The sequence below is a fragment of the Coffea arabica genome, chromosome 5e (genome assembly GCF_036785885.1).
Source record: "Coffea arabica cultivar ET-39 chromosome 5e, Coffea Arabica ET-39 HiFi, whole genome shotgun sequence".
Lineage (NCBI taxonomy): Eukaryota > Viridiplantae > Streptophyta > Magnoliopsida > Gentianales > Rubiaceae > Coffea > Coffea arabica.
In genome coordinates this window covers 38051934-38121253 of record NC_092318.1, presented here as the reverse complement: position 1 = coordinate 38121253, position 69320 = coordinate 38051934, and the positions used below count along the sequence as shown (strand labels likewise).

General features: G+C 34.3%; 2 protein-coding genes, 3 non-coding genes and 1 pseudogene across 46 annotated transcripts; 2 read left to right on the top strand and 4 right to left on the bottom strand.

Annotated features, from left to right (window-relative positions):
* Window positions 1–11773: 11773 nt before the first annotated feature.
* LOC113688674 (small nucleolar RNA snoR77Y) lies at window positions 11774–11859 on the bottom strand. Its single transcript, XR_003448039.1, has one exon. It is a non-coding gene; the product is annotated as a small nucleolar RNA snoR77Y (small nucleolar RNA).
* Window positions 11860–11957: 98 nt separating this feature from the next.
* On the bottom strand, window positions 11958–12118 carry LOC113688680 (small nucleolar RNA snoR2/U65). Its single transcript, XR_003448044.1, has one exon. It is a non-coding gene; the product is annotated as a small nucleolar RNA snoR2/U65 (small nucleolar RNA).
* Window positions 12119–12347: 229 nt separating this feature from the next.
* On the bottom strand, window positions 12348–12412 carry LOC113688681 (small nucleolar RNA U49). The gene has a single exon (XR_003448045.1). It is a non-coding gene; the product is annotated as a small nucleolar RNA U49 (small nucleolar RNA).
* Window positions 12413–42160: 29748 nt separating this feature from the next.
* LOC113687299 (uncharacterized) lies at window positions 42161–43153 on the bottom strand (annotated as a pseudogene).
* Window positions 43154–57841: 14688 nt separating this feature from the next.
* Window positions 57842–66803, top strand: LOC113743270 (putative disease resistance protein At4g10780). Of its 42 annotated transcripts, XM_072048579.1 has the most exons (7): window positions 57842–58240; window positions 60176–63222; window positions 64515–64730; window positions 64817–65009; window positions 65323–65510; window positions 65608–65762; window positions 66041–66803. In XM_072048579.1, the coding sequence occupies exon 2, from the start codon at window positions 60176–60178 to the stop codon at window positions 63176–63178; it is 3003 nt and encodes a 1000-aa protein (XP_071904680.1). In that variant the 5' UTR covers window positions 57842–58240; the 3' UTR covers window positions 63179–63222; window positions 64515–64730; window positions 64817–65009; window positions 65323–65510; window positions 65608–65762; window positions 66041–66803. The 42 variants fall into 42 exon arrangements, with proteins under 42 accessions (XP_071904680.1, XP_027127043.1, XP_027127042.1 ...); XM_027271242.2 differs by having other exon boundaries at window positions 60176–63999; window positions 64515–64745; window positions 65323–66179; window positions 66399–66762; XM_027271241.2 differs by having other exon boundaries at window positions 64571–64730; window positions 65323–66803.
* On the top strand, window positions 64964–65654 carry LOC140006992 (uncharacterized). The gene is made up of 2 exons (XM_072049662.1): window positions 64964–65009; window positions 65323–65654. Exons 1-2 carry the CDS (start codon window positions 64964–64966, stop codon window positions 65652–65654), a joined length of 378 nt encoding a protein of 125 aa, XP_071905763.1.
* Window positions 66804–69320: the final 2517 nt, after the last annotated feature.

The following is a 69320-nucleotide window of genomic DNA, read 5'->3' as shown; positions in this document are numbered from 1 at the left end:
ACAAAAAGAAACATATGAAAGATTGTGGGCTTCATGGCCATTGTGCACTTGTTGAGAAGATTGTAATATCAAATGTTTCAATGGAATATATTGAATTGCAAGGGTGGTTTGAATTGATTGTAAAGAAGCTATTTATAGCGGATCAGATCATGCATGCATGATGTTTATGTCACCATGTTAAAATGCAAATACTTATGATGAACTAATCAATTCTTTGTTGTGATGGTCAGTTGAGAATTAAGATGAAAAATTTAGTCTTCAGTAGCAAAGTCAATTAGCTTTTAGCTTGATACGCTTACGGGAATCACTGCACTTTTATGCATTTGGTAGTATGTAACATTCAAAGCTCGAATATGATGTGCATGTATGGACTCAAAAGTGATGTTATGATGTAACATTATACTTACCACATCCACTCAAGGACCAATGGAGTTGATGAATAATTATACTTGGCTAGAACTCTACAATCATCTTTTTACTAGAACATCAAAGTCTTTGATAGCATTGTGTTTTTGTATTTGGGTTCGTACTTTTAGAAGGACCACTGCAGTTTGTTGGAATTTGAGGTCTTTTTGGCTGATGTAAAGTTCAAAGGTAATACTGAATATACTGATGTTATTGGTCCACAGAGTGATCTTATTTGGGAGGGATTTCCATGGCATAAATTGACAGGAGAAAGGTATAATAATAATAATAATAATAATAATAATAAAAGAAAAAGAAAAAGCATCAAGTCATATATGAACTATTTGCAGATATACATTTGATGCTCAAGAATTTTTAATAGCTAATCCACCATTTCATAAGACTAAAAAATTTGTGATAGTTTGATAAATTGATTTCTATTATTGAGTGAGAAAGTAAAAGGTGTAATAGTATTTCTACCTGGTTTAATTTTAGGCAAGCAACAATTTTTAGTCAAGATGCTTTCTTTTTCCATGGCCAAGTATACAACATGTGACTTGTTTAATTAAAATAAAAAGGACAAGGAAAAAGGTGCCATGTATGAGCCATGTCGCTTATGTGCTAAGTCACTATGTCTCCTTTAGCGCCCAAGAACTTAGGCTAGAGAATCAAACAAATTACAACTCATATAAATTATGGGATAATTTTATCCCTGAGGTTTCTGACAATTTCACTAAACTCTCTTAAGATTTGCAAAATTACACCTACTTTCCTTGATTTTATAGTTTTAGTAACCAAACCTTAAAATAATATTAACTTAGTCAAATTTTTAAATGAGTACCCAAAATGTCCTTGTGTAATGAGTTTTAATTTGCTTTCTTATGCAATTATAAAATTATCTAGTATAATTATAAGAAAAATGTGCCAAATTTTTCATGTTCATATTTATTATTTGATAAACAATTATAATAATAATAATAATTTTATCACTGTGATAGGATATTTTGATAGTATTTTATTATGGATTTAGATTGACAAGATAGAAAAGAAAATGTTAAAATAATTCTTTTAGAGTTTGCAAAATTTTCAAGTAGTGGGATTAACATAATTTAGTAGTGGTTTTGGGCTATTTTGTTTTCATTTTTGTTAATTTTGTTACCAAAAAATAGAAAATAAAGATCAGCAAAAATATTGATTACATATGAAGCTAACTCGTCAAAAAAATCACTAGTTCGATATTTGGTTACAATAGAAATTAGAGACAATAGTGGTAGTTCTATTGTTTTATTGCCAAAAAAAAAAAAGGAATAAGAAGGAAAAAGAACGAAAAATTAATTTTAAAACTCATTCTAAATATAAGCATATTAAACAAGGGAATTTCATTAAAATATTTAAGAGCAGTATTGTCATTTTACATTGCAATAGAGGTATGTGTAATTTTCAAAATCTCGAGAGAGCTAAATGAAATTATTAGAAACCTCGAGGGAAGTTTCTGAAATTATCCCATAAATTATCATGTTCCTACTAAGAAGGTTTAGGCAATCTATTGCTACATGTTTGGCATGTTCATTTGAGTAAGTAGTATGGCTCCATTATAGTGTGATTTGATTACATAGTTGTGGGGAAAAAAAACTATGATCCTCAACCATTGGATTTAAGAATTTCGGCATGGAGTGAAAGTCTTGGGAGTGTCTGGAAAATAGGTAGGGAACCGAAAAAGACATACAATCAGTTGGTATTTAGAATTAGAATTTCTAGGTGGCTAAGATCCCCAAGGGAGCCAGGTACTGAACCAGTGAATTGGTCTTATAAAGAGACAGACCAATTAATATAGAGAAATTGGCAATTCATGCAGGTAAAGCTCCCTCAAGATTACTTTCATGCAGATGAAGTTATTGTAGGTTGGGCAATCCGCGTCCCATATTTGAAGGAAGGTTGTCTATGAGCCGATTTCCTTCAAGTGAAATTTATCCTCGATGTTGAGAGGTTGAAGATTCCATTTGTTATGGAGCCATTTAAGCAATTATCAAATAAGCTTAAACTCTTGGATTTGGGGGCACTTGCAAGTTCCTGTTCAAACCGGTTCGTAAATCCTAGAACATGAGGTGTTAACTCAGTACAGTTTCGGTGTATTTGTGATTTTACACTACATAAATCTTAGAACATGAGGTGTTAATTCGTACAGTTTCAGTGTAATCGTGATTTTGCACAACCGTATTTATATAAGTTACAAACTCAAGTACCATCACGGGGTAATTTACACCAGATGTTATAAAAGATTTCACAACTGGTCTAAACTGGACAACAATTCAACTTATGAGGTTCAGATCCTAAACTCCTCCAATTCGCTAACCATGCTGATCTCTTCTACCAAATTATAGGATGAATATCTGTCAAGTATTTTGAAGGTAGTCTCGGATGAAATAATCAATTCAGAATACCTGTAAGTTGGTTACCCGAGAAATAAAGACCATTAAGTGCAAACTGACAGTGCCAGTTATGGTTCAATGGGATTGTTTGAACTGTAATGAAAGGATGGTTCCTAGACACTACTTGGACTGGGAAAATCCCTTTATTCAGGACGACATATTCTGTAATAATTCTAATAACCATGGTTTTGCCTGCATACAGCCGCTTTTGGTTTTCCTGAATTTCATAGCAGAACATCATGAAGACTTTTGGATCTGCAAAACATATCATATTATGTGAATTGTGTAGTATTTTACAAACGAAATCTTTTGCTTAGCAGAATGGATACAGAAGGAAGGAAGTTGACACGAAGCAAAGAGGGGGGAATTTGGTCCATGATTTACAAAGGAAACCTTTTGCTTTGCAGAACACATACAAAAGGGAGGAAGTTAACACAGAGCCTATCCGTGAGAAAAAATTAACGCAAAATCTCTTTTTGATTCTAACTGCTCCCACCTAGAATAGTTCTATGGTGTCAATTGCATAGCAGAATCGTAAAGCAGCAGAAGTTGAAACTCATTGTTCTTGGAAAAATCAATAGAACTTTAGGTGGGTTGCTAACACTAACAGTCCAACAGGCATCATACTGCTGGCTCAAGAAAGCTGAAAAACCAAGGTGAAATATCAGTTACTTTTTTGAAGTTGTACTTATATGCTAAAGCCCATTTTCATTGTCCATACAATTTAGCCCATAAATCATTTAAGATAAGTGCAAATTACTTGATTCTCCACCCTGCTCCATTTTGCCAGTTGCAAATTATGGTCACTGAAGTATTCCAAAGCTCATGTAATGGGATAAATATCTCATTCCAATGCTACGACTCCAATTTCTTTCAAAAATAAAAAGTCATCACCAGCAATTAGGACGGAATAGTGGTTCGGGAGTTGAATCTTCTAGCATCCAATTAAAATTTCTAGGTACTGAGAAACCATGGGGAACTCGTTCTTCTCCTCTTTGACTTTGATATAACAAGAACAAAGAAGGCTCAGAGATCAAGCATGCACCTAATGGCAACCATAAAGTTCAAATTTCTCACACATAATTTGAATGAGAAGACTTTTTGAAAAAGCTAAGATATCAAACCAAAACAATGGGAAAATATAAATCATATCTAACCAGCACAATTCTTCCAAGTCCCCATATGATCTACAACTGTCAGCGGATCATCTGAACTCATATTTCAATGTTTCTCCGCTTCAATTCATTCGACAATCGCATCTTTCACCAACATAGTTTGTCATCGCGGGTCGCGGTCGCATTGTGGTCTTAGTTGTTCCACATCTGTCGTGGCATATCGGTTGAATATCGGATGACACGCACATTATACCACATGAAAATTTTCAAAAAATTTGAAAAAATTACTAAAATTAAAAGATACCAAAAGAGATACAATTTGAAAACATATTTGAGTTGACTCTGAGTTGATTTGAATATATCGACTGATACTATGTATCACAGATTCGAATCGACTAGTATTGGCTGAGTCAGAGTGAGTATATCCATGATTTTAGGATCGGTATCGTACCGGCTCCCTCCTTTCCGGTTACGACTCTGCTGACACGTATCGGTATCGGCTCCCTCCTTTCCGGTTACGACTCTGCTGACACGTATCGGTATCGGCCGATATTGCTAACCATGTTCACCAAGAGAAACCAGACTTGCATGAAAAATATCAGCTTCCAGAGAAGTTGGAAACTCATGAAGGTTGTATTTCGTAAGACCTCCTTGATTATCACCTATGACAGCACATGAAGCCAACTGTCCATTACTCATTTCCAGAAGGAGTTTATCATTGTTCCATGATGATATCGGGCACCAGGTTCCTGAGAGTGGTCCTATGGAAAACTTTTTAATCCAAGACGCCGTATTCCATCATCAACCATATGTCAATATGTTGGTGCGAAATTTGCTTCTCTGGATCAGTATAGCATATCAAGGCAAGTAAATTGTCTAAAACAAAAGTTTCTGACAACCAATGCCTGTTTCGGGGTCTACTATTCCATTAGGATATTGTATATCTCGAAATTGCTCAGTGCTCATGTCAAAAGAAAGGATCTTGAAGCCAAAAGAATCAGTTGACAGTTTGCACCAATGGAAGCATCCATTAAATGAAACAGAGTAGCATGGGAAATATACAAGGTGCAGCAGGGCGTTGTCTGCATCGAGTTCTCTCCAAGAATTAGTACTGAGACTGCATATTTCAGCTTTGTACACAAAATAGGGGTGAGATTCAACAGGGCGATATATAATGCTGATAATCTTGTAATCGTCACTAGTTGGATCAAACCCAATCCCCAAATCACTGATCCAGCGCAAAAACCCTTGTGGGCAACCAAAGGGACGATGAGGGAGGGTACGAAACTCTCGAGTCACAGGATTATACAAATAAATCTCGTAAAAATCACTATTTAAAAGACAAATTATGCCATTACATATGCCGATTAAAAATATCTTGTAGTCAGTTAAATACGGAAATGGGGGCTTTTGATCAAAGAGCACCAAGCTTTGCTAACGCATCTGAAACGTAACAAACATTTCACGGGTAATCTCGCCAAGACCTGCACCAGGACGTCCTCTGGAAGAAGCTCCATTTCTCTGGTTGTTTGGTCATGAGATTGATAACAGAGCAGCAGAATGATCAAACTCAGGGTTGTGAAGACAAGGGTTCATCAAGGGCACTCCTCATTTGCAGCTTTTAAGTTGATAATTTGGCAAAACAAGATAAAAGAGGTGTGGCGATCTTGTCTAATTACATGCCAGGTTTCTTGTCTTTAACGTGTTTCCTTCTAACTTTTCTTTATTCCAAATTTATACTTTCACACAATAGAAATAATTTTCTTTGTAGTGCTGCTTAACTATTTAATTTATATTTTATCTTTCAAAAGATTTCAATTTTATACTCTCTTAATTTATAAAAGCCTTTTAATACTCCATAAAAAATTTTCATGTGTTAAGAGATTTTTTTTTTTGGGGCCCATCTAATATGTGGTGTGTGAGATTTTAATTTTGCATTATGTAATAATCAGCTTTTTTACAAAGTTTGAATATTTCTTTGAAAAGTCTAATGTTTTGACATCTGTAAAATCCTACTCAAGTCTTGATTATTGTATGATCTGATGTAGTTGTGCTACTTTTATGGCTCATCGGATGATCTTTCCCTTTTTTTTTTTTTGAATATTAATGATGAGATTTTTTTTGGTTAACTCATGCAGGAATACTGTTCCATACTATGAACATCTTTTAGAAGATGCTTGATGCAGCATAAGTGTTAGGTAAAACGTGGAATTTACTTTAGAAAAGAAAAAAGTAGGATATGATTGCAAGAATAGTATTATGAAGGCAATTATTACTATTGTATGAAAGGATAACCTTAAAACATGCTAAAAGTTACTAATTAAGTCGTTGATATTAGGGACTTTACCAACAATTGTGGGGAAAAAAAAGTTATAAGTTTGTATTAATGAATTTTGATTTTTGTGTGCCTATTATTACATACAAGCTGTTACGGTTATAACATTTGTCACCCCCCCCCCCCAAATTTTGGTTTTTTGATACTGTTCTCTAGTATTTTTATTTTTTTAATTTTTAATATCTCTTCCCTTCTTTTGTGCGAATGTGCTGGACTTATCTGAACATAGATTCATGTTACAAGAATTTTCTGCGCAGGTAGAAATACTCATGCCTAATCCATGTATCTCTACTGCACTGATCTTAGGAACACTTTGAATGTATCTCCTGTTCATATGTTTCAGGTCTTAATTTGGTACAAAAGATGGAAAAAGGAGGCAACAATGCTGGCGATTATCAACCTTTGTCCCCTCCACCACCTATTTTACCACCAAATATAATGCCTGAGAAGGCAGATAGGCCTAACTGTACCATAATCAGATTGCCAGGATTTGAAAAATCTGGGTGACCGATCGCTCAGCCCACGAACTACTTCAGAGTTTCTCTCAAGCATCCAAACGGATGGCTTTCATTTTCTGTGATAACATTTACTTTCTACGCCTATTTTCTTCTGCATCAAGTTCATTGTGTGACATTCTATGCAGCTTTTCATTAGTTATAGGAAGGGAAAGACAAGAAGAAATTAGGGGAAAATTTTGTGAATAAACTTTACCAGACCTGTTCCTCTGAGTAAGCTGGAAAAAGATACCAAAATGATGGAGATAAATGCTCTGTATTATTTAGGGCCCCTGCTTAACATCAACTAAGTGTTCACATGGTTCTCACGAAGTCCAAGGTAAAACCTTGCGTGGTATTTTAGTTGAGTGTATTTTCACTTGACAAGATTCATTATATGAATTCACTCTTAATAGAAGCAACTTTGGACTTTGATGAGTAGTCCTTTCGAGACAGGGGGTTCTAGTGAATCAGGTAAAAGAGCAAAATAGTCTCTACAGTGAAGACCTCTTAATGTAGGGATCAGTCATGCTGCCAAAATACCCTTGAATTCCATTTCTCTTGCCCTTTAAGGAGCTGAACCAAAAAGGTTTAAGATGCATATTGTGTTCAGACTACCAGCTGCCAATTTGTAATAACGGAAACTTCTTTGTTTCGCTTAGCTTAAGAAGTTGCTCTTTCATCAAAACTCAACAATTTAGGGCATCGGCGCTGGGGTTGCCTTGCAGTCAAGCAGTCATTCTTTCATCATGATTTGTGGTTCTTTATTGATGTTGGAGGGGATGTTAGTTACTTGTTCTCGAGGATTCTACTCAAAATTTTGGCCTACTCATGAAGGCTCATCCTTGAATATGCATATAACTCAACTTGGCCCATAGATGTACCTCAACAAGCTTCATTAAAAGGCTTTTATGTGTTCATCAGTCACGATCTTGACACCAAGGCCTGTTATTTAGCTTCTACTAGCAGACCTAAATGCAAAAGAAATTTGTTTTATTGATTTGGTGGTAGAGCATTCCAATCACATATCATATCATAGTCTTTTTGGATGTAATTGTATTGCAACTAAAAATCTATAGACAAAAAACATGTTAAAGAGCGTCAGGGTAAACTGGTAAAGGCAACATATAGGAACATGGAATTCAAGATCATAACTTGATGTGAAAAAGCCTTGAAATTAGCAATGGTAAATTTTTACCACAGAGCTGAATGCATTTATACTTGAATCACATCCACATATTTCAGTATGAAACGTATCTATACACAAAGAAGCACTTACTTTTCATCCTTAGCAGGCAAAACTTCTGATCATGATACTTCTATGGTTTGACTTTTATATGAAAGTGAAAAGTGAAACTGGTCAACATGATGGAGGGTGGACTGTAGAGGTAACTGTTGATGAATATTTCATAAAACACTAACCTTTATTTGTCTGCATACATGGCATGCCTTTATTTTGAGAAGCCTAAAGAATCAAACTATCTACCTTTAGTGGGTATATGGATTTTCTTTTTCCTGATTTCTCTTCCAACATCCCTTTACCATCCTTTCAGTAGATGTATGCCTTTCCTAATCTCCCTAAAGAACTTGATTAAATACCTTTTCTTGATTACAGCTGTGTTCTCTTGTCTCTCTTCAAGGATACACAAAAGACTTTATCATCAATGCAAAGGGCATCTCTTGTTGAAAAGTCGAGGCAGAAGCCTTCAAAGAGGAATTGAGTGTTACCAATGTAACCTGATGCTGGTTTATTGCTTCCTTATTATTGCCAGTTAACATCTTCCTTGAAACTTTTGAGGCTAAAGAAAAATAACAGTATGTTGATGATCCTGTAGCAGAATGTTGATGATCCTATCCACTCTGCTTTTGGTATCTGCATCTCGAAACAGCTTACTCAGGTTGATGGCCTTGTCCTCAAGGCACCAAAGGTGATGTTTCATTTTTGTTTAAATAATTCCGTTGTGTGAATTATGATATGCTTGATTTCATGTGTAGTCTTTTTTCAGTTATACTTGCAAGATATAGTTAAAGTTTGTTAACAATGAGGATTGCTTCCCATAGAATGGCCAAGGTCTAACTTCAACAAGGTATTATCATTTTTGTACATGTTAAAACCATAAACTTAGAACATGTGGCTCTTGCAAGTTGCAAATGCAAGGATCAGGATAGCTAAATCTAAATGGTGCTGCCTTAGCGAAAAGACATTTCTGTGTTTGATCTCATTACCTTCTTTCCCCTCTGAGCAAAATTACTTTTACCGTGGGAATTGGGATGTGAAAGCAGGACAGAAAAAGAAGGTAGATTGGGTGATGCTAATTCATCATGTTCTTATTCTTTTCTTTTCTTGTTTTTTTTTTTGTGTTTTTATCTAGAACGGTAGAAGTTTATTTCTGAAGTAGTTACTAATACATTTTTCTTCTTGTAAAGAATCTAGTACATCCTACCAAGACGGAAGGTTAGGGAGCTTATCTACTGTGGAGGAATCAAGAGGCATTGTATGTTAAAGGGCATTCTGGCGTCCCATCACTTTAATCTGTCATAAACATGTCCTGCAACCTTTTTTATTCAGCATATTGACAACCAAGCTTACTGATAGAAGAAGAAGTTCAAAACCATCAAAGGTTGAACCCTGCAGAACAACCTAACAGGATATTGGAACAGATTATGTTCAAGCTTCCTGTTCCTGCTCAATTTCTACTATCTGTGCTGCTAAAGGGGAAAATTCTCACACATAAGGGACAAAACTCATGCATTCAAAGTTCCTGGGGTAATATGAAAAACCTTGTACTGATTAAATTCTCTTTAGACGGTCAAGGCCCTAGGAAAAAAAAGGAATTTCACTGATGTTTGTATCGCTACCCAAAACTTGTCCCGACCAAGATCAATGGCGGAATACCTCACAAATGTGCTGCTTAGAATTAATATTATGGTAACTGTTTCAACAAAAAACTCAAGATATAGAATTTGATTATTAAATTTTCTTCAGTATCATTTATTTAGTAATCTTATTTCATAGTTTGTGATCAACTCGATTTCAATAGAGCAACCCTCGCATGTCCCTTTTATCAAGGATACTCCAACAATGGTCTTGGAGATGGGTGTCTCATGGATCTCCTGGCAATCAGATGTTCCATGATATCTATAGCTGCAGCAATTATGCTACTCAGATAATTATATCCTGCATGTGCAAATTTTGTTTGTGATGCTTAATTTTCCATTTCCCTCGTGTTATATACTCCAAGTCGTTGGATCTAGATATTGGCCAGTAATATCAAGATATAGAGCAGCTATTTGTATGCAACCAACAAGGGTGGAAATTGTAAATATTCATACAAACCTTTAGTCACAGTGAACACCTTTTCTGTTCTTATGAGCGTTTACATGGTAGGTGAACATTTAGTCACAGTCATACATGGCCACCTGATAAACTATGGGTGAACAATTTGTCAGTTTGTATGATCATCAAATGGTATGTGACAGTTTCTGCTTGAAATCTCTTCAGCTTTGCTTTCTTATTTCAGAATATGGATGATCTCCACCTTTGGCACTAGCTTTGCTTTTCTTAATAAAGTCATCAACAAGTACAAGAAAGATGATTGGTTTTGCTTTGTGCAACTACTCCACCCTGCCTAGATGTGCCGCCAGCCCGAGAGACGCGAGGCACTGACACGCGTGCCAATCATTCACATTTACAGCAAGAGTGTAATATTTTATTACTGTTCAAATGAATGCCATGCATAATAATTATGTATCTATTATGAAATTTTACAAGTAATTCTTTTCACGTAGAGTTACAAAGTATTCAAAATGTGTTACATTGTTTTAAACCATCCGTGCCCTAAATATGTTGCACTGCACTACAAGTGCTACATAACACCCCTTGCCTTGGCACAGAATGGACGTTTCCAAGTTACCACTTACCATGACAGCTCAAGAATGGACGTTTCCAAGTTGACTTCTACCAATGTCAAGATTGAGTTCATCTGGTCAAATGCTATTCTAAGCCTCAAATGATTGCCTAGTCACTTCTTTGATTTAGAGAATTCTGGTTGTTGACACAGAATCTCAAGTTTGACACGTCATGAAAATACAAAGGTGGATTTTTTCCCTTCCTTGTGAATATGTCATAGGGTGTAAGAACATCTGAAGGAAGCCTGGAAATGTTCCTCTTGAGACTAGTGAAATTCATCGCAAATTAACAGGTTAGCCCGCCCACTGTCATGTCTCGCTTAATGAGCTTGTTTTCTCCCCTGCTGACTTAAAATACTTCATCCTCTGTCTCACATGAGCAAGATTCAGCCTCTTCTTTCCGGCTAAAGTTCTGCGCCTAGTTCAGCTTATCAAAGATTAAACCTTTTTATTTTTAAAAATAAATATTGTAGTTTTACTCAAAACATAAATCGAAAGATTTTTTGATTCACTTTCTGATTAGAATTTAAAAACATTACTGTTAAAATTTTAAAGTTCACCTGAAAAATCATCATATTTAACAACAGATAATAAGTATGAATTTCTAAAATTAAGAAAGTGAACCATCTTTATCTTTGTTTCAATCGTACATATGTCATATAGAGTAGAGTAGCATTTTCTTTCCGTGCTTTTTACAGCCAAATTATTATGCGCACAAGTAACCCTACCCTCGTACAATCCGCAATTGAATATACTACCAACCCAATCGCAACTACATTTTCATTGGCGGTTTATCTACTTTATATGTAAAAATAATAATACATGCTGGTTGAACGAATTCTTCCTAAGATCCTTCTGTTGTAACATATTCTTGCATTTAATTAGTAATTAATTTAACTAATTAAATTAATGTAATTATATTAACATAATCTTTTCCTACAGTCCTCCCACTATTTTATCCTCCACCCCAAAATACAATCCCTATTACAAAATCTCTCAGCTGATTGAAGTTCAAATTAGCTTGGAGAAAGAAATTGAAAGACAGTACAGTGAAAAAATAACCAAAAAAATATAAATAAAGAGCAAACGAAGCCTCAGATAGTCTATCTAACATCAAGTAATGATTCAGCCGGTAATTCCAGATATTTATAAAATTAATTCCTCATAGGCTTCAACTAATTAACCCAAAAAAAAAAAAGAAACCTCCAAAATCAGTAAGATTTAAAAAAAAAAAAAAAGGACAAACAATTTTCCAGAATCTTAAATAGTAAAATGTAATCGCACAAAACGGCTCCGTGGATGAATAAAACAAAAATCAATCCACAGATTCCTATCAAAATGCGAAATATTCAAAAAAAAATTAATTTCGGTCTGATCATAGCATTTCCGGTCATTGTCTTTATCCGGCTACCGGAAACGTGGCATCAAACCTTTTCTCATAAAAATTAGCAAAAAAAAAAGCTAAAATCAAAATTAAAACCTAATTACTAGCTAATTAATTACCTCAGAGACCCGTTTCAAATCAACCACGCAGCGAAAGAGGGAGAGGGTGAAATCGGACTTGCAAAACCCGACCAATTAAACAAAACAAAAATTGCAACACATGCAAAGATTGCCCTGACATCGGTGGATGGGAAAAGCGTGTCCGCCGCTCTCTCTATCGGCTGCGTTTTTTAAAAGTGTCATACGGCACTTCCTATTCCTGGGATTTCTTCCTCATCGGCCAGCAATTCAGCATCAAATATGAAAATTTTGTGAAAAAAAGGAAAAAAAAAAAGGAAGAAGAAGCTAATTGAAATGGTTGTTCTGGAGAAGGAAGGCGGAGAGGGAGATTATATAGAGGAATGGTATCTATAAGGTCAAAACCCTAATAACCTAATTCTTTTTTTTTATTTTGTAAAACCCTAGTGGTGATTATTTGTGTCCGGGCCGGCTGGGCATTCATTTTGTTGGTGTAAAATGGATTTCTGAGGCCCAATTTATTTGGGCTTTCCTCTGCCCTTTCTTTTCCTTTTTTTTTCCTCCTTTGAAGCTGTGTTTCCTTTGCCTTTGGGCATTTTTTCTGATGTTAATTGTTTCTAGGGATAATTTCAGAAACCTCCCCTGAGGTTTCATGAAATATCACCTAGCCCTCCTGAACTTTTCAAAATCTCACTTAACACTCTTGAAGTGATAGTAGGGTCATATGCTAATATCAAAGGTGATGAATTATCAATAATACCCTCATATTTAAAATTTCTAAACTTGTTTTTCTTTCTCAAAATGTCAATGAAATATAGGATTTAATCAATGAAATATTCAGCGCATTTGGAGAAAAATAGCTGCATGTTCTTTTTTCCCCCTTTTTTTTGTGTTTCACAACTTTATTTATTTATTTAGTTATTTGATCCTCTTCATGTAGAGCGCAAGACAAATAAAGTAACTAAAAGTCCGAACTGCAGTTTTTCAAATTCTGAGTTTTTTATAATAAAATTTTCATATTTCATACTCATAAAAAAGTCGGTCTATTTTGAGTAAATTCTCTGTATGATATTGAAGTTGAATTTCATCTATTGCTGAGTTTTTTTGGCTCAAATGTATGCTTTTTACATGTTAATTGCCTTCAATGCTATGGAGGGTTTTATTTATAGAAATGGTTTTAAAAAAATATTTGCTTTTACTGTCTCTTTCTACTATAGAAATGACTATTGGCTGTAACATAAAATCTTATTAATTTTCATCTCCTCACTTTTAAGATGGTTCTAATTTAGTACTTTTTTTCCTTGGTTTGTAAAATATTCATTTTTCTATAGGCTAAGGGTATTAAAGGTACTAAAATAATCTCTCTCCTCAAACATGAATTTTTTAATATTGCTTTTGGTTAGAAGGGTGATAATGTTACCAAAATGTCAATTCGAGGGGTGCTAAGTGAGATTTTGAAAACCTCAAGGGAGCTAGATGATATTTCATGAAACCTTAGGGGAGGTTTCTGAAATTATCCCTTGTTTCTAAGGGTTAATTACAATTAGTTCCTGTAAGGTTTATTCTGCATCTTACTTTACCCTCTAGCCATTTCTTGTTGCAGCTTAACCTCTTTTACCCCCTAATTTTTCCTCCATGCTACTTAACGCCTCGTGCGACAAAATTAGCCCTTTATTCATATGATTTTTCATTTTCTATTGCTTTCGTCTTTCCTTTTTGACTTTCCCTTTTATTTTTCTCCTTTCTCTTTTCTTTTTCTCCTTTCTCTTCCAACCAAAAAATTCATTCCCAATGATTAGGCCTAATTTTTTTTTTTTTGCGAAAAACCAAAAGCAAAGAAAATTCACATTATTTAATGACCACGTAGCAGTTAATATTAATGTAATTTCTTTTGTCTCACATGGCATTATGTGAAAGATTAGGTGGTAAAATGAGAATCAATGTATTGTAATTGGCCCTTCTATTACCATGAATTGGCAGTTTAACAAAACAATGAGAAATTTTGAAAATACACAAGAAATGACAAAAGGTTAGCATTACTAAATCAATTTTTTTCTTATTGGATAGATAAGTTTTTAGCCTATCTAATATAATCTAATTTAATCCCTCAAGTATTATAAAAAGAGAAGGGGAGATACTGTAGCAGCCCCGGTGGTTGCCACATAGCTCCCCTTCTTTTTGACAAGTGGCATGCTCCTTTTAAGGAAGGTGATTTAATTTCATTTCTTTTTTCTTTTTCGTTATTTTTTCTCTTATTTTATCCTTCTTTTTTGACCAAGACAAAAACCTACACAAATCCTACTGTACCGCCGCTTCATCCCTCCCACCCTTTACCTCTTTACCTGCTTCCGCGCTTTACACCTTTCTCTTTCAATGTTCTTTTTCTAAATGAGGCGAATTTACTAACATAGCTCATATTGTTAATTTTCTTTCTAAAATTTTGCCAATGTATTCCTATTTATACTTTTCACTGAAATATTTTATGTTAAATGATGCTTTTAGACTCGAGTTGAATGAGTTATTTTTTTCTAATGATATTGACAAAATTTTTCATGCTATTATTATATTTTCAAAGAAGGACATGTGAAGGTGTATGTATGTGTTAGAATTAATTTTACAAAAAAAATTTCACGCTTTCTTTTTTCAGTTAATTTTTAACTTATCACTGTCTTATTTTTGGGCTAATGTTTCGAATTAGCAATGCTAAACAGAAACACTATCATGTTGAATCTATATTTGCCATACATTTAATTCTTATATTGCTGCTATTTTTCTAAATAAAAATATAATTATATATATTTTAAACAATATTTTAGATGGGCCCAAGCTGTGCCTTGCACAGTGTGGTTTTCCTAGTCTAATATGTATTTTAATTTTCTGTTTACTTCCCTATATACTAGGTTGCTGAGTTGTCCTATTTAATATTCTGCCAAGTGGATGCCACATCTTTTGTCTCGTGTACATATTCCATAATTTATTTGGTGAGCTTTGAGTTGTTTTACTTTTTGTTACAACAATCAATCTAGTCCTTTTCCACGCATATCTTTTCCATAATTTCCGTAGGAATTGTGTATAAATTTCAAAATACATTTGTCCTTCTTATCGTTATGACTTAATATGACTTATATAGTTTCCAAATTTTGAATGCCGTAAAGATACAATCATTCATTAATCTCCATTAGGGGCGAAGCCTGCGCGACGCGCAGGAGTGAATACCCGTATTATAATTTGTTAAGTATCAAGAGGTTAAGAAAGTAAAAAATACTATCAATATTGGTAAGAAAGTGAGAAAATATAGTGATTTTTAAATACACAAATAAAATCAAGGAAAACATGACGATCACGGAAGTTGCGGACAACTTATGACCACACATTGCATTAGTTAGCCAACTTGCAACTTGTATCTCCGGTGGCATAACATAATTGCTCAAAAAACCACTTAATTCTTTTACTCTTAAACAATGGGTCCCCTCTAATTCTCCTTTGTCACAACTCGGAAGAGCAAGCACTAAATTGTATTTGGGAGATCACGGCGTTGTGATAAAATATATGTTATATAGATATAGTAATAAAAAGTATTCATTTCTCAATCTCATTTTTCTTATACAATAAAAAATGAAAATTAGCTTTTATGTGATTTTGTTATAAATGTTTATGCAACAAAATTCTAGAAATTCTAAATTACAAGTAAATGCAATCTCAAAATATTTAAAAGCACTAAAAGTGACATTTTTCATAGGCAAAAGCTAGATGTAGGGTGGCGCAATGAAATTTGTCAAAATTTGAAAACCAACCACAGAAAGACATTTGAAGAAAAGTGTCCAAATCTATTGGTCTTAAATGGACTTTTTGGACTGAGAAAGGAATGAAACGTTTAAAACTTGAAATTACGAAATGGCATTAGAATATGAATAAATACTCTCTAAACTTTGAGTTTTCTTAAATATTTGATATTTTTTTTTAGTAATTTTTTAAATTCTGAATTGGCTTTTTTTTTTTTCCTTTTTTTAGTGTAATTGTGAAATGGCTGGATGATTCACTAATAAAAATTTATTTTTTTGGTAATTTTTAAATTTAAGATTTAAAAACAATTATCATTTACCATTAAAAATATCTCTACAAAGTTTTTACTTTTCGATAGATCTTTTAACATTGTCAATGGTTATTTTCCTCTCAATGACGTTTTGTCTAATAGCTGATTGGGTGGCACAATGATATTTCGTCTGATAATAGATTATTTTCCTAAAACTGTGATAGGTGGCACAATGACATTTCATATGATAACTTAAGTTGCAAATGGCAATTACAGAATGACGTTTGAAAAAAAAAAAATCTCAAGACCTCGTGGGCCTTAAATGTTCTTTTTTTGACCGAATGAATCACCATGAAGGTTTTATAAAAGGTTGCGGTCGTTTTGTTTTCTATGTTCGAAGATGAATGGCCATCAATAGCTAGTTTTAGGTTAAAACTAATAATGGATTCTTTTAAAAATTATAATATTAGAAGGCTCTTATAGAAATATTAAAATAGTAGTAGTATTACCTGTTATAATAGGTATTTGTAACTCTAAATGTCACAGACCTTTGTGATGGTACTGCTATTCATAGATTCAAATACACTAATTAGTTTAAGTGGAGAACCACTAGCTCTTGGGTTGGTGGCCACTACCAAGCCCAAGCCCAAGCCCTTAAGGCTTTGGTGGGGTGGGAGGCAAGGGTTCAAATCCTTGCCTCCCACCAAAATGCCACTCTTGTGACTCTGCTTCAAATCCAGACAGGTGCGTAGTGCATCCGTCTACGCACCCGTCTGGTCCGATGGTGGTTCTGTCCCCAGCAGTCCCCATAGGCTCAGTTGAGCCTCCCCGTAGATAGAGTAGGGGTAGGAGTAAGGATGACAATTGACAAAAAAAAAAAAAAAAAATTAGTTTACGTGGAGAAATGTAAAAGTAACCAAATGGTCATTTTATCACATAATCATAAGTCAGTAGGAATTTTTACAAAATTTACTGTGAAATCATTTATAAAAAAAAAAAAATGAATCACTTTCATCCTTGCAATTGTAATGATTAGAAAGAAAATCAAACAACTCATTGTGAATCCTTTATTCTAAGATTGAACTATTTCTGATTGTAAATTGTTTCCCCTGAAGTAATCAACAAACAAGAGCCCCTAGCCATAAAACTATCATATGCTTAGATATTTAGGAATGTTTGGTGTGTTTTTGTTAATTAGTGCCTATTTATATATCCCCTTATCACTGCTAAAGCATTTTTCACTACACCTCTTATTTACAAGCCTCCATATGTCATACTGATCAAAGCAAAGGTTGTGCTAAGCTAATGAACAAAATTTTTATAAACACACAACTAATAGATGGACAAGCATTCCAACAAATTCAAGAAAAGGTGCTGATAAACTAATCAACAAACCTTGAATCCCAACAGAATAGAAACTATTTGTTCCATGTAAAAAACATTTATTAGAAATTTTACAAACATTAATGCACGTCCAAGTAACTCTCCCCAATAAACATGTACTAATTGAGAATGAAGTTGAGGCTTTATCTTGAGCACAAAGTTCTGTAAGCAGGTAACTTTTTCTCACCCTTCAACCACCTACAACCATAGGAATCAAAGTTTAAGAACACGTTTACAAGATGTAAAAAGGCACAAAAACAATCTATTGCATCACAAAATATTCAAATTCATAGCCTAGCTAACAAGAGCAAATTGCAGAAGGAATTCACCATGCCTATTGAACCAACTGAAGTTAAAAAAAGTACAGAAACAGACAGTGGAAAGAGAAATGCCTGACCCAACACCTGAAAAAAGCATGAAACCCAGCCCCTTGAGCCAACATTCTTTAATGTCCAAGTGCCCCATGATTGCCAGGAAGCTCAAGAGTATTGCAGTGCTTCTTGTAACGGAATGACAATCATTGCTCATACTCTTTACATCCCGTTGCAATCCTCATCAGTTACCAGAAGAGCAAGGATTCAACAAGAGTTCTTGCCAAGAGTGCCATTTATTGAAACCACTAATCAAAGCTCCAGTACTTTCTTAAATGGCATGAAAACCCTCTCAAACATAGCTCCCTCGCTAATTTGAGTTCTTCGCATTCTTCATTGAAAGACAATTCCCATTCTTTTCGTCTAGCTCTTCCTGCATGTTCTCAAAAGATATTTTCCCTCTTTTGTCTTAATAACATTTCCCCTCCATCTTAATTTCTTTTCCCCTATTTGTATTGTATTAATTACAGCTCTTCCGCCAAGTCCCGACCGGTCTTCGTCACCCACATTTAAAAGGGTATTATCGACATAACATACCAACACACACATGATCAAGTTGTACACAACGCTTAACCATTTGCATTATACTTTTTCTCTTTCATTTTTATCCTTCCAGATGTCAGATGAAATTTTCTCAAAAAACAGCTGCAAAGGGCCTTTTATATATGTATAGGATATACTTAATGCATTTAATTTTTCAAATTCATTAGTCCATCTTATCAAATTTTGATTGACATAAAGATACAACCATACACTCTGCCTAACTTATGTCATAAATAATTACTAAACAGATTATTGTTATTAATTGGATCGATTGTGCACCAAATCTACCTAACATATGCTTAACATAAGCCTGCAGTCTTTTCATTATGACTTTCTTTCACTATATCAACCAACACACACCCACCTAATATAAGTAGGATTAATCTTTCCTACACTGACAGTGTATACACTATCAGCGTTGGATGAATGATAACTATGCAAAATTTAAATTTGAAATTCAATTTTTGCACACATGTCATGAATCAAACGGTGATTGTGTATACATCGTCAGTGTATATAAGATTTACTCATATAAGTATACCATAAAAAATTTAGTGCCACTTAATTAATTCAGATGCTCAATTTTTGGTTATTAAACGGTCTGAATATGTTAAAATTTGAATCCATTAAGTTTAAGTGTTGAACTGGTTATCAAATAGCTAGGGCCTTATTTAGGTTTATATAATTGGATTAATTATGCATCAAATCTGCCTAATGTGTGTTTAACACCTCTCAATTATACTAATTAGGGCTTATAGATTATAAATGGATTTTTCTAACGGGTGCAGACACTTGTTAACATACCTAATATTCACCTAATATACCATATATATATATATATATATACATACATACTAACAATTTTTACCCTCCATTCCCTTATACTTTCCCTACATAATGTTGCCTACTCTCTCTTGTATTTATTTACTTTTCCTAATTAATCTTACATTTATGAAATCTTAACGAGCACCCGTTAGACAGACCCATTATAAATAAACATATATATATATATATATATATATATATATATATATATATATATATATATATTGACACTTATTATATTACTCTATTTTCTCTATCCTACACTTCAACCCCCAAGATAAAATTTTTTTCCAAATTAGTATCCATTGAGGCATGCCAATGGGTAGAGTTTGGATTGGATTCTTTTGATTCAAATCCAAATCCATTAAATTTAATTAGACCCAAATCCAAACTCAAAGCCAAACCCTTATGGGTCTGAAAAATAAATTCAGACCCAGAACCTCATGGGTTTGGATATTCAATAGATCTCCATGAATATTTTTCTAAACATACAATGAAGAACTAAAGTAAAAATATTTTGGAAATATATAGAGTTCAAAAATAACATACATATCATCCAATTTTTATTTTCAAATAGTAAAATTAACGTCCATGATGTTGAATGTAATATTATGAACACAAAGAAAGAACTATTATCAACTAAAAGTATTTATTTTCATAACTTCATTTGCATCTATATTCAATCTTCTATTTGTTTGCTTTTATTTTTTTTCTCTTTTTCCTGAAAATATTTGTACTAATTACAATGACATAGAATATTAGATTATTTTATAAATTTACTATCATGTATGTGTGTGTATAATTTATATAATTTAAACTAGATAAAATCTAGTTTAGATCTAAATTTGATTTTGAATGATAGAAAATCAAATCCTACCCAGATTTATGACTCTTTTGCAAGGTCTAGATCTGGGTAGAATTTAAGTTTGATAAATTAAATCCAAATCTTACCCAAATATACTGGATTTGAGGTGGACTTAGGTAAGATTCGACCATTGACATGCCTACATCCATTCATTATATTGGTTTCTTAATATGTATTGAAAGCCTAATTTTGTTTTCTTTGCAGATAACCGTAACCTAAAAACAACAATGATATACACTAGGTAACCTAAAAGCAAAAATGACGTGACTAGAGTTTGCTTGATTTGTATCATCCCTAATGTTAACTTAATAACAAATGACGGTAACTAGAGTTTGCTTGATTGAGGTATTTATCATTCCAATTCTGTATTTCATTTGTTCTTATAAATTTGTTTCCATAATCAGTAAAAAAATATTCATTGCGTATTAACTCTCGGGAATATCTTATAAGTGGACAATTTGTAATTGCCTTAGTACCGATAGAAAAAAATAAAAGATTTATCTGATAGTAATATTTTCTTGACAGGTGCTTCTGATTAATTTGATTTTAGTTAACATTAAGATAATAAATAGTGATTTGACAGAAGAGCCATTCAATTTATGTAAGTCGTGTGCATGAATGAGCAATGTCAGTCATTGTTCCAATAATTAGAAGCACAATTAGATCAACCAAGTCATCATATATTTTTTCCATTTTCATGTTTCATCTATGTTTTGTGATAGACTTTTAATTGAATTTTAACGCACATGGAAATGAAAAAAACTACAGCTTAATAGCATTATATGAAATGTCTCTTTGTAATGCGAATTCAACAAGTAAAATGTCAATAAAATATTTCTTGATTTTTTGATGAAACCTTTTTGCCTTCTTTTAACAAATACAATTGTAGAAAGAATATATGAGTGGATGAGTATTAGCTGATGTCGATGTTAATTACTTTAATATTCCCACTAAATCAACTTGTATGTGCATTTTCTAATAATTTTACACAATCTAAATATTTTCCTAAGATTACTTTGTTGTTTCCTGAGTTTCTTGTGCATCTTCTAAAAGAAAATGTGACTCTTTTTTTTTTTGGGAAAGAAAACTCATTATAGTTCTTTTTACTTGATTTTCTTTTGCATTAGACTTTAATCCACATAGAAATATGAACAATTTTAAATTGGCACACTCATAATTTATATGACTTTGTAAGAATAACTTGATTTCATTTCCTATATTTCTTCAGAAGAGTTTGACATAGCTTTGATGTTGTGAATACACATCAGAATTTTTGTCTACTTGCATGTGGACAGTGTCATTGTTGCAAGGCATGAATTAAGTTTCTTTATTTTAGATTGATATAGTTATATGGTCATCAATTGGCACATCTTTCGAGAATTAAGTTTCTTCAGTTTAATTTATTATTTATTGATAAGAGTATATTTTACGTATTTTTAGTGTGCTTTATTAATTAGTTTTGGTGTGTTTTATTTAGTTTTATAAATAATTAACTAAGATTCTAGTGAAAATATGTATTTTGTGGTTAAAGTGTGAAAATTGCAATTCTATTGATTTTTATGGTAAAAACTTCATATTTTGTAGGTTTAATGATTCAATCATCAAATGAAGTGCATTGAGAAGATATTTGGATGATTGAAAATGGATTAAAGTGGTGAAAATAAAATATGAAGTGTAAAAGGAGAAATGCAATTTGAATCAAGAAAAGTCAGCTTTGACAACTCTGACACATTTTGGTATTTTAACTATATCTGGAGCTACACAGATTGGATTGAGGTGATCTTTATACCATTTTGAAGCTAAGAGACGTATCTACATTTGATATGAAGACATCAAAGTCCAATTCAGCCATTTTCATAGTCCAAAAGTTGAAATATCGAAATTCAACTCAGCTGAGAAATGCAATTTGAGAACAAAAGAATCAAACAAAAGTCAGCTTTGGCATCTGTTGGTATTTTGGCTATATCTTGGGCTACATACATTGGATTGAGATGATATTTATACCATTTTGAAGCTAAGAGATAGATCTACATTTTGTATGAGACATAAAAGTCCAATTCGGCTGTTTTTCTGGTCAAAATATTGAAATACAGAAGTAAAAGTCTACTGCTGAGAGCTGAAAACACGGAATTGATCAGTCAGTGGTATTTTTATCATATCTTGGTCCTCAGAACTCCAAATTGGATGATTCGTGAAGCATTGGATAGCTATTTCAATGGACTACAATTTCTATGTTTTGAACAAGGGCCAATTCATCCGTAATCATAGAGAAAATAGTAGTTGAAGTATCCAGATTCTGGTCAGAAATAGTTGCTCTCCACTGGTACAACCTGTTTTCTCCTTCAATAATTCACAGCTATGGATGAACGTATGATAACCAATTAGCAGCTGTAAAAATGATGTTTCAAACCTCATTTCCTGATTGCATTCACCTATATATAGCCATGGACTTGCAAGATTCAAAATAACTTGGGAGAAGGCTAGAGAAACTCACCAGAAATGTAGTTTTCACTAGAGTTTCCTTAGTTCATTAGTATAGAATAGGTAGAGTAGTTTATCAATCTTGTATTTGTAGTTAGATTTGGATGAAGATTGGAGGAGCAAAGATGAAGAGGTCGATCTCATGTGAAAAGGGTGATATCTCTTCTACTACTTTTTCTCTTGTATTGGATTTCATGTTTAATTATAATACAAGTTGGCTTTGTGTTTTTATTATGTTTAGTTAAAGTTTATGCCTAGAGTATGGATGAACTTTCTATATTTTGTTAGTGATGTTTATTTGGTTATTTGGTGATATTATTTTGAGCAAGTTATTTATCACTTTTGGTTATCTAATCATAATTAACTGGTCATTAATTATGATAATCTTAAGGTGTTAAATTTGCAATAAAAATTGGAATTTAATACTAGTTCAAAGAAGTGATAAGCCTAGGGAGTACACTCACGAGAGTAGAGGTGCACCTATGTGGCTTAAGTGACTTGTTTCATATAATTTCATAGAAGAAATGAACTTGTAGTTAATTTCATAACCATGAGAGTAGGTATGGCTTAATTACAAGTATAGTTGATTCACTACGAAAGTAGGTTTCATATACATTAGGAAATTACGCCATAACTAGTCAAGATAGTAGCATTCATTTAACCGGTAATCTCATTTGCAAGAGTAGTAAGGAATTCCATATCTCTAGGAGTTTTTTGGTGTTAATTTTCATTACTTTCATATTTATGGTAGTATAAATAATAGAGAAGTTTGAAAACACCGGTAATTGCAATCTTCCCTGTGGGATCGACCCTTAATACCCTATACTCGCTCACGATTTGTATACTTGCGATAAATTGCGTGTGGGGTATTTAGGAATTATAAATGTAAAACTTGATTGTGAATGAACTTATTATATAAGTATACCCCGCGCTCGTCATTTATTCTTGTTGTATGCTAGACTAAATTAATCTTATTTTGCAAAAGTAAAATCTTAAAACGTTATGAACATGAGTTCCCCACAAGAAACCCTCCTAAGAAAATCTGCAAGTGAAGAAAGATTCAATAAACATTTTTTTTTCAAATAATATCTTTTCAGTCATATGTTTTTTTTTATAGATTTTTAATTTTTTTACTTGTTCTCTATATTTGCTAACATGTAGTGAATGTAAGGAAGCAATATATGCTATGTGTTATTAAATATAGAAAATGGACTTAAGAGAGAAAGAGATAATGAACAAAAAAATTTTGAACTCATTAGATCACTTTTCAAATTTGTTTCCTTATTAAGAATTTACTACTTATTTGCTATATAACGAGTTTAGAACTACCATAGTACTATTCTGTAAGAGAGAGTGTTCAATAATTGCAAATTCAACAATATATGTTAGGCTGCAACTTAGAGGAGGTTGCGTTACCTGCTAATTTGAATTTAGGATTGGTTTTGTTAATAAAAAGTATTTTCTTTATTTTTTCTCAAAATACTTTTTTGGCAACTGCTGAGGCCCCGTGTCATGTAGGATAATTGATAGTCTTTTTTGGCACAAATATTAATTTCTAGGAGATGTAATGATTTGATACCTTTTTTAGTATATATATGAGCTACTCAGAGGTTTGATGGTATCAATCCAAAACATCAATGTTATCATGTTGCAAGCTAGTGGGAGTACCAATGAATCCTTACTCAAATGAAGTAAAACATTAAGTAAATTGACATAAATTAATAGGAGAAAGGAAAAAAAATGAAAAATAAAAACCATTAAGCCATATATAAACTATTTGCAAATATGCATTTTATACTCAACAAATTTTAATGGCTAATCCACCATTCCATAAGACTGGCAAAATAAATTGGTGATAGTTTTGATAAACTGGTTTCTGTTAGTGGGTGGAAAAGTACAAGGTGTAATAGCATTTCTATTTTGCTTAATTTTAAACAAGCAACATTTTATTATCAAAATGCTTACTTTTTCTGTAGCCAGGTATACAACACATGACTTGTTTGATTAAAATAAAAAGTATTATAGTTCCACTATACTAGAATTTTAAACAGATTTTTTGTTTTCTGCATTTTTTTTATATGCAAAATGATGATGATATTTGTTAGACCAACTTTTGTAGCTTATAGCTAATACTTGGGTAGGTACTGATGGCTAGCAGGTTGATAGTCATGCTAACTTGCTACAAAATCTCTTCAATATTTATGTAATACTGCCTTCTTTTTCTAGAATTTCAAGCACTATCATTATATTTCAAAACAATTACTTTGATTTCTTAGTGACACGGAGTTACAACTTACATATGCTACCTCATATGAAGGTTGTGCTATACAGCATACAGAATTTATATGTTTCTAATTCAGTTTATGTGGCTTAAAGAAACCTTACTTGAAGTAATAGGCAATGGCATCTTTAGTTCATTAAAGATGACAAGTTATTAGGATTGGAAGTACAAAAGATAACTGTTACCCAATAACTTCGATGAAAAAGAAGCATCATATTCACGCATCTAACCACCGAACTTTGACTCAGTGGCCACCAAAAAAAGATTAAATCCCTTTTTGGGCTATGAATGGGGGTTTCAAACCCCACTTACTTTAAAAATTATTCAAAAGAGGTGTCAGAACATCCATTTGGTCTGATCAGATTTGTATATCTGCTAACTCATTATACAGTTTCTTTAAGTTTCTCCTCCCTGTAAAATTCCTATGGAATAGGATAGATTATCTTATAAGAATGTTATCGTTGCGGCAAAAAAAAAAAAATTCACGCATCTTGATCTTAAAAAATTGGTCTGTTGCATTGATTGATGGTCTGCTAATTAATTGAGAAGACAGGAGAGCCCAATAAGAGTTTAGGCTGTTGGCAAGGTTATCGGGTTGGATTGCATCTGTAATTGGTCTTGTGGCCTCAACTTGAAGTGACTGTTTTAAAGACTTCCGCTAGTTAAATTAGTGAAGTACTTTTACTCTATCATCATGAAGCAACAGGACCTATATTACAAGATTTTAAAACAAGATATTCATGCGAATCCACTATTGAGTTAATTGGCAAAGACAAATTCTGCAACTCTAGAATAGGTATCAGCTTAATGGCCACCCTTAAGGTCATTGGCCACATCAACAGGATACAAGTAACATATTTTAGGGTCGAACCTTCCAATGTAAATCCAAACTTGGGACCTTGTGGCTGTATTTTTCTGCTAACAATTAACTTTATCTTTTGGTATTTTTCCAGCTTTCAGTTTAGCATTCCTCTAGAATATTTGGTTAAATTCTTTGATACACCAAGAAGTTTGAACATTTTTATATGAACATGGATCATCTTCTTAATGCTATTATATACTCGAATTTGACGATATGCATGCAAAATAAATGTGCCTTCGAGATATTAAATAATGAACTAACAAGGTAGAGAAGCCTAACAAAATGACAAGCAAGAGCAACTGTAAGTTGTTTTGACATCAATGACACCAAAAGAGAACAAATAACGTAAAAATGCAAAATGTGAAATCTAGTAATCAATTTAGCTTTACATCCACAGTGAACATTAATCATTTTTTATTTTCTAAAATGATAGGTGATTTTATAGATAAAATAGGTTTTACAGTATTTGAGCAACGACTCAATCAACTATGCAAAGTGTACCGTGACACTTAAGGAGTAACCAAAGTTCTCTCCTAATCTCTATATATGCCTAATGCATATAGGCTAAAACTATTACATTGATTCCTACTATCGGGATTTCCTACACAAAAGAAGTACAATTGAAACAAGTTAGCTAGTGCAATGATATCCTCTGCCAGAGTGAACGTCTGAATATCTTATGCCAAGTGGTGTTATGGTCTCGATCATGTGAATGAGTGTAAAGGACTAAGTACTTTTGAGCAGAAGTTATGAATTATGAAATGTTATAGGTTTCAAACCTTTATCGTGGTACTTGGAGACAATAGATGTATGTCAGGTAGGAATTACAAATGTAGATGATTTACTCTTGGGATTGGCCAGCTCGAGTTGTGAATTATCTTATTTTGAATTCTTGTACCCGAATACGAAAGAGATGAGAGCTTAGATTAGAAATGGCTTGGGCAAACTAGAAATGTAATTCTATGGAATCTCCAGTGATGTGTTAGGGTATCATTAAGTATGATTAATCCTGTCTAAGTTATGAACTGTGTTATTCTCGTTGAGTACGGACGGAGCCTCTAGAGGGGAAGACACACCTAGTTCTAATCATGAGGGAGAGTCCGTTCGCCCAGTTGGGAACTAGGTTAAAACTCCTTTGAGTCAAGTTTTGGTTCTGTGTGAAGGGTAGATAGGGGGAAAGTTCTCAGTTAGTTGCTTTTGAACTTTTGGCCTAATTTGTATACAGTACTTTTGATGACCCCGATACTTTCATGGGATTCCTTTTGCTTGTATCTGACTGACTGCTACTGTGTGATTTGCCTGATAAAGTTGTGTTATATGTATATTTGCCTTTTGAGTTGTGTCTACTTTTGTCACTTGTACCTGCATATATTTGTTTTAATATTGTATTCGCGCTTCGACCCTAAACTGGTTAAACCAAATGAAGAGTACTCGTAGTGGACGAGATCGGGGGCGCGGATGTAAGCAACCCTCGAATGAAGGGAGAAATCGAGAACCAATGCTTGAACCCAAGTTGAGAAGGGGAACTAGAGGCGTAAGAATTCTGGGGATATCAAGAGGTGCTTCATAAGGAGGCTCGACCTTTGCTTCCCGTGGTCCCTGCGGGTACTGTGGGAAGCCGAATCACTCGGAGGATATTTACTGAAAGAAAGCAAGGAAATGCCTACGTTGTGGGAGTACAGATTATCAGATCGTTAATTGTCCAGTTCTACATCGAGAAGGGAATGGGAACCGACAATTAACCAAGACCAACCCTGAACAGTCGAAGGGGAAAGGGATTGGACCGAAGGTACCGCCTCAGGTATATTCTCTAGAGCAACATCAGGTCCCTGACTTGTCTGAGAACGTAGAAGGTACAATTCCTGTATTCCACCATTTAACTAAGATTTTGATAGATTCCGATGGTAAGAAAATTTCGAGAACGAAATTTCTTAAGGGGGAGAGAGTGTGAGGACCCGTAAAATTTTCTTATTTTATATTATTTTATTCTATTTCTTTTCGTGCATTTTCTATATTTTATTTTACTACTTTAATTTTCTAGACATTTTATAAGTGAATATAGTTTTTAAATCATTTTTCCGGTATGAGTTAGTTCATGTAAAGTTTGAAGTGCATTATGGACGTGGGACCCGTTAGTGCGGTAAGTACGATAATTTTTGACGACTAGGTGAAGTTTTGCATAAATGAATATTATTTGACAAGGTGTTAGGAGTTAATTAGAGATTAACAAGATAGATTAGTCTTGGTAAACAAAAGGATGAGGTTAAACTCTAGAAAACCAAGTGTCGCGAACCCATTGGAAGTTGGACTTGACCAAGTCTTTCTTACCTTTACTAAACCAAATTTTTTGACCAAACTTCCTCCATTTTTCCTCTAGCTTGGCCGGCTGTTTTGAGAGAAAAAAAAAGAGAGAAACTTCATTTTCCAATTCCCAAACTTGCTTGAATCTTGAGTTTCAACCGTTAGTTTTGCAAACTAGTCCATAAAAGTAGATCTCTAAGGAAGTTAAGGGTTTTTGTGGAGCAATTTGGGAGGATGAAGGTGTTGGCAGCCTCTTTGCATAAGGTTTAAGGTAACTTTGGCTAGCAACTTCCCTCTACTTCATATATGTGTAAACTAGTAGTTTAAAGTTGTGGTTTTAGTAGTTTTATGGGAAAATTTCAGGGGTTTAAGTAGTGTTATGGAAATTTTCAGATTTATTGGTGAATTTTCTGCTCTCATATGAAGCTTAATAATTAGCCATGGTTTGATAGATTTGTTATGTAAAATATTGGAGTATTATGTACTAGATTGACTTGCCTAAAGAAATTTCCAGCATTGATAGTGGAATCTGCCCTATTTTTTGCACTGCATGTTTGTCCATGAGAGAGGTCAAAATAGGTCTTGCTCAAAACATGAAAGTTGTAGATAATTAAGTTAACTAGCTACCTATAAAATTTCAGCTCAATCGGAGTACTGTATCTTATGAAATAACTAAAACACCCTTGACTGCCCAAATGCTCTATTTCACGGACAGTTTTCTGTTTTATCTGAGATTTCAATTTTTGACCTTGAAAATACAAGAACTGAGTGTCGATGTCACATAGGAAATATAGGTCTATGTTTTAGTTTCGAAAAGCCATAAAATTTATCCCAATCCGATAAGTGTAGTTTCAGTTGTGACCAAAACGCCGAAAGATGGCAAACCTACTACTTAGCCATTCGTTTTTAAAACTGGTTTCCACCTTTGATTTTAATGGTTGTATTGCTAGAATTGACTTGTATTTGGATGACTTTGAGCCTAGTTGAGGAGCAATTTTGTTAAGTTTACTTATGTGTTGAATTGGGCTGAGTTGAGGAAAAAAATGAAGCTATAAATGGCTGAAAAATAGCGAAATACAAAGGGCATGCTGTCCAAAATTTTAGGGCTACTTGATTCCTTTGAGTTTGGGTTGATTTTGGCTAGAAATGAAGGGCTTTGGGGTTCATGTTTCTAAGACCAACCGCTACCTTTTTACTCTAAAGTCACATTGTTATCTCTTTACACTAATAGTTAACTTGACTAGGCATACGACTTGTAGTCGAGTCTTATTTGTGCATTCCGTTTCCTGGGTTTGTGGATGGGAAAACCATAATTATTTTACCTTGGTTGTTATTAGGACACGACGGTGATCAAAGCCATCCTTTGGGAGGAAACTTTTGAAGTTATCCTTACTTGAACTAGTGAGTGTACCACTTGCATGACTTGTTGCTTACTTGATTACTTGTATCTATAATTCGTGACTTGAATAACTATAATATCTGTTTATCCTGGATGAAACGAGAGTGTATTTTATCACACTCGTCTCTCTCTTGCTTATTTGACTATTTACTGTATAAACTTGAATTTGTTACTGTGCCTGCCCTGATGTCATTTAGAGGTGTATCCGATGACCTTCCTGTTAAAACTTGAGCTCAACCTCATGGGGAGTTAATTGAATCGAGCCAGCAATGGCTTGATTGAGGAAAATTGACAAAACCATGGGGATTGTTCCTGGGAAATCTTTGGGTATTGGAGACTCTGGGTTCCCGGTATACTCGAGTATTGCCACCACTGTTCCTGTTGAGGCGTTTGGGCCCGATAAGGGGTATGTTTGGTGGACGGAGTTTGGTGTAAAGCGGTGCTCTACTGGACTGGTTACTTTACTTGAAAGTTAACGGAATGTCAACTATTACCTGATCAAGCTCTAGTGAAGCGATGGGAATTCGGTTCTTGAGAGCCACCTGTATCCTTTCTATTTGAAATGTTTACTTATTTCTTTATTTGGTGTGTATATTTGACTGATTAAAAGTAAAGCTCCATGATTCTTGACTGCTTGTACTTTTGGTACCTTATTGGGCGGAAGCTCATCCCCGTTACCTTTGATTTTCTTACAGGGAACAATACTTTGGTATCATGATTCTGAAGAAAAAAGTTGAGCTAGTAATAGACATTCTTTTGTTTATGCTTCTCTGTAACTGAAACGCTAATTGTATTTTGTATAAGTATGGATATTTGACTTGTACTTCAAGTAACTCGTTGAAGCGACCAATGTATGCATGTTGGCAAGTGTATAGTTATGTATATTTGTTGAGAAATGCATATCTGTGTGGTTGTATAAACTTTATTTATACCTGTTGGAAAGATCGGACGAGTGCGGCACTTGGAATGAGGAAAGAAAAATTTTTGGCGGGAAATCTTGCAAGAGAATCCGGCCGTATATCCGGGCGAAAACTGACTGGATATGTGGCTGGATTGGCAGGGAATTTGGAAAAAAAAAATTGGGTTAGCCACTGCCTCGAATCCGACCGGCAATCCGGTCGGATATCCGGCCGAGTCTTGGCCGGATTGTGACGTGGCCGCAGCTCTTATGTTTTCATTTTGGTTTTTCGTTGGAGCATTGTATCAAAATTCTATTGCATCATTTAGTTTAGCTAATTCAGTTTTCGACGGTTTGTTTTCTCGAAGTTCTTTTGCACGTTTTGTAGGGTTTACGTGTGTTTCAGCTTAGTAGTCCTGGCGAGAGTTGGGCAGACGGTCCGCCAAACCTTCTGGTTCGCCTTAGGGGGAGGTGGGGCTGTCACACTGACAGTTGTTGGCCTCCTATTTGGACTGTTGGGAATCTAGTTGTCTTTCCAGATATTGATGCTCTTCCCTGTGCCTACTCTCCTTAGTATTCCCCTCTTAACTACATCCCTTGCAACCATAATACTTTGCCAGAACCAAGATAAGTTTTTAGAAACTCTACAATCCAGTAGGGAATCTTTGGGATAGAACTTTGCTTTTAAGAGTATGCTTACCAGTAAATTTGGAAATCTTATCATCCTCCAAAATTGCTTTCCTAGTTTAGTTTTGTTAAAGCATTGTAGGTCCCCGAAACCCAGTCCTCCATTCTTCTTTTCCTTTGACATTCTTGCCCATGAGCACCAGTGTATCTTACTTTTCCCTTCTGTTACTCCCCACCAGTATCTGGCCATCATCCCTGCCATTTTGTTACAAGGCTTAGCTGGTAGTTTGAAACAAGACATTGCAAATGTAGGCATGGGCATGGTGACTGCCTTTAGCATCATTTCTTTTCTTGCTGCACTTAGGAGTTTGTTCTTCTAGCTATTCAGCCTGTTGCCAATGTTTTCCTTTATAAATCCAAAAACTTGGCCTTTTGTTTTTGTAATCACCATAGGAAGGTCCAAATATATACCTTGCCTCACTGGTTGAACTCCTATCAAAGGTACACATGTTTCCTCCTTTTTTGATTCCTTTGTATTCTTGCTAAAGAAAATTGAAGACTTTTCAAGATTAATTATCTGTCCAGATCCTTTTTCATACTGATTCAAAATTTCCTTTAACTTACTTGCCTCCTTCTTACTAGCTTTATAAAAGATGAGTGTGTGGTCAGCAAAGAATAGGTGAGTAACTATTGGCCCATCTTTGCTGATCTTTAGGCCATTTAGTTGCCCTGAGTAGCAACTTTTTTTAACAGGTTAGAGAACCCTTCTGAATGTAACAAAAAGAGTTAAGATGATAGGAGATCACCTTGCCTTATCCCTCTGGAAGGTACAATATATTCCTTGATTTCACCATTGATATTGAATGAATAGGAAACAGAATTGATGCAACTCATTATCCACCTTATCCAAGTCTCATTAAACCCCATTTTTCCATCATTGCTTTCAAATAACCCCATTCCACTCTGTTATAAGTTTTGGACATGTCAAGTTTTATAGTTGTACATCCATCCTTCCCTTGTTTCTTGTTTTTAAGGAAATGCAAGCACTCATGAGCTATGATGATATTGTCCAAAATTTGTCCATTTGGAATAAAAGCTGATTAGTTTTTACTGATACAACACTCAAGAATAGGTCTGATCCGATTTGCTAGGATTTTGGAAATGGCTTTGTAGAGAACATTGCACATACTTATAGGTCTGTAGTGTCTAAGATCAGTAGGAATATCAACTTTAGGAATAAGAGAAATGATAGTATGGTTCAGGGACTTTAGGATATGATAAAATGAAAAAAAAAACTCTTAATGGCTTTTACCACCTTCTTCTTTACCACATTCCATAATTTTTGAAAGAAAAAAGGAGTCATCCCATCAGGCCCTGGGGCCTTATTGGGATTCATAGAGAAAATAGCTGTTTTTATTTCATTTTCTTCCACAAGCCTAGTAAGATTGTCATTAATCTGATTGGTAATTGTTTTAGGTATACCTTCCAGTATCATATCAAGACAATCTATATTAGCAGATGTAAAAAGCTGATTGTACTACTTAGCCACCTCTCGAGCAATCTCATTTTCATTGTTTGTCCAAGAGCCATCTTCTCTTTGCAGATTCCCCATCTTATTCCTTTTCCTTTTCCCTTTCACAACTGCAAGAAAATATTTAGTGTTTTTCTCTCCTTCTCTCAACCAGTTCAGCCTAGCTTTCTGGCTCTAGTGTTGCTCCTCTTCTTTATAGGCCACACTTAGCTGCTATTTCAAATTTGCTACTCTTCCTTCACTCTATGAACTTCTTTCCTTTTCTAGCAATTGTTTTAGATGAGAGATCATTTTCCTAGAGTTGTCAATGAAATTATTCCTCCATTTCAACAGTGCTACCCTGCATCTCTTAATCTTACTTACCACTTTAAACATTCTAGATCCCCTTATATTCTCTTCCCAAACTTCCTTTATGACATCTCCTATTCATTCTCTTTGAGTCCACCTTTTATCAAAAAAAAAAAATCTTTGTTTTATCTCCCCACTCTGCTACTGATTCGACCATGTCCAAGGATTTCCTTCATAGCCAATGTCTACTAGCTGGTTCTCATTGATAAAGTTTCTAAAGTCATGGAAACTCCACTCCTCCCTGGCTCTTTCTCCCCACTTCTCATCATTAGAACACAGGTCATTAAAGTCTCCAATAATTATTCAGTTTTTGCCCCATAGCTCTTTCCTTCTTCTAATCACTTCCCATTGACTCTTTCATATTTGACTGTCACAACTTGCATAAATTCCTATAAGCTGCCACTCACTTTTCACTTCTTCATCATTGAGTAGGGCTTCAATTGTAAATGCTAAGTGATTTATGTCCTTAATTCTGGTCTTATTATTCCACATCAGTGTCATTCCCCCTGATCACACATTTCCTCCATCACAAAACAATTGTCAAATTCAGTATCCTCTTGACCTTCTCCATTTACTTGGCTTTGTTTTAGTTTCACTCAAGAAAATCACATTTGGGGAGAGGAGGTTGTTTACCACCTTCAGACAAGGAATTGTCAATGGGCTCCCTGCACCTTGACAATTCCACACCACAGCTCTCATCAGTCCTTTAGGGACCAGTAAGGGCTGATCCCTTCCCCTCGTTGCATCTCACCGCATTCCTCCTTATTAATGTCTCCCATGCATTTTTTAACTTGAGAATCTTGCTCCTCAGCTTCTTTCATTTCTTCATCCCTAAACTGGAACTTCCTCTTAGAGCCAATAAGATTTTTAAGAGGAGTTCTATTACTTTTTGCTCTTGGAACTATTCTTCTGTAGCTTTTCCCTCCTTTACTAGTACTTTCCTGATTCACTTTTTCATTAGGTTCATCCGGATCCATGGTCATAAGCATGTCCCTTTCTTCACTCCCTCCCTGTCTTTAGGCCTGTCAACGGGTCGGGTCTAGATCCGGATCCGGACCGGATCCGTGAAATTATTGCGGGTATGGGTAGGGATTTAATTCCGTTTCCCGGATCCGGATCCGTTTTGTCAAACAAAAAAATGGGTCGGATACGGAATATAGTATTCTGACCCGTATTAGACCCGGATCCGGATATAAATGAATTAATAATTTAAAAAATATATATTTATCAATATAATTTGATTAGGGCGATGTATTTGAGTAAAGTCAATTTGATTTCTTTTCTTATTTGGTTTTTTCTTTGCATTAGTTAGAAATTAGTTTACAAATATATTTTTTTCTCATTTTTATTAGAAATTATAAATTTTGCTAAATTTGTTCGGGTAGACCCGACCTGGATCCGGGACCCGCCGGATCCGGATCCGGAACATAGAATAAAAGACCCGTCGGATAAACGGGTCGGATTCGGGTCGGTATAGTAATTCGGGTCCGGGTCCGGAATAATGAATTCCGGCCCGGACCCGACCCGTTGACAGCCCTACATGTCTTCCTGTCTCTTCCCCATCTATCCTTATTCCTCCATTCCCCTCCTTTCTTGCTTGCCCTTCTTTCTTATCCTGAACCTCCTTTGCTTAAATAAAATTTGTTTTCAGAACCTGCATAACCTCGGTTACATTTTCTCCTCCAATACCTATAGCTGTAGTCCTATCACACTCCTTTTCCAGACCCTTTTCCCTTATATCTCCATAGTTATGTTTTGGAAGGATCCTCTCTTCCTTTCTCATCTTTACCTCTGGTGGTCTTTCCTTTTCTGTTATCCCTGAACCTTACTCAGTAACTGATTGTTCTTGCAGCTATTTCCAGTTCTTTGTCTAGGTTCTGTTTGTTTTGCCTGACTACTCAGATGTCTCTTTTGACCAACTCTCCATCCTTCATTCCCTAAACTTGCCTATAAGGTGTCCATATCTTTTGATTACTCTCTTTCTGGGAGGAACCCTTACCATTGGGAGCTCTCAACCAAGATCCATATTGATTCTGCTTTTAACCCTTTTTCACAAGAATGGGATCTTTACAATTCCTTTCGCTATGTACAATGTTCCTATAACTATAGCAGAAATTTGGACATTTTTCATATTTGAATGACAACCATTTGTTCACTCCATTCATCTACACAGTGGTTCTCTCTGTAGTGGTTGATTGATGTTTGCCTGCACCAATATTTTCATATGTTTACCTTCTTTTCCTCCTGTTTGTGGTATTATAACCTCCCTCACCTCATTAAATATCGCTCCAATTTTCTTTTCCATAGATTTGGACGTGTATAGGGAGGTTCCAGATTTGCACCCACAAAGGAGCTATATTAAAAGCTGATTCATTTTCTTCTATACCCACCTCCCATTCTCTCAGGACCAATATCTAGTTATCTATAACCCAAGGGCCTTCAAATAGTATCCTCTCCTTTTTGTGTGCATCCGATATTGTGAATTGAAATAGATTTGCTCCCAATTCTGTGACTTTTAGTTCTTTGGGGTAACTCCATGCCACTGTTACTAAATTTTTCACCCCAGTGAAGTTAGCTATTTTCTACCTCTCTTTTTTTTCCTATTAGACTACCTTGACATTCCAATATTCCTTCATCCACAGCTCCCAAATCCAGAAGGGTACCCCTATTTCCTTATTTGAGAGTGCAAACTTCTGCATAATATCCACTAGTTCTTCTGCCATATTATCAACCAAGAGATACTAGAGGTATTCCTTACAATTACTACTAAGACTACTACTAATCAAGCTTGATCTTAAGAAGGAAATTTAAAAACATAAAATTTTCTCTAGATAAAAGCAAACCCAAACAGACCATCTCAAAATAAAGCTGAAAAAAAAAATGAAGGAATAAGAGTCGCAAAAGAGGGACAATAGCTAAAAACTAACTGACCTTGGCTCCATTGTACAGAATCTGTCCATTGACCAAAATACCTATTTAATGCTGTCTTTAATAGTCCTTGTTGGCTAAGAACCGACTAGCTCCATCTTCAAGTTCTTCCTTAAATATGCCTCTTTTATGACTAATGATCCTTCTGAATTCTGTAGCTTCAATTGGTGCACTAATCAGATGGACGAGCTTTAAATTTTTGGAAGTTAGTTCAGATGCAAACTTTGAATTGTACTTGAATGTTGTTTGAATTTTGAAAAAGTTTAAAGTTCCCACCAAGGATAAAAGAACTCTCTTCCCAAGAGAGAGAAAAGGCCTCTACACGTGAGAGGAGTTCATAGTGAACATTAATCACTTGCTTATTTCTTTACTCACCACAATTCTCTTTTCAATGTTCAATGTGCTTTTTATGCACAGTGAACTTCGCTAAAAAGCTTTTTTTGTTCCACCTTTACCCTTAGTGATGTGCATGCTGACTTGTTGAATAAAAAATTTGATCCATTTGACAAGAAATTGGTCAAAGTAAGAAGTTGAGAGGTGGTGAAATTATTGTGGGCCCCATTTATGACTTGTTGAATAAGAAATTTGACCCAAGTTAGATAGTATTACTTATGCGTCGTTAATGAAGGGACAAAGGAAATTTCAAATTATAAAGTAGTTAGAAATATTATACGTGACAAATATTTTGAAATAGCAAGAAAAGAAAAGTAGGACACTTTCAATGGAACGAAGGGAGTACTTGATTATTTTAACAATATAACAGTAAGTTAAATGAATTAAGCATAATAAGCAAGTTGTTTATTTATTATAATGTCAAAATATGCATTAAAGTACAAAAAATAACTACTCATTCCTCTAGTTTTTTCGTTTACAATCCCATATGCAAAAAGTATAGCTTAACTATTCCATAAAATGATACTTTGGAAGTAATCACATAGAGTGCAAAATAGGAGTACACAAATAACATCACTATTTAGATATAAATCTTAGTTTTATTATGTTTGCTAAGATAAGTTCTGAAAAAAATCTTTTATTAGCCTAAATTTTATATATAAAAGATCATATATGCATAGAACTAAGCACTTAAATATTAAATTAATAAAAATAAATTAGCATGTAATTGAAAGGTATGTGCAATTTAAATTTAAAGAAAATTTTTTCATATAATAGATTACTTTTAATAAGTCATTGCATAATGCTATTGCAGTTAATAATAAACCAATGAGCTAAGTAGTAAGGTCAAAAATATTGAAAGAGGAGTAAAAGTTTAATTTTATTCATAAAGCAAAAGCATGGTAAATAGAAATATATCACGTATATAGCTCACTAGTATACTTGGTGTTAGATTAATATATCATCTTTGATCTAAGACAAAAACTAAATATCACATATTGTAATAAAATTTGATGTATTATATTTTAAATTGATTGGAAAATTACTATAAAAATACAAAATTGAAGAAAATTAGAAGAATAGAATTCTTGTATTACTTTTAAAAACTTATTCTCATCCTCAATTTGTAATTGTCGAAGAAGAGAAAGCATCAACGTATCCAAATACTACTCTTTGTTGGTACAATTAGAGTTCCTAATTATCTTCGTAGAGGGTGGCATTCAAGAATACATGATTGAATGAAGGTTGGTCCGTAAATTTTGAAACAGTGTACATGTTGAAAAAAAATAAAAATTGAATGGTAGGTTAATACACTTGAACTGAGTCAACTAAAATTAGTTAACAATTAGTGAGATGGGATCAGAAAACCTTGAACTCGTTTGATTGCAAATTTTTAGAGTTTTTATAAAAAAAATATGTTTTAATAATTTGATACATGTAAGATAAAAAAAATTTAAAAAATGTGTTAGGTAAAAAAATTTTAAAAATGTGTTAAGAGAATTTTCCTACACAAACTCGTACGCTAAACAAGGCCTTTGACTCTTTTGTATACCTACATTGCCCCAGGCCAAAGGGAAAGGTACTACTATTACAATTTACAACCCATGTTTCCCGACTAAGTAGCCAACCAAGTAGTCACGTGACCAACTGGGATTCTAACTCTAAGGCAACTGGTTGATGGTTTTTTATTATATATATACCAGATGGGATGAGGGGTTAGCCCCTTAAACCAGGAAAGTAAATAAAGAAAATTAAATAGAAAGCATAAGAGTTAGGAAGTGGGTCGCAGTCGAACTGTCACTCAGTTAGAGTGTTAGTTCAGGCGGTAGAACCAGCCATTAGATGGTTAGTATAAACAGAATAAATAAACAAGTAAATGAATATGAATATAGGCGACTCAGCCGACCATTTGACAAAATGAGATTGAATATGAGAATAAGAGGACTTACAGAATATGAAGCTTGCACAAGGTTTGTTTCCTTATTTGATTCTAAAAACTAACAGATAAAAACTAAGAACTAGTTTGTAGAGAGAAGGAGGAGAGTTTCTTCAAACTAGAGAGAGCGAAGAACTTGAAGAATTGGTGTTCTGAAAGGTGTGTGGATTGTATTGGGTTTGAGAGGTATTTATAGCAAAATTTTTGTATTGCTACAGTACCCGCTATAGTGATTTTTACTGTTTGCTACAGTGTACAGTACCGCTACAGTGCGCGCTACAATGCATCGTTTGTCTTTTGTTGTTGTGTTTGCACAGTAACTTGCCGGACTGCTACAGTACTTCTGGTGCTACAGTGAAATGAATTTTTCTTGTTTTCTTCTTTCTTGTTCGTTGTTTTGTGACCTTATGGAATTTGTGAGAAAATTTCATAACAATCATCTTCATTTTTTAGGCCTTCAAATTCATCAGGTTTTGTTCTAGAACAGGAGGCCTTCTTTTTGTTTGGAGTTTCTTTTGATTGATCTAGTTGTAGAAGTATATCTTTGAGTTATTTGATAAATTCTTGTTTGTTAGTGATTGATGCCAGTTTGGCTGCTGAGATAGACTTCTGCTGCAAAAACTGGCTTGTTTGACTGTCTCCAGATTTTATTGAGCGAGGATTCCTCTGAAACCATGCCTGGATGTTTGCTGGTTGAATGAAATTTTTATTGAATATTGGCCACCATTTTGAATATCCTTGTCGGACTAATAATGGTGGGAACTGTTTTTGCTGTATGTATTCATATTTTCACTGGTAGACCCATGCTACCGAGAATATGAAAAAGAAGTGCAGGCTGATTGGTATATAGTTGTTTGGGGGTTCAAATCTTTCTTTGAATAGTTTGTAGCTTTGTTTGATATCTGGAGGAAGAATTTTCAGATTAGATCCAAGTGCTTTCCACCACGCTACCAACCATGCTGGAAAATCATATTTGTTTGTTTTCAAAAAATAAAAAAGATAAGAATGTTGGTTCAATTCATTTTGGAAGGTGAAGGCATAGAACCAGGCTGCCTTATAATCCCAATAAGTATATCCTGGGGGATTAAAGGAAGTAGTAAAAGGTTTGGATTTGCTTAGGTTTGTTCCCCATTCTGATGGCTTGATAACCTTTTAAATTTGGGCACTGGAATGAGTATTGATGTATTTCCCGGTAGAGTTTTCATTTTTGTCTTTCATCTCTATTTTGTGGGGTTTAAGGACCAGAGATTTTGAATCCATGAGAATGAGTTTGTAATATTCAAGTGTTTTGATAAGAGTTTGAGGTATGAAATTGTAAGTATCTGGAAGAATAGTTCGGGCCAGTATGTTTGGGTCATCATGCCAATAATCAAGTTCAATTTGGACTACAGGAAGTAGGTACTTGATTTGACATATGGGCAAGAGGTTTTATTTGGTTTTGGTTTGAAGTTAGCTAGGGTTTTGGGTTCTTGAATTGTGAGTGTTTTGGGCTTGATGTTTTGGGTTAAGGCTATTTTGAGGTGACTTGGTGCATCCCAAATAGGATACCCTGTTGATTCAGGCTGATATCCTAGTGATTCAATCCATTGTTTGAGACGTTCAAAGTATACTTGTTTTTCATCATCCTCTTCGGCTATATCAACCCATGTTTTAGGAGAAACTATGAATATGGGTTGAGAAGAAGAGAGGATTTGGAATCTGTTTGGAGACAAGTTTGAAGAAGATTTTTTCTCTGTTTGAGATGAACTAGAAAAACTCAAGAAGTTTTGTTTGGTTGTTTGGGAAGAGGGTTCTGATTTGTCTGGGGATTTTTCCTGCTGTTTCTTTTTCCTGGGTATCTTATCTTCCCTGCAAGAATTCACGAGTTAGATAATCAGGAATAGAATTTGAAGATCCTTTAATATATTCAATATCAAAATCAAAGATTGATAAAATTGCTTGCCACCTTGCAAAGATTTGTTTAGAGGCAAGGTTTTTGACATCTTTTTGTAAAACATCTTTAGCTGACTTACAATCAACCCGAAGTAAAAACTTTTGGTTTAGCAGTTCAATTTGAAATTTTGTAATACATAAAACTATTGCTAAGATTTTTTTTTTTGATAGTAGAATAGTTTTGTTGAGAATTGTTCCAGCGTTTGGAAGCAAAAGCAATTATCTGTTCTTTATTATTTTTTGTTTGTTTAAGAATACCACCATATCCTAGATCAGAAGCATCTGTTTCCACAATTTTTGGAATTGTTGGATCTGGAAGAACTAAGCAAGGAATGGCTTTGACTTGGGTTTTCATTTTTCTGAATGTTTCTGTATGGATATCCGTCCATAAAGGCGGAGTGATTTTTAGTCTATCGTATAGAGGTTTGGCTATGTTGCTAAGATTTGGAATGAAATCTGAGACATAGTTTAAACAACCCAGGAATCTTTAGAGTTGTTGTTTGTCAAGAATTTGGTTAGGAAATGTATCGACAAACTAGATTGACCTATTGATGGGGGTAATAGTTCCTTGGTAGATGTGATGTCCAAGGAACCGAATTTTCATTTGAAAAAGGCTGATTTTCTTTTGGGATACAACCAAACCATTTTTCTGAATAACGTGAAGGAAAGTGTTTAGATGTTTGAAGTGTTGTTCAATATTTTCTGAGAATACTAGAACATCATCAATATAGACGATAATGAATGAGAAGTAAGGACTGAATATCTCATTCATAATCCTTTGGAATTTTGAGAGTGCATTTTTGAGACCAAATGGCATCACGTTCCATTCATAATGCCCGAATGGTACTGTGAATGCTGTCTTGTATCTGTCTATAGTATGAATTTGTATCTACCAAAATCCAGACTTCATATCAAATTTTGAGAATATTTTGGCAGAATAGAGCCTTTGAAGCAGATCCTTCTTGTTTGGTATAGGATATCTAATCCACCGGAGAGCTTTATTCAGGGTTTTGTAATTGATTACCAGTTTTGGAACTCTTCTCTCGATTTTTGATTGTTTGTTGATGTAGAATGCTGGACAGCTCCATGGAGATTGATTGGGACTAATGATTCCTTTGGTCAGAAGGTCATTAATCTCCTTTTGGCAATGTTGAAGCAATTCTTGATTCATTTGTATAGGCCTTCTTTTGTTGGAATATTCTTTTCCTCAAAATCAGGTTGATAAGGAAGGCGGACAGTGTGTTGTTTACTTGTCCAAAATGCATTTGGAACCTCTGCACAAACCATTCCTTGGATTTTTGTTTGCAGATTCTAGATTCTTTGTTGAATTTCTGGTCTCTTAAGTTACTCATCTATCCTTTTGTAGGCAATTTCTTCTTTCAAGAAATTGATTTGACTATATTTTAGGAATAGATAATTTAGTGTTTTTTGAACTGTTTTTCTAGAGAATGGTAGAAGAGCATCTTGACCACATTTTTAGGGTATAATCCCATCATCAGTGGTCAAGTAGGGAATAAGTTTGGTTACAAAAGTTGTTCCAAGAATAACATTATTGGTTAGGTCTTTTGCTAAGAGGAAGGTTTCTTTAATGGATACAGATGAAAATTGGACTTGAATGTTTGAGAGTTTGAATTGAAGCAAATTGCGCGAAATGTCACTAAACTATTGCGAAGTGCCTGTTCTGATCACTAAACTTTTTTATTAGCAACAAATGTCACTGAACTAGTAAATCTGTACCATTTTAGTCATTCAGTGTATTTATGCCGTTAGGAGAGACGAAAAGTCACTTTTTGAGGGGCAATTTCGTCCACACAGCTGTTAAAAAATTTATACCCTCGTTCTTCTTTACCCACAGCCACCCTATCACCTACATTGCTACCCACCACCATCACTTCCACCTCCACTCTCTTTCCTCTCCCTTTTTCTTTCTTCTTCCTTATCCTCCCTCTTCCTTCCTTCCCATCCTCTCTCTTCCCCTCCCCCCTACCTTCTCTTTTCTCCTCTTCTACTGGAACCCCCCTTCCCTCCCATTTTTGATCCTGACCAGAGCTCCATCTACAACCTTCAATCCAAGCTCATCGGAGAACAACAACAAACGGCAGAGACCTTGCACCCTCATTCTTCAAGATTTGAGCAAATGCTTCTGGAATGGGCGGAGAACTCTCACTAAACTTCATAATTTAGATCATAGAATGGAACAAAGAAAACTCTTCAAGTTTTCCCCTTCAAAGAGAGAGAAAGGAATTCAAGTTTGCCCCCTATCACAAACCAATATAGACAAAGTTTCTTGACTTACAATACTCCAAATTTGGTGTCTTTCTCAACTTGCAAATCATAAACTGGGACATGGGTAGGATGCGCCTGGATTGTCAGCTTCAAACTCTCCTCTCAGATTTCTGGTGTCTGATGAGGAAGAGAAGATATGAGGTCCAAAGTCCAATTCTCAACCCCACAGGCCTTCACACTATCAATAGCCTTATAAATCTCTTTCACACCATGAGCTCTCCCACAAGCTTTCAACAGACCATCTTGAAAAGCCTGCACTCCTAAGGACACTCTATTTACCCCCAACTCCATCAACTCCTTCAATTTCTCCCTATCAAACGTGCCAGGGTCCATTTCCATTGACATCGCAGCTTCCAAAGACACTCCGATTTGAAACTCAAAGTTTCAAGCACCAAAGAAACCAAAGAAGGTGTCCCACCACCAAAAAATACCATTTCAAGAGATGGGTTGGGGTTTGAATTCAATGAGGTGGCTTTAATTTCTCTGCAAAGAGTTTGAATGTAGTTTAAAATTCGTGGGTCCTCCTGTGTTGCAGAGGAGGATCCAAGAGCGATAATTGGGAAGTCACAGTAGTGGCATCGTTTTCTACAGAATGGGAGGTGAATGTAGGCTGACTTAGGCGGCAGCTTGTGCAGCGGTGTATTGGTGGACATGGTTGTGTCATTTTGTCGAACAGTTTGTGGGGCTTGAGACGATGTGTTTGTGATAGATTTTAAGAGTCTTAGAGGTATGATTTTGGTGGGAAAGGTTGTTGACAAGGGAGTGAAGGATAATTTTAACATGGTAGCCGTCGGACTTGAGTGCTAACGAAACTACCTTTTTGTGCAATTGGCACCAATTACTAACAAGTGCGGCCCCTGCGGCAATTAAGGACACCAGCACCAGAAGTCATTGATGCGACCATGGAAGACGACTTGGCACCTAAACTTGAAGCACTGGCATAGCTGGCCGAGGCCCTTGCTCCAGATGGAGTAAAATAGGCACCATTAAGCATCAGGTCGCCCTCTGATCTCCAGTTCCAATTCTTCCACTGGTATTCAGCAGTTTCAACCCTCTTTGTTACCTGTCAAAACCAGTCCATTTACATAAACAGGGATCAGTTCAATGAGGTCATGGTTGATAAAAAGTCATCACTGGGTAGATGCTGAATGCTAGTAACTGTATATTACCTCCTTTGCAAAAGGATTAAGCGGGGCAAGGTAACGATTTCGGATCTTGACGGTGCTGCCATTTAGATCGGTCATCTCCTTTATGTCTTTGCCAGACACGGAACCATTGACTATGTAAAAGCTTCAAGGAAAAGATTGTGTGGACTAAATTGCCCCTCAAAAAGTGACTTTCCGTCTATCCTAATGGCATAAATACACGGAATGACTAAAACGGTACAGATTTACTAGTTTAGTGATATTTTTGGCTAATAAAAAAATGTAGTGATCAGAATCGGCACCTCACAATAATTTAGTGACATTTCGCACAATTTGCTCTTTGAATTGAATGTTTAATTGGGAACCATTAGCTCCTCTAAGGCTTTCTTTTGTTTTTTTAAAAAATCTTGTTGGAATAATTCCTTCTTGAATACAGCTAAGATCAGCTCCTGTATCAAATAAAGCTTTTGTTTCTGCAATATAATTGTTATTAATAACTAATCTTATAAGAACAAAATATTTTTTGTAAAATATTATATTTGACTGAGAAGGATTCTCAATGATATCGTCATCAGTGGTTGATTGGGCTGTTTTTGAATTGTTTTAGCTTGTCTTTTGAGAGAAGCAATTTCTGTTTAAAGATTTTTAACAGTTATCGGTTTGACATTAGGTTGAGTTTTAGTTAAGACATTTATTGTAGAATATCCTATGTTTAAGGAGTTTCCTATGTCTTTTCTTGCATCAAGATTAGTAATATTATTCGAATTATTCATTGGTTGGCTTGATACTAAAATGTTAGATCCTTGGTTTGGTAAATCTACTGGGTTTGATAAATCTGTGGTTTCTGGCTTAGTTTGAATCTGATCTACAAGATCTGGTGTAAAATATTGAGTTTTTATAATTTTTGGCATAGAAGATGCAGGTTTTGAAATATTTTGGACTGGATTTTTTAGTCTGGTGCGGACACCTGAGATGTTTGAGACTCATACCAATCAAATAAATGAATATGTTGTTTTATTTTTCTTAAAAAGTCATAAGAGTTTTCTTGTATATTTTTTCAGATTTCTCCCTGATATTTGTCAAAAAATTATTTTCTTTTAAAATGATTGTGGTTTGCAAAGAATTCCGATCTAAGGCATTGTTTGTCAATCTAAAATTTAGAAGGTTTGTTTTCTAGTTTTTCTTGAATAAGGATTGATTGCTCAATTCGAGCAATTCTGGTTTGAAGATCATCTAATGGTTTGTTGTTTAAAGAAGTTTTGAGAAGACTAAAGTTTGTTTTGTAAGAAGCCATAAGCAAAGATAAATAAATATCAAAATAAAACGAATTAAACTTGTGAAATAACAATAATCCTCTTTCCTTTGGCACAGAATCCTTCGGAATCCGTGGAGGATATCCATTTTTCTAAACTGATTATAGCAGAGATAGTGAGGAAATTACAAGAAAAGATCTAATCTTTTAAGAAAGATTAACCATACATGACGATCATTTTTCCATCATAATAAAGATAGTAATAAGGCTACAAGAATAGATCTAACCTTTTGAGAAACATTAACTATGCATGACGACTATATTTTCAAACAAAATCATAATATTAATAGTAAAAATTCATGAAATTGATCCTTTGACATTATAGCAGAGATAGTGAGAAAATTACAAGAAAATATCTAATCTTTTAATAAAGATTAACTATACATGACGACCATTTTTCCATCATAATAAAGATAGTAATAAGGCTACAAGAATAGATCTAACCTTTTGAGAAACATTAACTATGCATGACGACTATATTTTCAAACAAAATCATAATATTAATAGTAAAAATTCATGAAATCGGATCTGATCCTTTGACACTTTACCGTCCTGGATCTTGGACCACAAGAACCGTAACATCCCTACAGGACTGCCAAATCTCATGACTTTGCCTGGACCGGAGGTTAGCAATTACAGGCTCCATATCCCTTGGACAGATCCAAAGTTATAAAATCAATACTATCACTACTATAATAAGTTTGAATACATTAGATAATAATCACGAAATTGACCAGTCTCATCAGAAAGATCTAAACTTGTAGATCTACACTAGCAACATCATCAATAAAGAAAGATGGTAATCACGAAATTAAGCAATCTCATCAGACAGATCTAAAATTGTAGATCTAAAGTTGAGATATCCACATTTATAACAAACAATTTTTCTTTTAATAAACTTTCTCTTTCTTTCTGGTCTTTCTAGTTTATCTTCTTTAGGTCTTTTATATTTTAATTTTTTATATTTTTTAATTTTCTTTTTGTATGCTGATGGTGATTTAATTCTTTTGATTCCAAATGCATCACAAAATGATCCTACTTTCTTGGTTTTAGAACCATATTTTATTTGTAATCTTAATTCTGAACATAACATTAATCCTTCTTTTTTGACAAATGCAAATAGTTGTCCGAAAGTAATGTTTTCAAATGAAATTACATCTGTTCCCATTTCTTTTTGTAAACTATCCATTATTCTTTGTGAAAATAGACTTAGTAATCCTGTTATGAATCTTTCTTTCCAAAATGAAGCATTACAATCTGGTCTTCTTAATACATTTGTTAAAAACATATCTTTATACCATCTAAAGTCTGATAATGTAGGACATCTTAAATTTGTTAAAAATGTTTTATTAGAATTCAATTCTTCTTTTGGATTTCCTATGAAATACATTACTATTGTTACTATTAGAAATTCTGCAGCATCTGATTTAATACTTTGAGGTGATGGCTATCTTTCTTTACTTATTATAATGTTGCTAGTATAGGTCTACAAGTTATATCTGTCTGATGAGATTGCTTAATTTCGTGATTACCATCTTTCTTTATTTATGATGTTGTTAGTGTAGATCTACAAGTTTAGATTTTTCTGATGAGACTGGTCAATTTCGTGATTACTATCTAATGTATTCAAACTTATTATAGTAGTGATAGTATTGATTTTATAACTTTGGATCTGTCCAAGGGATATGGAGCCTGTAATTGCTACCCAGGCAATATAAACTTGTAATAAGCATAAATATTTGGACTTACAATGAAATTGAGTAGACAACGGAAGCTTTGAGCAAAATAAACCCTTGATTCTTTTATTGAATAATCTTGACAATAGCTAGAGTACAGGAGTTGTTTGAAGTAGGTAAGAGTAGGTTTGAAGTAAGTGAGAGTAGGTAAGAGGTTTGCATTTGTAAGATGTAAACTGAAATTTTTCTCTGATCTATTCGCCGATACCTTCATTCTGCAATCTTCCTTCAATTTATAGAGGCTCGGGACTTCTTCATTTGAATTTCATTTCTTCTTCATTTGGCAGTCCTGTAGCGATGTTACGGTTCTTGTGGTCCAAGATCCAGGACGGTAAAGTGTCAAAGGATCAGATCCGATTTCATGAATTTTTACTATTAATATTATGATTTTGTTTGAAAATATAGTCGTCATGCATAGTTAATGTTTCTCAAAAGGTTAGATCTATTCTTGTAGCCTTATCACTATCTTATTATGATGAAAATATGGTCGTCATGTATAGTTAATCTTTCCCAAAATGTTAGATCTTTTCTTGTAGTGTCCTCACTATTTTTGTTATAATTGATTTAGAAAAATGGTTATCCTTCATAGATTCTGAAGGATTCTGTGCCAAAGGGAAGAGGAATATAAAATTCATTTATTTATTCAAACTTATTTGTTTAATTGCTCATGGCTTCCTTTTTTAGAATTAATTCTACCTCTTCTAGTTCTTCTTCAAATACCAAACTAAAAAAAGAAATTCATATAGCAGACATCAATCAAGACATGGACAATTGAAAAATTTTCAAATATACCCAAATTGATAAAGGGATAGAAAGTTGATATTTTCTACTTTACACTATACAATCAAAATAGTAGAACAAACTATAGCCTTAGATGCTTATCATGAAAAAATCAAACTACTTTCCAAAAGAACAATAGAAAAACATAAACAAAAATATAATTATATTCATTTTGGATTAGTACAAATTTCAGCCAAACCTTTGACAAGAGAAGGATTAGACACACCCCTACTCTTTTGTCTTAGAGATAGTAGATTCTTAGAATTCAATAATTCTCTCATAAGAATGGCAGAAATTAGTCTTTGTGGAAGACCAGTATATTTTGATTGTTTTTCAAACTTTACAGTCTCTTTAAAAGACAAAAATATTTTAGATGTTTTAACATTAAACATAAAAACTGCTAACTATTGAGTCAAAACAGGAACTCTTCTTGTAGCTATTATTTATAGAATTCAATATAAAGTTATGAATTCAGCATTCAGGGCTGGAGCCATAAAAACATTACAAAAAGGAGAGACAGTCCTATTCCAAACAGATCTGGTTAGATTTCGGATCACAGTTTCAAGATCTATTACCTGGAACCAGATCTCACTGCCAGAAAGTTGGGTTCTTTCTGAAGTAGTTCCAGCAGATCCAATACAGAATACAACTATTTCAAGTATCCAACAATTTGCTTTTGGAGCTGTCCAAATCAAATTTGACAGAACTATGAGTTTCAGGGTATCATCTTCATCAACAACTGGTATAAATATGCCTAGATACTCAATAGGAAGAAGACCAGTTTCAGACAGGCCACTGACTTCTTCTATCTCAACATGACTTCAAGATCTAGATCTCTCTGCTAAAATTTCACAAGCAAAGTATGCAACCAGTAGGCCTACCCCATCAGAAATCCAAGATAGATCCTCTGATGATCCGGATCAGGAAGCACTTCCTAAATCTCCTACATATTTCTCCATAACAGATAGTCATCCTCAACTTGACGAATTGAGGATACTTACTATGGAATATTAAATTGACAAACAGAATCTCAAGACAGAATTTTATGCAGAACACAATCATGCCAAGAGAAACTAGTTCTTTGACAAATATAAGAGACAACATCGACAAAAAATACAAGAAAAATTTTATGAATTTCTCGGAAGAACCAAACAACATATTCAGTTCTTCGATTGGTTCGAAATATATTCACAAAGAAACGGGATTGATTATCCTTTTTCTCAAGCAACAAATGTGGTAAAAAGGTGGCAAACAACTGAAAGAGAGATTCAAGCAGAACTTCCACCATCAAAATCAATCACTTTCTCATACAAGTCAACAGAAATCAATGCCAAACTGTTCAAGCTCAAAACTGCCCAAAATGAAGAAACAGTCAATGGCAAGGATATTCAGGGGATCTACGAACAGAATAACTACACCAACAAGTACTTACCAACACTTCGAGAATATCTCCTAACCAGGTCTATTCCTAAAACTCCTTCTATAAACACCTCCTCATCAAATCCACTTTTCAAACCTCATGAAATACCAACCAAATTCCATAAAGACCTCCAAATCAAACCATTAACCCAATTAGAAAAATGAATGGCCAAATAGAACAATCCTTTTCTACCCCAACATCCAAACAAGGATCAAACAACCAAGGATCCACAAATGTTAGCCAATCAGTTTGTACAATAACCAAAGAAGAATTCCAAGAATCTTTGGGTATAAGCAAACTACAACCCTCTTCTTCACAAAATCAAATTATCAATTGGAAAATCCACAAAAACTATACTACTTCAGAGCTACCTATCCAAATGTCCTTCTTGAAGAAAAGCTCAACATCTTTCAAAATTCATATAATGCAAACAACATATATGAACGGAGTATAGATGGAGTATCAGAATACAACATTCTTACAATCCTTCAACAAATGACAATGGTGGCAACAGCTTATCGAACATCACATAGCTGTACCGACCAATTAGCTGCTCATATTCTAATTACAGGATTTACTAGGCAACTTAAAGGATGGTGGAATGAACACCTCACCACAGAAGACAAGGATAATATTCTCAATACAGTCAAAATTAATATTATTGGTGAACCAATTCTTCAAGATGGAGCCACCATCTCAGATGCGGTGGCAACATTAATATTTACTATTGCAAAAATATTCGTCGATGATCCAGGAATATTCAGGAAAAAATCCTCGAAACTGCTAAACAATCTCAAATGCAAAAGCCTATCAGACTTCAAATGGTACAAGGATACATTCTTAACTAGAATAGAATATATGTAAGATCAGACGAAAACAAAGCCTATTGGAAAGAAAAATTCCTTGATGGCCTTCCTAAATCATTGCGAGACCTAGTTCGAGAAGAGCTTAGAACTCAATACAACGAGACTGTGCCATGGGAAACAATAACTTATGGATAGTTAACCAGTCAAATCCAACAGGTGGCATTCAAAGTATGCCGACAAGACAAGATGTTCAGACAACTTACAAATGATCGAGCCCAAAGGAGAAAAGACCTTGGATCCTTCTGTGAACAATTTGGGCTACCAAATTGTTACAAAAAATCCCATAAAAGACCCAAACCTACAAAACAACTTGAAAAATTGTCCTATTACAAAAGGAGATACCAGCCCAATAAACAAACACTTTCCATACAACCATCACAAATCACTGAACCCCCATCTCCAATTATCTATCACAAATGCCACAAACCCGGACATATAGTCTGATATTGTAAACTCAATCAAAAAATCAATACCTTAGATCTAGAAAACCAGATCAAAACCTAGATATCAAATCTTCTGATTGAATCAGATACTGATGATTCTAAACGAGAAAAAGATTATATCAATCAATTAGATGATGACATCTCAACATCATCTTCCTCCCAAACTACTAATGATGAAGAGAAAAAGGAAGGTCATACAATCAATGTATTGGACTAGGGACCAAAACGTTCTCCTTGACATCATTGAAGATATTCCTGAAAAAGAGAAAAAATAACTCTATCTGAACAAATTCAAAGAATCCTTGAACCAAGTCTCAACCTCTTTGAATCCATTAACCAAAGACCCAAGACTTCTCAAAATCTATAATCTCACAAACATTCTTGATAGGTTTCCTTCCAAACCTACCAAACTCCTGACCCTTCAAAATCTCCAAATAGAAATTGATCTTCTCAAAGAAGAAATTAGGACAATCAAAGCTAAACAAGAACTTGACAGCCTTGTTCTTCAAAACCTAGTACCAATCAGAGAACCTATTAATTCAAATATCCAAGATGATACTGAATTCTTAAACCAATTATCAAAAAAATCCAAGGAAAACAAAGATCACTTGGTCCAAGTTAGATTACTGATTAGCAATAATTATGTAATCGAAACTGAAGCCTTATTTAACACTGGGGCAGACCAAAACTTATTCTTGAAGACCTTGTTCCATCCCAATTCTTTGAAAAAATCAAAGAAGTTCTTAGAGAAGCTGAAGGAGCTAAACTTGAAGTTAGTTTCAAACTAACAGATTTTCAAATCCAGTTCTCCTCTATATCAATCCCAAATACCTTTTTTCTGGCCAAAAAACTAACTAACAATGTTATATTAGGAATATCCTTTATTCGACAACTAATTCCTTACCTAACCACAGAGAAGGGCATAATACCCCAGCTCCTTGATCCTAATGCCCTCCTACCCTTCTCTAAACTATTTAAACTAATAAATTCTGTTTTGCAGGAAAATGATGAGCTCAATATCCGGAAAAATCAGCAACTGGATTTCAACCAAGCTTGCTGATAGTACACTAATGCATATTTCAAAAGATTATTATTCCTACAAACAGGAGTGTAGGGAAGACAATATTAGGTACTTTGATGTTGTATCCTACAACACAGAGACTGGTCAACGAATTCCTCCACATCTCAGGCATGAACATAATAACATTGCTGCAAAACCAACAAACAATACCGTCCGAAACTTGAAAGATCAAAGCTTCATGAAGTGGAGAAAAATTTAAAAATTAATTCTCAACAGACATTGGCTCAAGGAATGGGGAATACAAACATCTGAATATGACAAAATGATTCAGGAGACAAAACAAGAGTTATCCACAACAATCTGCTAAAAATACAAGCAGATATTAAAGATGGTTCAATCATAACAAAATTTAGAAAAAATCATTCTTACTATAGCACCGAAAGCACTGTAGCAGTCTAGCAAATTACTGTGCAAACACAGCAACAAAAGACAAACGATACACTGTAGCGGTACTGTACACTGTAGTAAACAATAAAAATCACTGTAGCGGGTACTATAGCAAAACAAAAATTTTGCTATAAATACCTCTCAAACCCAACACAATCCACACATCTTTCAGAATACAATTCTGAACACCAATTCTTCAAGCTCTTCCCTCTCTATAGCTTGAAGAAACTCTCCTCCTTCTCTCTGCAAACTAGTTTTTAGTTTTTATATTTTAGTTTTTAGAATCAAGCAAGGAAGCAAGTCTTCTGCAAGCTTCATATTCTGTAAGTCCTCTTATTATCATATTCAATCTCATTCTGTCAAATGGTCGGCTGAGCCGCTTATATTCATATTCATTTACTTGTTTATTTATTCTGTTTATACTAACCATCTATCGCCGGTTCTACCGCCTAAACTAACACTCTAACTGAGTGGCAGTCCGACTGCGACCCACTTTCTAACTCTTATGCTTTCTATTTAACTTTCTTTATTTACTTTCCCGGTTTAAGGGGCTAACCCCTCGTCCCGTCTGGTATCATATATATATATATTGTTTATTTTTTCTTTTGTACTTCTTTTTTGTCATGCATTTTGTACAGATATGATGTGATAATTCCATAAAATTATACTGGTTTGGACCACTATACCATATTTAATACGGCTAATTTCTCAGAATAATGCGAAAAAGAGAAAATATCACAAAAGTGATGCTGCTGTGGGCTCTCTTCTAGATTCAGGGTCGCCACAAATGTCAAATAAGGCTTCGTAGAAAATTTGATTTAATTTTTTCTGGAAGCCGGAACCAATATTTTTTCGTTTTCACAAAAGTTTCGCCGCAAATGGTGAATGAGGCTAAGAAAAAAAATATTTTTTTTTGAATTACCGCAAAGCATGAAAGATATTTTTTTATTTTTTTTTTAGAAACCCCAAATTGCATTTGCGACAAAGGAGAAACTGCCATTTGTGTCTTATCATCAATAGTAGTTTTCCCATGCTCTAGTAGCATTCAACATGAAAATAATTATATAAATATTCATGTGTTACTTCCCATGATGCTGTTCATGACATGCTAAATTTAAGCAGAAATGTCAGAGTCCTCTGCTAGTTGGAATTATTAATTTTTTTTGGAGTTGATCATTTTGTACGAGACAAAGTGGTGGCACCTAGCCTTATAATAGAGGATTTTGCAGCTGATAGTATGTTATATCACCATAATTGTTGACCTTATACAGTTGCAAAACCTCTGTAATATGTATCTCGATCCCGTTAATCATGCGCAGTGTGCTCAGTCTGGATTGATAGCGATATGAGAAAAGACTTTTGAAATATTACAATACTTGATTCAAGGAATGCGGATGATTGTTGGCCCATTTGACCGTCAAGATATTGACCCATCTGCCTCTCGTACTGTTCCTTTCAAGATGTCTATCGAGCATTTAGCTAAAGCAGATACGTGATAGAAATATAGGAAGGTAGGCGTTACAAAGGGGCACCTCTACACATGTTGTTCATGTACCCGACATATTTAATTTTCAATATGTCTTACTCGACATTAAAACCAAAAAATTCAAAAATGGATGATTTGGGCATATTAATTTTCAATTCATTTTATATTTTAAACCAGAAGGAAGCTAAAAGAATTTGTAGAGGATGATTAACACCATTTATGAAATTAGCACAATTTTTGTAGTTAAATTAAATTTTCAGCTTTCAGGGTTAAGGTTTACGTATTAGGGTTTCGGGATTAGTGTTTTTGGGTTGGAGTTTGTGGGCAAAATCATCGCAATTCCTTTTTTTTTAAAAAAAAAAATTTAAGGTTCGCTGCCCAATTGAGGTGCAGCGAATCCTTTAAATTTTTTTTTTTTTTGCTTTGCCACCCTTTTGAGTTGCGGTGAAGCCTTGTAAAATATATAAAAAAATCCAGTCCTTTTACTTCGTTGGCAATGAAAAAAAATGAAATTGAAATCAATTTTTTTTAACCTTATTTTTCATTTGCGGCGACCCTTAAAAACAAAACCAACCCCAGACAACCCATTTTTGTAATATTTTCTTATTTTAACATTATTCTAGGAAATTCGCCTATTTAATATAGATGTTTAGTGTTCTATAAATTCCTCCTGGAAATTAAGAATAGATTCACACACCTATAAAGAAACCGAAAAGATGGCTCCAATATTCTCTCCCCATAATAAATGCTTGTGGGCCATTATGCATTTACTTTACGTATTTGCCCTCCATTCTTTTTATTTCAAGGGAGACAAGTAGTGAAACTTATAAGAAATTTTGCACTATTTCAAGGATATTTTGTGAAAGTTGAGGAGGGATAGCTGCGTGCCCTCATCTTTAAGTATAGGTTGATCTATTTGATTTGAGTTTTGGTACATTCCAATTCAATTCAATTCATAAGCGAACTTTCGAATTTTTGGACTTTCGTGTCTTACATTAAAAAATTCAAGTTCAGTTTATACTTGTATATAAGTTTAAGGTTCAAATTGAACTCAGTCTAAATTCATAATTAAATACATAATTACATATAATATATATTTTATAATTATAAATAACTATAAATTTATATATAAATTATTAATATTTTATGTTATAACATGTACACTTATAAATTAGGGATAATTGCAGAAACCTCCCCTGAGATTTCTGACATTTGCATTGACCTCCCCTATCAATTTTGAAATTGCATTAACCTCCCCTAGAAAAAGCTGGAACTAATTTAAAGGTAAAAGTGTGTGAAATTACTAGAGTACCCCTATTGGATTTGACTTTACCAGATGAAAGGTTTGAGTACTTTCATCAAAACCAACGTTTAATTTGTTAAACAAATTAAACTAATCAAACTATTTCTGCATAGTTAAATTAATTAACTAATTTCTATTTTATCTAATTAACTAATTATCTAATTATCTAATTAATTAATTATCTAATTAACTAATTAACTAATCAAACTATTTCTTCATAGTTAAACTAATAACTAATTATCTAATTGTTAATAGTTATTAACTAATCAAACTATTTCTGCATAGTTAAACTAATTAACTATTAACTAATTATCTAATTAACTATTAACTAATTAACTAATTAATTAATTAATTAATTAACTAATTTCTATTTATCTATTTATCTAATTAACTAATTAAATAATTATCTAATTAACTAAAGCTGTTGTCTGTCCGAAACTAACAAACTATTTGCATGTTAAACTAATTAACTAATTAACTGCTTAACTAATTAACTAACTAATTATCTAATTAATTAATTAACTAATTTTTATTTATCTAATTAACTAATTGTCTAATTATCTAATTAACTAAAGCTGTTGTCTATCCGAAACTAATAAACTATTTGCATGTTAAACTAATTAACTGCTTAACTAATTAACTAACTAATTATCTAATTAATTAATTAACTAAATAACTAATTTCTATTTATCTAATTTACTAATTATCTAATTAACTAATTAACTAAAACTGTTGTTTGTCTGAAACTAACAAACTATTTGCATGTTAAACTAATTAACTAATTAACTGCTTAACTAATTAACTAACTAACTGATTAACAGACTATTTGCATGTTAAACTATATGCAGTACGCATTACCTATTTAAAGTATCGGCTCTTTATGGGTATTTTACTTTCAAACATTTAATTTATGATAAAAATATCAATAATTGTAAGTAAAATTCAAAAAGTGTTACAGTAATATTCTTACAAAAAATGGAGGGGCATAGGGTCATAAATTAAATATTTGAAAGTAAGAATACTGATATTTTTTTACAGTAATATTCTTACAAAAAATGGAGGGGCATAGGGTCATAAATTAAATATTTGAAAGTAAGAATACTGATATTTTTTGTAACACTTTTTGAATTTTACTTACAAACATTGATGTTTTTATCATAAATTAAATGTTTGAAAGTAAAATACTCATAAAGAGCCGATACTTTAAATAGGTAATGCGTACTGCATATAGTTTAACATGCAAATAGTCTGTTAATCAGTTAGTTAGTTAATTAGTTTAACATGCAAATAGTTTATTAGTTTCAGACAGACAACAGCTTTAGTTAATTAGATAATTAGTTAATAGTTAATTAGCTTAACTATTAACTAATTAGATAATTAGTTAAGCAATTGTCAAGCAAATAATAATTGTCAAGCAAGATGAGGGCAAAATTGGAAGAAATGTTTTATCTCACTTCTACAAATAATTTTTTAAGAGAAAATGCCGGTTTTTATCCCCAAACTTTGGGGTAAGGACACATTTCGTCCCTCAACTTTTGGGCATGACACAATTGATGTCTAAATTAATAATTTTTTACCAATGTCATCCTCAAATGGCAATTTAGCCAATTTTTAACGGAACTGGTCATGTGAAAATCACATGACAGTTAAGTAAACTTAAATCACATTTTAAACAAAACCTGCCAGTTTCTTGCATGCAATCAGTCAACTTTTGGCAATTTTGACTAAGCATCCATCAATAAACACTTGCGTCCCATACGTAAGGGGGAAAAAAGCTAAAAATAAGGATAAAATGAAAAATAGGCAAGAAAAGAAATAATCAGCATGAAAAATGAAAAGGGATAATTTCACAAACATCCCTTGAGATTTTTAATAGTTACAAAAAGCTCCCCTCAGAATTTAAAAATTACATATACTTTGCATACTTTTACTATTTATATAAGAGCAAATTATTTGAGCAGCCATTGAACTATTTGAATAGTAAAAATTTGGCCCTTCAATTATTCATAACATATTTTTACCCATTGAACTATTAAAAGTATAAACTTTGAGTTATTCATAACATATTTTTACCCATTGAACTAGTATGTTTTGTATTTAACATAAATTAAATATGTGAAAGTTAAAAAATAATAATAAATTGCCCATAACATACCAGCTCTTTATGGGAAACTGACTGGTTTTGTAGTATGTTTTGTACCAACTCTTTATGGGAAACATACCAACTCTTTATAGGAAAAATTGGTTAAATAGCGTTCAAAGGAAAACTAGTATGTTTTGTATTTAACATAAATTAAATATGTGAAAGTTAAAAAAAATAATAAATTGCCCATAACATACCAGCTCTTTATGGGAAACTGGCAGGTTTTGTTAAAAATGTGATTTAAGTTTACTTAACGGTCATGTGATTTTCACGTGACCAGTTCCGTTAAAAATAGGCTAAATTGCCGTTTGAGAATGACATTGGTAAAAAATTATTAATGCAAACATCAAATGTGTCGTGCTCAAAAGTTGAGGGACGAAATGTGTCCTTACCCCAAAGTTTGGGGATGAAAACCGGCATTTTCCCAATTTTTTAATGGGACATCAAGCTGTCAGGGAGGTTTCTGCAATGAATTGTTACTGTTCAGGGGAGGTGAATGCAATTTCTAAACCTAGAGGGGATGTCAGTGCAAATGTCAGAAATCTCAGGGGAGGTTTCTGCAATTATCCATATAAATTATAACTATTATTATATATTTTTTATGTATATAACTATACTTATACATAGGCCAAGTCTTTTTTTTTGTGGGGTAGATCAAGTCTTAATTGAGTTTAACAAAATTTAAACTCGACTCTTATTTAATTCGAATCTAATATTTAAATTTAAACTCTCTAAGAGCATCCACAATGGTTTACACCCTTCAGGGTATAATCCACATGCCACATTAGCATTCTATTATCCCACATCAGCATTTCACTATCTCCTCGTTTTATTATACTCTCATCCACAATGGATTACACTCACACAGTATACTAGCATGAGTCCACATGCCACATCAACATTTAACTATCTCCTCTTTTATTATACTCTCTTCCTTCTTTTATTTTAATAATGCACAATTCATAATCCATAAATAAATAAATTTATTATTTTAAAAATGGTTATTTTTAAAAATAAATTATTGACATGACACCTCAAACGTGAAAATATCATAATAACCCATTATTAATTAATAATACCCTATGTACTGAATTTAACTCTACGACATAATATTAAAATTAAATAAAATACAAAAATGACCATTGTAAAATGTTTCAAAAAATGATCAAGTAAAATACTGTCTTATTTTGGCTATTTGGAGTTGCTGGTGTTGTCATGCTGTTTGGGTCCTACAACATCTTTCATGATGTGCATCATCAGTGTTGTGTGTAATCTCTATGACATGGCACCAATGGAAGACCATGATGTCATGAAGCGGTGTAACAGGGGGCATTATACCCCGCATCATACATTTCTGTGGATGCTCTTAACACAATTTAAGTACCAAATTCAACGGCCTTTTGGACTGAGAGGGCCGAGCTAAAGCTGACCCCGTCCTATTGTCAATCCAACATGTAGTGGAGCCGCCTTCTCCCCTGCCCCTCTCCAATCTCCACCATTGCTTGAAAAGAGTTGAATTTAAAACAGTTTCCACGGAAATCGAGCCACGCATGATTGTCCAAATCAATATATAGGCTGGTTAAACATTACAATTCCTTCTCGCCCGTAAATCAATGGTGCTCTCTGTTAGTTCAACTGTTACCATCTAATCGTACTCCTAAAATTAGTGGAAAATCAAAGATAAAAAAGGGAACATATTAACAAAATACATACTTTTGGCAGAGTCTCAAGGTTTTCAGCTTCTTCAAGTTTGCTTGCAATTTCAAGGTAAAAGTAGATCATACTCCATCTGAATTGAGTAATTTTTTGAGTTGTTTCTTGCTTCATCATGTTATAATAGCTTTACGTGTCAAGGATATCTTAATTCGATTATCATCCATTGACCAACACTCAAAAATCATGCCTCTTGTACCAGTGAACGCTAGTAGTGAAAGCTAAACGAAAATATAGAACACACTTTTGTCTATTGGCTGAGTCTTGCGGTTCTCAGCTTCTTCAAGACTTCTTGGCTTGAAAATTTTGCTTGTCCAAGATTTCAAGCTACAATTATGTCAAGCTGGAACTTAATTTTGCAAGTTTTTTGGTTGTTTCATATTGTCTTCGTGGTGACTTTAGCTTTATGACGCACAAAGATCTTCATCAATTCTTTTATCTTTCAACTGGGAGTGCTCTTTTTAAGCTTTTCACATGATTGACATTTTACATAGATCTGCCCAAACTAGAATGTATTAGATCACTGTATGTACATATGGGATTAGTAGAATAGGCTAAGGCTTAGTTTGGGAGTTTGTAGAGAGAGTTTAAATTATGAGAGAAAAGAAAGGAAGAGAAGCGATTTTCAAGTTGTTTGGGAGTTGAAGAATGATGTGGACTGATTTTGGACATGTTGGGTTTAGTTCATCATTCACGATTATGTGCAAGTTGAGTGGTGTTGTAAAGAAAGTTTGTATCAAATTAAAATCACAGTACAGATTGGTTTGCTGACATAAACATCTCAACAAAGAACATTTTTTGTCTGAATTATTGTTACAGATTGATTTGCCGACATGAAATATCTCATCAAAGAACATTTTTTATCTGAATTATTGTACTAAAGTGCTGAAGTTTTCTGGTTTTGACATTACTAAAGTGCTGAACCTTTCTCAAATATGATTTTTGTTTCGGAGCCAAGGAGGTTGAATTGAGTTTGAGAAGAAAGATGTGAATTAGACTTTTAAATCCTTTTCCATCCGATATTCTGTTCTTGTTATTCAATTGTGGTTGCAGGATGTCGTTTGTGTAATTGGATAGAAATTTCAGCCCCGCCTTAATTTGCAGCCCTTGGGGCCTCACGTCTTCCATCTTCCACAAGTTGAATGTGATTTTTGGTTCTTGATGACTAAATTAGTTCAAATGCATGACCTCTCAATTGAAAATTTTTTGATAGCTCACCACCAGATGCACATGCATCACATGTGCTTTTTCCTAGTAATATTTAAAAATGCTACAAAAAGTGTCTATCTGAAAGACTGATAGAGGTGGTTCTTGTGCAAAGAAAATTTTTTTTGGGGAGAAAGAAAGAACATATATCTGATTGATGAAATTTTCATCGCATTGCATTTAAGAAAAATGACAACAGTTAGCTACACCAATTGGATTAAATTTACACTACCAAGTACAAAACCAGTGCTTCTCAGAGATTTCTTTATTTGCATTGACTGTTCTTCAGATTCTGATTATGTTCGGCATTAATCAAAACAAAAGAAAAACTAGTTTACAAAGATAAAGAGAAAAATGGAGACAGGGTGTGGGATGATTAGTAGGGTAATGTATTAAAGTCATGTTCAGTGAAATTGTTGAATTAAGGATCTAAAAATGCTTGATTAATTCAGTGCTTTACAGTTCATGTTCTTCTAAGTTTTACAAGATTGATCTTGATACAGTTTTGACATTTCTTCAAATATTGAATGAACTATTCTACTTTTGGCAGTTGGAAGAACTCTAGATAAGCTTATAGGTGCATAAATTATGGATTGACTGAAGAACATATATTTTCCTACTAAATCTATCATGATTGTGTTATTAACTTTACAAAACAATGTGCAGAATGAGTTCAGTTTCATGGTAACTTTGATGTCCTCTTCCATTTTAAGATTCGGATATGCTTTAATTTGCCTTGTGAATCTAAGCTTGGCACATTCTTGCATTCTCAAATCCTACTAGATGATACAATCATTTGGAAAAGCTCTCGCCAAAAAGACCATGGAGATTGTAGTAGAAAATTGCATGGGAGGGAGCAATGTGGACAACATGCAAACGCTGAAAAGAAATTGGCAAGAGTTGAGCTGCAAAGCATCAGATGTCAAAGAGGAAGTGAAGAGAGAAGAAATGTCAGGTAAAACGAAAAGGAAAATTGAAGTTGACAATTGGTTAAAGGAGGTTAAATATTTAAATCCTGAAATCGATGGACTGGAAACAAGAAGATCATCTTGGAGGCTTCCATTGAAGGAGGATCCTGTGCGGAAGCTGCAATTTCAGGTGAAAGAACTTATTGATCAGAGCTGTCACTTCAATGGGCTTGTGCTCCATGCTTATGACAACATTGTGGAGCCATGCTTGCCAACCATATTGTTTGGAGAAAAGGTCAAACAAAATTTGGAGAGAATTTGGCCATGCTTGGTGACCGATGACATATCAAGCATTGGAATTTATGGGATGGGAGGAGTTGGCAAGACCACATTGGTGAAGCACATCAATTACTATCTTCTACAAAAAGGTTATCAAGTTCTTTGGGTGACAATTTCTCAAGAGTTCAGTATTAAGAGTTTGCAAGAAAAGATTGCCAATGTCTTAGGTGTTTGTTTATCAGATAAGGACGATGAAGTAGTAATGGCATATGTATTGTATGGGGCATTCAGGAGATTGGAGAAATTAACAGTGCTCATATTGGATGATGTTTGGCAACAGTTTTGTTTACACAGGGCAGGGATTTCTCTTGATGCAAACAAGTGCAGGTTGATATTGACTACTCGCTCACTAGAAGTGTGTGACAGGATGCAGTGTCAGAGAATATTTGAAGTGAAAATTCTGGATTCAAATGAAGCTTGGGAATTGTTCATGTATACACTAGGAGACAAGAAAGTGCTTCATATAGATGTGGAAGAGATTGCCAAGTCTGTCGCCAAAAGGTGTGCTGGTTTGCCTCTTGGTATCGTCACTGTGGCTGGGAGCATGAGAGGTGTTACTGACATATGTGAGTGGAGAAATGCATTGGAACAATTGAATTCATGTTCAATAGGGCATGATGAGATGGAACGCGATGTTTTTTCCATCCTTGAGTGGAGTTTTGACCGATTAAACAAATATGAACAGAAATGTTTCCTGTATTGCTGTCTTTATCCAGAAGATTGCAGGATAGCAAGAGAGGGATTAGTAAATCTCTTCATTAGGGAAGAGTTGATGCCTAAACGAAGCTCAAGGTTAGCAGAATTTGATCAAGGTCATAAGATATTAAACAAACTAGTAAAAGTTTGCTTGCTGGAAGAAACTACAGATGACAGGGGCAATGAGTGTGTAAGAATGCATGATTTGATAAGAGATATGGCATTAAGGATCGCCAGTGGAAACTCTACTCTAAAGATCAGCGGAGATGTACCGAGGTTCTTGGTGAAGAGCATACGAATCGGAAATTCCAGAGTGGCATTCGAAGAAAAAGAATGGACAGAAGATCTCCATGCAATTTCCATCTATTCAATTGGAAGTGCAATAGAAATTCCACCAGGCATGTCACCAAAGTGTCCCAAGCTCTCAACCTTGCTTCTTCGTTCGCTACACATAGGAAGAATTCCAAATACATTCTTTAAGCACATGTCTGGACTTAAGGTTCTAGATCTAAGACACAATAGATTAATAAAAGAGCTGCCTGACTGTGTTTCAAACCTGGTGAGTCTCACTGCTTTGGTGTTGCAGAATTGTATCCACCTCCAATCTGTGCCACCATTAGGAAATCTTACACAATTGAAGGAATTGGACCTATCTGGGTCTGGAATTGAGGATTTACCTCAAGGCTTGAAATCATTGGTCAACCTGGAAAGGCTGGACATGCTCAAATGCCAAAATCTTCAAAGGGTGATAATACCAAAAGGGACATTTTCTGAATTGAGTTGTCTCCAACAGCTAGGATTGGATCCCTACTATTTTGTACAAGTTAATGATCCAGAAGTGTCAAACCAATTAGAAGTATTTACTGGATGCTTACCATTTAATGACTTCTATGAAATCTCTAGGTGGCCAAAACATTATACTGTTGAATTCAATGAGTTTTTACCTGAGGATGGGTACTTTGATCATGATGATGAATACATTAATGGTCATTCTCAAGAGCTGTTGGCTTTCCGTCAGTGTAACTTCTGGAGAGGATCGAATAATCCTGTTCTACTTCTGCCAAATAATGTCAAGCATCTAAGACTTGTGAAATGTGTTTGCTTGGGCAATAGGTGCCTGTCAGATGTTTTTAAGAACTTTACAAGTTTGAAAGACTTGTCTTATTTGAGCATTATTGATGTAGATGACATCGAGTTCCTCTTGAAATTGCCCTCTCCTCCGCCTCCTCTTCATGATCAGTTGGTAGTCTCCTGTTTTAATCCACTACAAAATCTACAAGAGCTAAAACTCGTAGACTTGCCGAATCTGGTTGATCTCTTATATTGGGAATCAGAACCATCTTTTCTGCCACCTGCCACCTTTTCTTCCCTTGCCTGTATCATGATTTCAAAATGTCACAAGTTGAAGCAGCTGTTCACTGTGCAGCTGCTGCAAGGCCTTCAAAATCTTGATGACTTATATGTTGATGATTGTGAAGGACTGGAAGAGATAGCAGAGGATGATGACGGAGTAGGACGTGGAGGAGAAGGAATTCAAAGTGAAGCCACCACCACTGTCATACTCCCGAAGTTAAGGCGTTTGTATCTGAATCGGCTTCCAGAACTGAATCACATCTGGAATGCAGCCAAGATTTGCAAATCACTTCAGTATATTAATGTACGTGACTGTCCAAAGGTAAGGAGGCTGCCTTTGTTTCTTCCCACTACCACTGCACTGCCATCTCCTCCCAACCCTCTTATAGAAATCTATTGTGACCAAGGATGGTGGCAATCGTTAGTCTGGGAAAATCCCAATGACAAAGTTTCCCTTAAACCAATTTTTTCAAAAGAAAATGAAGAATGAATTGGAAGACCCTCTGTTTGATCAAATTCTTCACTGGTTGACATGTAAGTGTTTTTATCCCTTTCCTCTAGTGTTACCAAAGCATCCCCTTTTCTTTTAGCTCCCCCAAAATGAATTGCTTGTATAGGAATCAATGCTAACTCTTCTCTTATTGAGTTCAACTTTTTCTCTGCCAACTACCTTCTTGAGGTGCTCAGCTGCTTACACCCTTTTTTAAATTAAGTAATGTAATTTACTACGTATATTGTTTTACTTCTCTTTTTCATGCCTTTTGATTTCTGTGAATCTAATTATTTTTTTTCTTGTTTTTTGAATTCAATGTCATTATTAAATTGTAAAGTGAATGAGCTGAATTTTGTGTTCTTTTCTCTTTTTTTTTTTCATTCCCTGCAATTGAAGGTTGTCTTGTTTTCCCCTTTCTCTGAAGAGGCTTTCCAGATAAAGCTGTAAGGTATATATGTTTACCAATGCCTGTATTCCAAATGTTTTACTGAAAACCAAATAAGTTAAAAGGCTAGCTTTTTTCCTAATTTCCTATGCGGATTGAAGTTCTAGACATGTTCAGGGAGCGTTGGAAGAAAGCTTTCAACGGAGAAAGGCGAAGAAGGCCTCCTTCTGGGGGGCCCGAGCCGGAAATAGAATGCAAAGTAATTTACATGATTGTAATAATTTCGATACTGCCATGTATAAATTTCCTTTGTATGTCTGACTGTTGTAATGAAGTGTTACTGTCAATTTTTCGTAGGTTAAAGCTTGCTATTTCTAGGTAGAAAGGAAAAAAAATTGCTGCTGCAATAGAGGTGAAGTTGCCAAAAAAAAAAGTATAACTTGAAGCCTTATCTACCAGCATGAAATATACTTTCATTATATGCTTCTTCCTTAGCTGTATTACAGTTGCGGTTTTGTGTCATGTCTAGCATTCTATTCCTAGCTAGTTGATGTTTTTCCTATACTTGCTTGGAATTGGAGTAGTCATACTACTTCTGACTATACCCGGAATATTAGTGAAACTGTTTTGGGGTATAATGCCAAAAGTTTTAGAGTTAGATTCTACTCCAACTTTGTGATTTCACTCTATCAATTCAAACCCTTTCATTATCTAAGATTTTTCCTGTTTTCCATTTCGAGAAACTATAACATCAATTGCACTGATAATTCATTATCTGAATTCTTTTGATTGGGAATGGGATTGTACATGCATGTTGAAGAGTGATCAGAATAACATTTGAATCCTTTCTGGAGTTAAGCGTTTAGATTTAAAATTAATCGACATAACAAAATCTTACATGAACTTCTCTATGTGACTTGAGCTTTTCTATCTGTTCTTTGGCAGCAGTCATCTATGAACATATCAGACCTGTATGGAATGATATTTTTCTTTTAAAAAAACAGATGGAAGAAAAACCTCAGATGGAGTTTCCTCTTGCAAAAGACAATGCAATTGTATGTCATCTTATATGGTGTTGACTTCTGTAACAAAAAAGCAGAGTATGTTTGAGATGGCAACTAGCTAATGCACAGTCATGCAATATATGAAGAAGCAAAATTTGAGGTCAGTAACTTTTGGGTAAGGAACTATCCTAATTAGTAATTAGTTTCCAGCTTATAATCAATTGAGTTTAATTTGAGCCTAAACAGGAAAAGAATATCAGAACTTGTAAAATAGCTGGCTGAAGTCTCAAGATGACAGCCTAGAGGACGTTTAGTTATATTATCTGTCAAAGGAAGTGAAGAAGTGGATGGCGCAATTGATCTAGTTTTGTTGCATGAAGAAGCAGAAACAAAATGACCAGAAGGCCAAGGTGCTGCAACATTGTCATTGAGATCGCTGGTAAATCCAATGCCTGAAATTTTATCAAATGTTACACCCAATGGCAAGCTAGGCAAGAGAAAAGCAGAATCTAGAGAATATATAAGTAGTAAACTAGTCAAAGATAAGACTAAATTGACGTTCATTGTGGATCAAGAATCAAAGCCCTAGAATTTCAAAGTACTAAAAGCAAGAATTTAAGCCAATCTCAAAGGGAGATTTATCACAGAAAATATCCTCTTGATGCATCAACTAGTGAGGAATTATGATTGAAAATGGGTAAAGCTTGATGTGTGGTTAAAATTGACATGGTGAAAGCTTATGATTCTGTCAGATGGGACTTCTTTATTCTGCGTTCTAGAGGTTCTGCATTTTCCGTTTATCAGTTGGGCCAGATGCTGTGTGACAACTGCAAAATTTTCATTCAATCTCAAAGGCTTTCTGGTCGGTGATTTTTCAAGCAGTAAAGGGTTGAGACCGGGGGATCCCATCTCCCCTTACCTATTTCTTATTGTCATGGAGGTGTTCTCTCAGTTGTTTGATGATTATATCACTGCAGATGCATATGATTTTTATCCTAGATGTGCTGAGCTTGGGATTTCACATATTTCCTTTGCAGATGATCTATTTGTTATGGCCTCTGCTGCTCCTAAATCATTCGAATGATTAAGAAGACCTTAGCAGAATTTTCAGACATGCCTGTCCTTATTCCAAACCTGTCTAAATCTGAAATATTTTTAGCTGGAGTGGGGGAGGAGCTTCAGAAGAGGATTGGTGAAGATCTGGCTATACCTATTGTAACTCTAGCTGTAAAGTAATTGGGGGTCCCCCTTATTTCTACTAGATTAACTATGCAGGAGTGTCAACCTTTCTTGACAAAATGATGAAAAGAATCCAGAACTGGGCAGTCAGGAAGCTATCTTATGGAGGAAGACTCACTCTTATTAGAACTGTGCTTAACAGCATATTTGTATACTGGGGCAGTATATTCATATTATCCTCTGCTTTTGTAAAGAAATTAGAGAGCTTGCTGAATTCTTTTTTATGGTCAGGTTTTGAGCTCAAGCATTCTAAAACTAAAGTTGGCTGGAGGGAATCCTGTCTACCATTGAAGAAGGTGGTTTGGAATAAAGCCTTGGTGCTCAGGCACAATTGGGATATCTTTCACAAGAAAGATTCCCTAGGGATAAGGTTGGTTCACATACATGCATGCTGAGGGATTATTTTTTTTGGGCTATTGACGCTTAGGCTTTTGGCTCTTGGAATTGGACCGAACTGCTGAAGTTAAGACCTGTAGCTAGACAGTGTATACAAATGATTGTTGGCAATGGAAGAAATATGTACTTGTGGCATGATTGGTGGAATCCTTAGGGGCTTCTCTAACTGACTTATTCCATGTGTATCGTGCAGTTATTTAGCTGTATCCAGCAAGCTAAGGTTGATAGTATCATCCACAGTGGATGGTTGGAAATGGTTCAGATGAATCCTATGAATGTTCAGTGAGAAAAATAGCTTTTGCTGCTGTTGTTTATGAGCTGTGGCATTATAGGAATTTAAAGGTATTCCTGAATATCCTATTCCCACCTGCTATGATTACTGAAAGAATTATGGCTGATATAGGGGCTGGATGGGAGATTTCAAAGGCTAAATCTAATGACTGCATTATGCTCGGCCACAGTCCATGTTTGTTAATGGAATATATACTTTGGAACTTGTACAGACTGTTTTTCTTAACATTTCCTGCAATGGATGAGGGATCCCCTCCACTTGTGTACGCCTACTTCTGATATCAATAAAATAAGGGCACTTACTAAAGGGGGAAAAAAGCCAAATTCTGTAGAGACTGTAAACTTTCTAACTCCTCGAGCTATTCAAGACTTGGTTATCCTGTCAACTATAACTAGTTAAGGTATTTGTTTCTGTTTCTGTGTGTGTGTGTGCGTGTGCGCGCGTGTATTCCTGTAGAAATGACGTCTTACAGAGGGAATAGATCATAAGATAAAAAAATAAATTTTACAACCGTGCAGTATCTGTTCAAATGATCACCTTTTGACTCAATAGGTGAATGAAATCAGTTCTCAGCAGACAGCACACATGATGATTAACAAATATATGAAATGAAAAAATTGCAATCAGTAATGTTAGGAAAAGTAACCTAAAGTGGCAAATATTAAGAGATACAAGTGAATGTGGACCTTGAGGTGAGAAGTCCTTCAGCATGATATGACAGATGTTATACGCGTTGATGGATATGTCAGCGCTCTGCGCCTTCATACCAAGCAAGGAAGCTCAGTTTACTGCTTTCAAGTTTGTAATAAAGCTCTGATCATGTGACTTTCCATGGCTGTGGATCAAGATGTATTATTGTTCAGTTGAGGTCCATATTCTTTCCATGGCATTGCATCAAGATGTATTATTGTAATAAAGCTCTGCTCATGTAACTTTTTATGGCACTTGGATGAATTATCAAAGTTTACCAGGAAAGCCATATAGGCAGATAGCAGAAGATGCATCTCTTGTAATTCACAATATTGGGACTGTTCCTCATGATAGCTGAGTCATCAGGCAGGATGGGATTGCCAATGTTTTCATACTATACTTGCTCAAGTTCTTGTGGGATGTGGAAGGCTGTGTCAACCCCATTTGATTTTTGAAGTAAAACAATTAAATTGAATCTGACCAAGTTGGGCTGGCTCTATATGAACAATTAACTGCACTTTGCTATTGCAGGTGTAACAATGGAGGCCTATGATCCAGATCCTGCCTCTTAAAACATGCCTATCACATTATTACTGTCAAAAACTAAACTATAAATTTGAATAATATATTAATTCTTCAAGATATCAATTATGGGTTTGGAGATAGTCAAGTTGAGATTTTGGTGCAATTGTGCAGTTGTTTTAGTTTTAGTTCATATAGGATTTGTTGTATATCACTTTAACTTCGATGTATGTGTAACTTTTGTTCGCGTAGATTAACTTAATGTATTATAAACTCGTGAAGCTTGGATTATGTGTAGAGAGAGAGAGAGAGAGAGCAAAAACTAACTTGGACAAGCGAAAATTTTCAGATGCAAATTGGCCACTAAAATTTGTACTTGAGAGGTTGAGGCGTGTTAGTTGTGTTAATCAACTTTGCGGTCTAGAAATTCATGAATAATTAACTGCCTTGTTTGTATCGCCATTTTTCTTCAAAAATTTTTTACGTTTTTTATGAATATATTTTCCAATCATTTTTTTATCTTATATACATCAAATCGCTATAAAACATTTTTCTATAAAAACTTTAGAAAACAACAATCCAAACAGTAAGCTGTAATTGAGGTCTAAACCAATTATACGTTTAATTTATCCCACATCAGTTGTGCCAATGGCAGGATGCTTGGAGTTTGAGACAAAGTCTTACCCCTTGAGCTAGCTCAGTGGCACCCAAGATTAAGTGAGTATTAATCTGTGAGTATTAATCTCATGGCATGTGACTCCATCCCTAGTAAAACAACAATCTGTACTGTGGTTCCAAGATCCAATATGGCTTCCCCATTTTGGTTTGTTTGATCAGATTTAGAAGTGCGAAAACAAATCTTTTATACAGCCTAATTTCACAACAGTTTCAACTAGAAGTGTCAAAATGGGTGACTTGGGCGGGTTTGGATTGGGTAAAATGGATAATGGGTATAAGTGAGTCAACCCATTTATACCCATTTAATTAGATGGGTATAAATGGGTAAGTCAAAAAATGAATTGGGTAACCCAATTACCCATTTATAACCCATTTATTTTAATTTTTTATAAATTCATTTAAATTCATTTTTGCAAACTAAGTTATCAATTTATACCGCTCTTTGTACCCATCATTAGTTTTAAATATTTACTTATAATGTTCAATAAGCCTAATTTCTAAATTTTTTTCATTTATACTCTATTTCACAAAATTACATATTATTTAATAATTGAATAATAAGAATATAAAAATTTGAACTAAGTATTATAAAAGTTAATATAAAAATTTAATCCAAAAATTTTTAACCCCTAACATTTTTTCCATATATAAATTTAAAATGAATTTAGTGAATGACCCGCTAGTCTTTTTAATTGTTTATTATCTAGAAATTCTACCATGTTTCCTGTAAGACCGACTTTGGACATTGATGAGTCTGATGTGCTTGTCTTTACATAAAAGATTTTTTCTCACATAAATATGTCATATGGCTCTCAAACGTTGATTCACGTTTGAACTTTGATGTTGAAGTCAATCGGATTTTGTAAACAGTAGTGATTTTGAAAATTTTAGTTTGCATAATTCTGGGCTTAATCAGTATTTGAAGACGCTTTA

Coding starts and splice junctions, on each gene's coding strand:
- LOC113743270 (XM_027271241.2), top strand. CDS start 60,176: ATGATACAATCATTTGGAAAAGCTCTCGCCAAAAAGACCATGGAGATT.
- LOC140006992 (XM_072049662.1), top strand. CDS start 64,964: ATGACCAGAAGGCCAAGGTGCTGCAACATTGTCATTGAGATCGCTG. Junction 65,010..65,322: donor CATTGTCATTGAGATCGCTG/GTAAATCCAATG, acceptor TGATTCTGTCAG/ATGGGACTTCTTTATTCTGC.